The sequence below is a fragment of the Lissotriton helveticus genome, chromosome 11 (assembly GCF_964261635.1).
Source record: "Lissotriton helveticus chromosome 11, aLisHel1.1, whole genome shotgun sequence".
Classification (NCBI taxonomy): domain Eukaryota; kingdom Metazoa; phylum Chordata; class Amphibia; order Caudata; family Salamandridae; genus Lissotriton; species Lissotriton helveticus.
In genome coordinates, this window is record NC_136072.1 from 657,175,226 (window position 1) to 657,247,314 (window position 72,089).

Genomic DNA, 72,089 nt, shown 5'->3' on the forward strand with positions numbered 1-72,089 from the left:
TGGGCTTTCTTATCAATGGCAGCATGACTGCGAGAACTGTATGGTATCAAGTACTACTAGTGTAGACTCAGAAAGATTTATATATTTAACTTTGTCAGACAGTAAATCAGTCTCCTTTAATAAGCTAGTAAAAGCAGCTGATCACAACATGGAGTGTAGCCAATGTAAATCTGAAATGATGTCCACATTATTTATACGAACATATGGCCAGTATGTCATTTTAATGTTCCAACGATGTAGGCCTGATGGAACAAAATTGACAACTTTAATTAAAAATTTTGTAGCTTCGCAGTTGTCAATATCAGGAAGGACTTTTGTAACTGCAGCAATTATATATCATGACGGCCCTTCAATAACATCAGGACATTACAAAGCTTATTTAAAGTCTAGAAATGGCTGGTCATTCTGCAATGATTCTGTTTTAATTTTCAAAAAAAAATTGCCGTTTGACCTTAAAAACTCTTACCTGGTGTTTTTAAAACCAAAATTTTAGGGAAATAATCTCGGGATGTGCTCTGTGGAATTTCAAGAAGTTCTAATGGCTCCTACACAATTTGGCCTTGAGGATAAGTGTAGTTCAGAGACATAACTTCTAACCATAAGACTGGACGTCATGGAGAAATACGTGCACTTTGAATGAGTTCAGAAAAACTGTTTCTTTTTATAAGCTAAGTGAAGCAGCCAATCAAAACATGGAGTAGAGGGAATGTAAGTCTGCAATGCTGTCTACTGTTTTACATTGCTTTGTGATTAAAAGTGATGTAGAGAATTAAATAATTGTAGTAGTCATAGAGGTAGTGCAAGTCTGCTTCATAGTAAGCAGTATCAGTGTCATAGGAAATGTAGAACATGACTGAGCAAGAAGGGGAAGATATTACTATTCCAGGATTGTGAAAATGATCTTCAACATTTTAATTCTGAAAGTTGCGGAAATGCCAAATGACGGGATTGGCTTACAAGAAATCCAAGAGTTATAAATGGGTCTGACAAGATTTGGCCTTGTGGAAACTTGTGGTAGAGAGCAAGAAGTCATTTATTGCATGTAACATGTTTTTAAAAACGATGGAGATTTTCTTTCAGAAAGTGGCGGGCTGAAAGTAATAACAGCACAAAAGAGTGTAAGCTGTTCATAGGACATCCTTTGACGTCATGGAAAGTAAGTTAACTTTAAGGAGTTCTGAATTCTGATTTCTTATGTTGTATGGGTTTTTTAAACACAATCATTTTGATTGTGTTTTTTTTTCCCCGCTGTTATATGATGAATACCTTCAAGTCACTGTTTTTAGTGAATTTTGATACATTCTGAGAACAGCAAAAATAAACCATTTAACATGTATAATTAATTCTGTACTGTTTGCATTTATGATGTATATGTAGAACTGTGTAGGAGGCATGGAGAAGGTGAGGCTTCTGTAAGTGTCAAAGTTGTTGCATGCAGTGCTGCACTTCTGCGTATTCTTTCATATGCTAGACTACATCTGCACAATGAGATACCTAAGCAAAGGAAACACAAGTGATGTGATTGTGAAATGAGCAAAATAAATTGCACGTATTTCAATTACATCACCTGTGTTTCCTATCATTACGAATCACATTGTGCAGATCAAGTTTAGGTCTGTGCAGGGAAACATAGGAGGTTTGGACTTTGTTCAAGAGTGCAGTGGACATGACTCACTTCATTGGTAGACCTTCACATATATTATCTCCTCTGTACTTTTCAACAAGTGTAAATCTCATCTGCAACCCTGAGTAGGCCTCACCTCAAACAAACCTCTGGATAGGAGACATCTTATTGGCATCCTGAAGCAATTATTTAAAATTTTAGTGTCTTGCGACACTTTTCTGAAACAACAGCAATGCAAAAGATGCACCATGTTTTAAGATAGGCCTCACTTCATCTGCATCAAGATACTGTTAGTTTAAAATGTATATCTTTAGGACTGTGTAGGGGGCCTGGAGAAGCAGAAGCTTCTGTAAGTGTCAAAGTTGTTGAAAAACTGTTTGTCCTTCAATCTTTTCCCTTGTCTTTTGTAATTTTTAAATACATGTTTTAATATTTTTCAAATGTTTGTTCTCTCTTTCACAGATTGAAAGTATAAAAACAAAAAGTGAGTAATTTAACGACAATTATAAGGTAAATGTTTTGTACTCTTTTCGTTACATTTCTATCACATTTAACTACTATTAGTTCCACTGCTTCATTTCTTTAACCCTCAGTTTCCTGCCTTTGCTACTTCCCTCATTCCTTTCTCTATTACCTACTTACTCAACTCCTTCCACTCTTTTTCTCAGTCCCTCTCTTCTCATAGTTAACTCACTCTTGTTCACTCACTCCGTCTCTATTACTCTTAGTGTCTTTGACTGATCACTCTATCACTACTTGTTCATAATGCTTTCTCTGTGTAGTTGAAGCACACTAAGGGGAATATTATGAACACAGCCAATAAAATTATTGCTCTTTTTATTGGCAGAAAACTGGTGCAAAAGTGGTTTTAGCGACACATTTCTGCCAATAAAAGCTGCAAAACTTTTATTGCCTATGTTGATGATATGGCTCTATGTTACTTACATTTCTTTGCTGTTTCAATTAATCTTTTTCTGTTATTTTTTGTTTTCTGTTTTCTATTTTTTCTCTCTGTTATTCCTCATGTTTTAATCTTATTTTGAACATTCACTCACATTCTCCAAGAAACTCTTCTTTGTTAATGTTATACTCTCTTTTTTTTTCTTTCACTTCGTTATCTATTTTGTTTTTCACAATTATACCCTCTTCCGTGTTTTCTTCGGTAAATAGATCTATTAAACAGTATCTCTTCTTTACTCCCTATAGCTGTCTTTCTTTTAACATCACTCTCTGTTTACTTTCCTTATACTTACACTTTTAAAAAAAAAAAAATTTTTTGGGTTAGCTCCCGGTCCGCGTACCGGGAAGCTAACCGGGGAGCGAACCAAAAGAAATAGAGCTTGCCAGAGTGCTAAACATTCTAGCAATTTTTTTTGAAAGGGAAGGTAGTTCTGCAAAGAACTTTTTTTTAAATATTTTTGTTGTTTTATATATTTTTTTTTTTTTTTGAACATTTTTTGTTTTTTTTGTATTTTTTGAACGATTTTATATTTTTTTTGGTTTTTTTGGGGGGGGAAACAACAAAAAACAGGCATTGAAAAGGGCTCAACAGGAGCAAAAAAAAAATTACTGGGGGCGGTTAGGGCAATTATGGTGTTCATATGCCAGGTTTATAGCATTTATGCTCATGTTGCCACATGCTAACAACGCACGACAGTGCATACAAGAGTGGATCATGTGGCCAAAATTTTCTTGAATATTTGGCACAGTTTCCCGTGCCTCTTCTGGTGTTAATGAAATTGGTATTCTTGGTCTGGCCACAGGAGTTGATCTTGGATTGTCCTGCAAATCCCTTATTTCCGCCCGGCTGTAATTTAGTGGATGTTTCCTTGTCATGTGCCTGTGCATTGTATGATTTCCGTAACTATATTTCTTGTCCGTCCCTCTAGATAATTTTTCTTTGCATATGAGGCAGGTGACATACCTCGCATTGACTTTTTTTTGGCCAGGAGGGATTGAATAAAACTGCCAGATGAAACTGGCTTTCTTTCGGGAAACCCGGGGCACCTCTTCTAAGAACTGTGGTTCTTCTCCCTCCTCTTCATCCATTTCTTCCTCTTCCTCCTCAGTGTTGGTCATGACCTGGGGAGGTGGTCCTCTATTCCCATGAGGAGGTGGAGGTGGTGGTGGGGGTGCACCAGCTGAAGCTACCAATGAAGCCATTTTCCAACAAGCAAAATAGGTCTTCCTCTCACAATGATGAAAGTCAGAGTGAGGAAAGAAGGAGGGGTTTTCATCATTTGGGAAAAACAATACTTCTCAACCAATGAAAAGTGTTATTTTTAGGTCACCTGACCTAGCCTTACATCATTATGAAACCAAAAGTGAAATGAACCAATGAAAAGTTTTATTAACAAGTCACATGACCTCTCACGCTCATGTTACGCGCTGCGGTACGCGCCCCGGTTAGCTTCCGGGTCGCTGCGCTTCGCGCCTCGGTCCGCGCCCCGGGACACTTCCGGGTGCGCTAACGCGGTACGTCACAAGACGCATTACGCGGCAACGCGATACGTCGCGCTTTCACGACGCGCCGCGGATCGCTTCCGGGGAGCTGCGTTTCGCGCCTCGGTCCGCGCCCCGGGGCACTTCCGGGTGCGCTAACGCAGTACGTCATAAGACGCATTACGCGGCAACGCGATACCGTCACTATGTTGATTTCTTACCGGTTCGCGGACCGGGTCGCGGAATCAATTTGAGCTAACGGAAAGCTTCCCGGTTCGCGGACCGGGAGCGAAACAAAAAAAATATTTAAAAAAAATTATTAATAAACATATAAAATATATTTTTGTATTTAAAGAAGAATACATTTTACAGCTATAGATATTAGCTTTTAAAAAACCAATGAAATTCACTGAAAAAACCATAGGTTATAGACCATATATAGTTAGGAATTAGCATTTACAAAACCTTGAAAATTCACTGAAAAAACCATAGGTTATACACCATATATAGTTAGGAATTAGCATTTAAAAAACCTTATTTTACTCACACAAAACCATTGAAATTCCATATATAGTTAGTTGTACTAACTATATATCGCGCACCCGCAATCCACTGCTGATCATGTCACATATTACATCATTCATGACATGGTCAGTGACATCACTGATGACATCACTGATGACATCTCAAATGACATCACTGATGACATCACTGATGACATCTCAAATGACATCACTGATGACATCACTGATGACATCTCAAATGACATCACTGATGACATCACTGATGACATCTCATTTGACATTACTGATCACATCACTGATGACATCATTCATGTGATAATACAATGAACCTCTTCAGACTCTAATATAACCTTAGATACACTCAGTGTAAACATACACTCACAGACTGTCACTCATCCATGGAGTTACTCAGACACCTAGTCAGTCATGCAAAGAATCAATCACACCTCCATTTTCTCAACTATACAGTTATACACACCTTACTTATTCAAACATATACTAAAACATATTTACTCTCTTATACAATCCTGGATACAAGTTCACAATGATGCATACAGCCACTCACACATTCACTGGATCCTATGCACAGTTATTTATATATGTCAACTCTCACATGTACTGTATTTTACATATGTACTTACTTTGACATGTAGCACTGAGATATCCATTAACTCACCAATACACTCATGCACACAGTCAACCGCCCATACAGCTGTTTCCACATGCACTTTTGAACCCATACATCTAGTGAATCAACTGCTCACACATATATGCACAGAGTCATACACCTCCCAGCCACCCACACACACACTCAGTCTCCCATACAAATGCTTGGGCAACCAATCAATAACCCATATAGTTACTCATATAGCTACTGATCAACACATGCAGCAGTTTACAGAACAACAAACATAATGATGCACAAATTAAGACAGTTTAGTCACTAACCCATGCATTCAGTGAGACACATTTAATCACTCACTCATACAGTCAGTCACGCACCTACTAAATCCTTCATCCAGACACTTCTACATCTACTCATTCTTCAATATGTAAAACATATTTAAACTTTACAGAAACACACAGTCACTGGATGATGTAATCAGTGATGTCATCAGTGATGTCATTTGAGATGTCATCAGTGATGTCATCAGTGATGTCATTTGAGATGTCATCGGTGATGTCATCAGTGATGTCACTGACCATGTCATGAATGATGTAATATGTGACATGATCAGCAGTGGATTGCGGGTGCGCGATATATAGTTAGTACAACTAACTATATATGGAATTTCAATGGTTTTGTGTGAGTAAAATAAGGTTTTTTAAATGCTAATTCCTAACTATATATGGTGTATAACCTATGGTTTTTTCAGTGAATTTTCAAGGTTTTGTAAATGCTAATTCCTAACTATATATGGTCTATAACCTATGGTTTTTTCAGTGAATATATATATATATATATATATATACATATATATTACCTACTGGCGGTCGCCAGTAGGTATATATAGTTAGGATTTTTTCTCTATGGGTTTTTTGAAAATTCTATGTCTAATAACTTTGGCGTTTGTGGACGGAATTGGCTGAAATTTTCAGGAAAATGGCACATTTTGTTTCTGAGCAGCCCTTGAAAATTTGGGGGGGGTTCGTCCAGTGGGGGCCGAGAAAAAAGGGGGGTCCCAAAACGTGTTTTTAACATTGAGTTTTCCATAGGGCGGTTGGCCTCACTTTTAGCCCGAACGGCTGAATGGATTTGCACGAAACTTGGCAAAATTGTAGGGACTGGTAGCCCGATGTGCCTTTTGTAGGTCTCAATATATGTGCTCCAGTGGATTTTGAGAAATTAACGTTTAAAAAAAGATATATATCTGTAAGCGCGGACTGGGCAGCGCACTGGTTCGCGGACTTTTCGCGCAACGGAGCTTTGTGAAGCGAAGCTGATTGGTTCTCCGGCGTCTGTCAACATTCCAAACAGTCCGTAGCGGCCGCCATCTTGTCTCTCGGTAGGATCGAGAGACAAGAGGAGGTCAAAACAAAGGGGGAAATAACTATAAGGGGGCATAGTAGATCCTCGCTGACCCCCTAGGTTTGATGTGGAGGTTTTAAAAGGGCCCCGCGGGGCAAAAAAAAATAATAATAATAATAATTGAACGGCTGAATGGATTTGCACGAAACTTGGCAAAATATTAGGGACTGGTAGCCCGATGTGCCTTTGCTAGGTCTCAATATATGTGCTCCAGTGGATTTTGAGAAATTAACGTTCAAAAAAAATATATATCTGTAACAGCGCTCCGCTTCGGGTAACGGAGGTTTGCGAAGCTGATTGGTCATTCTGTCACTGGGCTATAGTTGGGCTACATCTGGCTGATATTTGGGCTACATTTGTTTTTTTGTGTGTCTGGCGGCCATCTTTGGGCTACATTGGGCTTCATTGGGCTACATTCGGCTAATTAGCAAATAGCTCATCGCAAACTAGGAATGGTAAAGAATCGCTATTTATTCCTTAAAGTTCGCTATTTAGGAAATGCAAAAAACTTTGATGATACATATGGCGGTTCATCTCTAACAAGATAAGAAGCATAGGGATACATTTATGATGACTGGCGCATCACCAGGGATGTGTTAGTCATTCTGTGCCGCTGTTCCGTCACCTATGGTGTGCTGCATTTACAATGCGGCGCATCATGGGGCAAAAACAGCACAGATGCGTGATGTATCTGTGCCGTAAAGGTAGCGCATTGCTGGAGTTGTATCGCAAGTGTGATGAAGCTCCAGCAAGGGTCGGGGGTGCCCCTGTCGCAGGGTTTCTGTTCTCACACAGAACTGTGGACAGAGGATTGGAACCTCGGCGAATTAGGGTGTCCCAAAACTCACGTTAGTAATCAAAAACTCCTTAGCAAGCTAGGTACAGTGTCACATTGGATATAACAAACTCTCAATGTTTAGACAATCCAGAATATGAACTTATAGTACCTCAGGATACGTGGAACTCATGAACAGTCGGTCGTTATAGATTTCTTAGAAACCAGAACATGGAGTTAAGAAGAACAGATGTGTATTTGAAATGTTTATTTACTAATGCCGTCTTCTCAGGCGTAGTACCTTAGATAATAAAAGTACACATATTATCAGTAGCAAAATTACCAGCATAGTTACTAGTACATAAAAAGTGAATGGTGATAGTATGTTAACATGCTGTAAATGAATAAGAGTTAGCAACACTTATAAGCAGCCGCGGGCCGTGGAGGGAGTTACGGTGAGGCAGGGAGGCGGGGAGGGGGAGAAGCAGGGTGGAGAATACAAGTACACATATTATCAGTAGCAAAATTACCAGCATAGTTACTAGTACATAAAAAGCGAATGGTGACAGTATGTTAACATGCTGTAAATGAATAAGAGTTAGCAACACTTATAAGCAGCCGCGGGCCGTGGAGGGAGTTACGGTGGGGCAGGGAGGCGGGGAGGGGGAGGGGCAAGGTAGAGAGGGCTCCACCCTGCTTCTCCCCCTCCCCGCCTCCCTGCTTCACCGTAACTCCCTCCACGGCCCGCGGCTGCTTATATCTCACCCTCCCTAATACACATATTATATTATTTGCTAAGAAGGTCTCTTTGTGTTGGTTTAGGGCGTGCCCATACTTTAGTGTCTTAGATTTGAAGGAATCACATCAGCATACACCAGCTCTCTCTTCATGTGAACCGCATCAACTGTTGTGTATGTGTGTTCGGCAAAGCAATATAAAACCCGCCTCATGCCCAGAATTGGCAGAAGTTGCACTTATGTTATGAGTATGAAGTCGTGGAGATCAGACCTCATAACAATTCTGTATCGTGTTGTTCTTGAAACTTTAGCACTCGCTGTACAGATATAGTTTAACAAGTAAAGCAGATAGTAGACCAATAACATATTATTCTCATGTAAACCACGATGAACTACTAGGTGGAAAGCTAAAGCAACAACTAAGTGTCGTGTGCAGAAGTTGCAAAAAAGGAAAAATGGCGTTTAAACCGGTAATGAGCCCATCCTAACTTAACACGGTGTAAAGATATCCAGGACCTAGATGACACCTCCTCATGATCCGGAAACGAACTGAATAAGATAATAGAAGTGCCATCTCATGAGAGCAGATTGCAAGTTTATATGTGGACGGTCCGCAAGGTAAAGCATTAAAAACTAGGAAAATTTAATGCTAAAGAAAAATAAAACAGCCAAGTACTTTATCGAGTCTTAAGCCAATAGGCAAGGTAAATAATAAAAACTTGACAAATAAGTCAATGAATTGTCAATGAAATGCTAGTACTCAGCATATCAAACATGAAAAAGGTCTATGACATAACTGTGTATGCAAAATAAGCTGCAACAGCCTCCAATAGGAAGTCACCGTCTTCATCCGAAAACAGTTCAGCCATCCAATTTAAAAGCGGAAAAGAACATACGTGCTCTCCCAGCACCGGATCCTCTATCACCATCAGAGGACAGCTCGGTGGGTTTTCAAGAAAGCTCTGTTCCAAGAAAGACTGTGCTGCCGCCAGTAAATTCCAGGGACCAAGTAGTCCATGCATCAATGCCACAGCCATAATCCTTTCGCCAGGACAAATCAACTCGTGAGTAATGATAGGAGTCATCAGCTGATTAAAGTCGACGTCAGGAGAAACCGGTCCGCAGAGACACAAATCAATGGCCCAATCGAAATCACAGGTCAGGCAGTGAAATACAGGCTGGACACAGGTGAAGTAGGAGAACCGAAAAGATAATCCATATGCCGTGCTTAATATCGCCAACGGCATTGTGCCATAATATTCTAGCATGCGATTGCGGAACAGTGTCAGCAGCTGCAGGGTCGGAGGTTGCATAGGAGGGACATCCATATTTAAAAATGTAAAAAAGCACAAGAGCGTCCGCTGGTAATGCAAGTAAAAATGCCAATCCACGAACCAGAGTGCAGAAAATACAATGAAAGGGAGCAGGGATGACTCCAAAGATTTTCTCAAATGAAGTCACGAGACCACTGGTAACAACTTTAAAAAAGTGTGCCAGGGATTTTGTGGAGGATGCGTTAAAGATAGTCGGAAACATGTTGCTGAAATTGAAAGGCAAACCTGTGTACGGGTGTTCGCTATGTGAAGTACGAAAGTTTCACGGGCCGAACTCAAGGCCACCTCTCTCTGAGACAAAAGAGCTCTTATTCTTGCCATGCCGTTGAAACGTGTCCCAAGGTTGGTATTTGTGGCCAGATTGAAAACTCCCTATGTTCATGTGTGGGAGGAAATAGAACATTTCTGCAGCAAATAACCCGTTCACTTACTGTTACGATAAAAGGAATACTTTTAATTAACTCAGAACAATCTTCATTATTGAGCATCAAATAACTACCATTTTCCAACAACTTGAACGTGGGGATGATAGCAGGAACTGGCGTGCCTTGCAACACGCAAGCCATATTTGGTCGGTGTTTGTTGCATGAATCGTGTAACTGTATGTGCCTACACATTAGTGAATGATCTGGCGTCTCAGTGCATTCCTCTCCATTCAGATAAACTTCTTGATCATCTTTGAAACATCTGTATGTGTATGGAAGCGACCAGACCTCATGAACAAAAGCACTACCTAAAGGTTCATAACGACCTATTGGTATATATTTCATACAATTTGAAAACTTATATAAAGCAAAAGGCAGCGTTATTAAACCGTGGATAAGGCATGTTGCCAAAAAACCCGCAATCCTCTGCTGATGATGTCACTGAGCATGTCATGAATGATGTAATATGTGACATCATCAGCAGTGGATTATGGGTAATGGTATCTCTAGTTTACTCCCCTATAGCTGTCTTTCTTTTAACATAAGTGTGTGTTTCCTTCCCTTATACTTACTGTTTTTGGTTCGCTTCCAGTTCGCGTACCAGCGAGCGAACTAGGAAGCGAACTAAGAGAAATAGAGGTTGGCACAGTTCCAAATATTGTACCAATTTTTTAATAACGGGGAGGTAGTTCTGAAAAGAACTTTTTTTTTTATTTTTCTGAACATTTTTGTACTGTTTTTGAATTTTTCGGAACAGTTTTATATTTTTTGGGGTTTTTCTTGGAGGGGGCAATGAAAACGATTCATTGTAAAGGGCTCAACAGGAGCAACAAAACAAAAAAAAGAAGTATTTATTATTTTGGGCGTTTCGGACAAACTTGCATATGATAGTCAATAGCTCTGTTGATCAGAGTGATGCTTCTTTCTCCGTAGGAAATGAATCCATCGCAAAATACGCAGGTGTGTTTTACTTCACCAAATCTCATTTGTATATTTGGCACCATCTCCCTGCCCTCTGGTCCCGTTACTTCCGGTACAACAGATCTTCTGGCCATAATAGGGAGATTATCTAGGTCGTTCCGAAACTGTGCAGCACTGTAGTTGTTAGGATGCCACCTAGTCATATGGCGATGCATTGTGTAGTTTCCGAAACTGTATTTTTTGTCGGTCCCTCTGGACAGTCTATCTTGACATATAAGGCAAGTTACGTATCTTGCATTTACTTTTTTCTGACCTTTGGGAATTTTAAAAAATTGCCAAATGAAGTTTTCTTTCCGGTGAGACGTCCTGGGCTGCTCAGGCAAAAACTGCCTCTCTTCGTGCTCGTCCTCCTGTTCCTCTTCTTCTTCTTCTTGTTGAATTACAACTTCAGCAGGTGGTCCTCTCTTCCTTGGAGGCGGTGGAGGTGGTGGGGAAGCACCAGCTGAAGCTACTAAAGAAGCCATTGCTCAGTGATCACAAAGGGTCTTTCTCTCACAATGATGAAAGTCAGAGTGAGGAAAGAAGGAGGGATTTTCATCATTTGGGAAAAACAAGAGTTCTCAACCAATCAAAAGTGTTCATTTTAGATTATATGACCTAGTCTTACATCATTAGGAAACCAAAAGTGAAATGAACCAATGAAAAGTGTTATTACCAAGTCACATGACTTGCTGTGTTTACGTTAAGCGCTTTGCAGGGCCTCCCGGTTTGCTTCTAGAAACCTGCGCTTTGCGACTCGCTTCGCGTACCAGTTCGCTAACGTAGCACGTCATATGACGTATCACGCGACAACGTGAAACGTGACATTTGAGATGTCATCAGTGATGTAATCAGTGATGTCACTGACCATGTCATGAATGATGTAATATGTGACATCATCAGCAGTGGATTGCGGGTGCGCGATATATAGTTAGTGCAACTAACTATATATGGAATTTCAATGGTTTTGTGTGAGTAAAATAAGGTTTTTTAAATGCTAATTCCTAACTATATATGGTCTATAACCTATGGTTTTTTCAGTGAATTTTCAAGGTTTTGTAAATGCTAATTCCTAACTATATATGGTCTATAACCTATGGTTTTTTCTGTGAATATATATATGAATATATATGAATATGTGTGTGTGGGACGCAAGGAAGGATTGCCACTTGCCCTTTGCTGCTGCCAGGAAGGGGGGACTCCAACCCCCAGTGACAACCGGGCCAGGAGGCGCTCACTTGCTGCATCAGTCCCTCTGCACCGGAGGCACCTAAAACCTCCACAGGACCCCCGCATAGCGGGACCCGTGCAGGGGGAAACCCGGGCCAAGGGCGCCCGTCTGCGCTCGTCAGTGGCAGGAGGAGGCAGGGAGGGGCACGGACTTATGGCTTTAGGACACTGGACACTGGTACACCATCATTGCCACACTATTTCACTTGCTCAAGTAAGCCCATATTGTATGTACTTTTTCTTCTACTGGAATGGCGACTATAACCAAAATTAGAGAGGGGAAGGTGGCTATGCCCAAAACCTTGTCTAACTCTACCCTTGACTGCTTTCTCCTCCGGGCCACTAAGGCCCTTGATTTGGAGATCCAAGTAGCGGAACGACGGCTATCTGTTGGAGGGGCAGCCCACCTGTTTTGACTGCTGCGCACCTAGTCCCAAATAACGGAACGAATGACACAAGTCAAATTAACCTTACATCTACCATGTCTATAGAAACTTCTCCTCCGGCTCTGTTGCCTTGTACAACACACCAAGCTGCACCAGTACGTTATTTTGCAGGCAAAAGGAAAAGAAAAATGAAACATCTGGAGCACACACGGATTATACGGACTAGATCTAAGAAAAAACTTTTTTGCACTAAACCCAATAGTCTACGTTGAACTACCACAAAGTTCCTCCACCCAAATGGTCCTAACTTAACGTAGCCGTCCACTTCGAGGGAAAGTCTCCACAAACCATGGCAGCACTTGCATCCCTCATGGAGGAAACAATTGCCAAGAACCTATTCTGGAAAGACTGGACAAATTAGAATCAACAATGGTTCAAATGTACACCTTGCTTACCGATAAGACACTAGGGGATGGGGCCAAAAGGCTGGGAAAGGGGTCTTGATCATGGGGGGAGCACCAATCCTGAATTGGGGTCTTCACTTACGTATGGCAATTCACTATCTTGTCCAGCTGTTAATGATTACCCCATAAACGTTACCAATACAGTGCCACAAAAGCACTCTGGGCCACCGAGTTCTGGGTACATGGGTCCAGGACGTTCATCCCCTGGACAGACTAGGCCCAGCCCCTCTCCGGTAACCAATACTGAGAGTCAGGCAGGCCCCAAACAACAAAGACATCAAAACTGCTGCGCAAAATTGAATTAACTAATCGAGATGATAAGGTGACTCTTCACCTCCCACCCGAGTGTTGCCCTTACGCGGCAATTCTCACTAATGTTCCCCTACTGCAGGAAAATCAAATGAATCGTAGACCCAGTGAAAGAATAAAGTATGTCCCTGGCTACTACAAAACACAAGCTTTACAAATAGAAACTTCCATGACATTCTGTTTCTAAGACGAGTAAGCGGGGTGGGCCCTGTATGCAAATCCTTCACTGGAGATTGCATTGTGATTAATTCTAGATCCCCAATTTTAGCCAGCCAGCTGCTTAGTAGGGAGCCACTTCCAAGAAATCAGAGGCCGAGGCAGGGCATTGAAATTTTACCGTTGGGGTTTTTCTACAGGCACTTTCAATGTAGAGAGGGGAACACCTTGGTTAATGGGCTACTACGTAGGTTACATGCCACGCATATGGAGGTCACCACCCTGGAAACCAGAAATAGATTCCAAATATTAAGTGGTTTAGATTCCCAAGACTGACTACCCATAGTTTCCCCTCCCCCCCCCTATAAGGACTATAGAAGAACCACCCACTGTACAGTCAGATGTAACCCCTGTGACCTACAATAATAATCCTGCCCGGTGTGCCCAAGTAATCATGACAAGCAATCACCATGAACCAACTGAGCCCAAGGGAGTAACTAATATCTTAGGACACACTCAGAAAACCACAATCGAACCCCAGGAACTTAAACTTCTATCCTGGAATGTTGCAGGCCTCAGGTCTAAGCTAACTGACCCTGATTGGCGTAAGCTAGTGGACGACTTCCATCTTTGCCTATTACAGGAAACTTGGGCGGTTGAACCTGTTTATAGGGTGGGTTTCACCACTTACAGCACTGAAGCAAAGCAGTCCAGTGTTGGTTGCACAGCTGGTGGTCTTCTAATCTGGGTTAAAAACACTCTGGCCTGTGAAATCAATGTTTTAAATCTCAGCTCAGAGAAAATACTCGGACTAGAACTGACTTCTCTCAAAGGGAATATCCAGGTCAGGCTAATTAACATATAGAATTGCTTTAAGACTCCACACAAGCCATCTGACATGTTAATAACCTTAACTAATTTCCTTGAAACTGCAAAGGGGAAACACCGACTCATAGTCGCAAGGGATTTTAACACAACCATCGAACCTGTTGACTATGTACAAGATCTAATTGTAGATGGCGATAAAACCAAAGGGATTCCTAAGCTACAGATACCACCCATTAATAGACTTACTAGGGTAGGGCATCAGGTACTATCACTCACTATGACTTATGGGGTTCGAGCGTGTAATGGTCGCACTGACTCCGAAAGAGAAGCATGCCACGCGTTCAAGAGGGGGGCAACCAAAATCAGGATTGATTATATCCTCGTTGACGTTGAACTTTGGTCTAGTGTAAAAGATATAGCTGTATTAATACAGGAAGACAGCGACCATAATGCTCTGGCCCGCACACTGTTGGGTTCAGCTTTACTGTATGGCAACCTTGGGCCTAAGAGTGCCCCGGTCATCACCAGTAATAACAATCAAAGACTCAAATGGCAAATGATAATGGCCGATCCAACTGCTCTTCCAAAAATATACTCTGAGGTGGAGCTGACTCTTGTTGATCTGAGTACTAATGCCACCAGTATAGATGACATCATGGCTAAATTCCTTCGACTGACCGCCTCAATCAGACCAGTAATTTATAAACAGTCTAATGGCCATTTTGTAAAACAGAAGTCAGCCCCTTGGTTTAATAAGGCCTGTGGTAAAGCCAAGGCTGAACTTACCTTGGCAGTAAAAACGAAACTCCCCATAGACATTTAAAATCACAGGAAGTCATATAAACTAACTCAAGCGAAAGCAAAAAGGGAATGGGAGGCGGATAATTGGGCCATGCTTGTTGAGGTGTCAAAGCTAAAGTAGAGCCAACTGTTTTGGCATCTCATGGCCAAGGGTTCCCCTAATTTAAAACTAGAAACCGATTTTTATATACAACCCCATGTGTGGGAGGAATACTTTGAAGAGTTATATGCAGGACAAGGTGTCCTGTCTGACCCTGGCTCACAATCCAGACCCACAATCATAGTCTTAACTGAGGAGACAGCCATTTCCTTAGAGGAAAGTATCACAGCCATAAATGCACTACGGAGAGGGAAGGCCCCGGGCCTAGATAAGCTTCCGGGTGACATGTACAAGGCGGAACCCTTAATATGGGGACCACTACTCCAAGTTGTTTTTAATGCCATCATTTGAGGTGGCGAAATCCCAACGACCTGGTGCGGTGCCGAGATCATCCCTATTTACAAAAAAGGGGAAAAAGGGTTGCCCATTAATTACAGGCTGATCAGCCTTATAGATGTCTCCCCAAAAATCTTTTGTAATATCATTTTATCTAGGATCCAACAATGGATCGAGGAAAATAATATCCTGTCAGATCTCCAGGAGGGATTTAGATCCTCCACAAGTCCCATGACCAAGTTTTTAGATATTTCCTATTATTCTGGAAGGAAGTGACGATTAGAGGTGGCCACCTGTATGTTGTATTCATGGATCTAAAAGCGGCCTTCGACTCAAAACATCGTACCCAATTTTGGCTAGTATTGAGCGAACTAGGTCTCCCAGCTTATATACTTAACATCCTGATCCGTATACATCACAATACATATGCAAAGGCCAGGTGGAACACTGATGGCAGTTTGACAAAAGACATATTAGTATGGAAGGGTGTATGTCAAGGATGTGTCCTCGCCCCTACTTTATTCACGATGAAATAATGAGTGTGGTGTGAAGGGGGTGTAAGCGATGTGTATGAATGAGAGATTGCTGGTAGGGTGCTTGCTGTCTCTCTACCTGGGTTTATTTATTTATTGTTCCTTTCTGATTCAATATTGATGCATAATCATATGATTCTTTGATAACAATAATGTGTATAGCTTTTTATGTATAGTATTTATGAAGCAATGATGAAAACAATTTTGATAAAAGAAATAAAATAAAAATATATCTAAATAGATAAAACTGTTGTAGCATGTTCCTGTTGTAAATTGATAGTTAGCCCACGTTTTGAATTTGTGCTGAATCATTCAAAAGAAATAAAGGTCAATAGGGAGATTCCTATCCTGTTGTGTTGTATTTCCCCTTTTCTCCCTGACCTTTTATTTATCTTTCAGAGGGGGTCCCCTAATTGTTGTTTAGTCCTTGAGACTTCAGCAGGAGGCAAGCACAAGTTCAAGCCCTTGGAGAAATATTCTGCAAGATGATGAAGTACACACAAAGTTCCTTCTCCTCTCCTTGGCACTGAAGACACCACTGTAGGCCAACCCAGCAACACAGCACACTGGCAGGGGGCAGTTCACTCCTACAGCTTTCTGATAGAGCGCAAGCTCTCCTGCTCAACATACTCACCTGGGCCCATAAAACTAAGCATATATTTCAACAGGTAAACTTACACTCAATCAATTTTAAATCTTACAATTCGGGATCTATACCTTTAACTTACCAATCAAAGTCATCGGTACCTAAAGTCATAGGGGTTCAAGGGAGTTAGCAAGAAAATAGGTAGAATAATAACATTTAGCATTTCGTAAATAACCACAAACTCAAGGAAAAGTTTAAGTTCTTTTATCTAAGTAAATCTTTAAATTTTGAAACCATGAAATCAATTATTTCTTAGTTAAAATAATGTTGAAACAAACAAATGCAATAATTTGGAAAGAAAATATCGTTAAGCATTAGACAGAGGATGGGTAGAGAAGGGAAAACAGTACAATGACAAACCCACACTTTATAGTTACTTAGAATGGTGTGAAGACCATCCCTGGCCACGGGCTGAGACAAAGGACAAGAATCCAAAGTGCAGGTGCCAGCGGGATAGAACAGGTGTAGGCCAGAATCAGGACAGGTTACGGACCAAATTGGATCAGGACAGGTCCACCACAGGCTAAGACCGGCCCCACAGCTAAAGTTCAGAATGCCAGCGTTGTAAACCCTCTCTGCAGCTAACAGTCGAACCCCGATTGGGTCATCAAACTCCTTCCCAGAACCCCGATTGGGTTATCGAATCTTCTGACAGAGTGCTACGCCAGCACCTCCGCTCTCGATCACCTATTGAGTGCGTTGGGTCAGTGACAGGTCAGCTATTCGGACAAGTCGGACAATCTAACTAACTAAACCTACCCTAGTTATACTATTTTTCAGGTCAGTGTACCACCCCTAAATGTTGCAAATGTGTAAATCCCACAATTGTATTGGTCAGAAGACGATGAGAAGTCATCACACCATATTGATATGAGGTAACTTGTCAATCATGTATTTAAATGTTCCCTCCTATGACTTTATGTTCCCATGCACTTTTATTCCACCCGGCGGTGAATGTAAAAATAACATTTAATATTTTAACATTTTATTCAATTCAGCTTCCTTTGGCAGAGTAAGGAGATCGCTTTTCATAGTTTCTTAGTCCATGTCAGGTTTCTGGCACTGGTTCAAGGCCATTGGCTTCAGTGACTTGAGTTTCTTTGCACAGGCGCATTTCCTCCAGAGATGGAGTTCAGAAATACATTTCAGGCCCAAATGTGATACATGCAAAAATAGAAGAGAAACAGTTTTAGAGACACAGAATAAATAAATGCACTGTATACCACTTATCTCTATTCTATTCCCATTACTTTATTTTTAACTATTGCATAAGAGGTTAAGCAGAACAAAAAGCTTGGCAAAAGCAGGGATGCAAGCTTCTTGCACGTTAGGACACAGAGCAGCCATCTTAGTTCTAGTGCGCAGAAGCAAAAGTTTCCCAACAAGCGAGATAGTATGTCACGTCACGTGAGTGGGACAGACGCATGCGCTGTAGAAAATCCCGCGTAGAAGGAGCCATTTTAATGCAAGCGGATTATAGTTGGTAAAAGCACATTGTCGTTCTTCCCTTAGATACTGGTAATGTCGTGTAATGCAATATTGGTATAACGGAACATGTTAGTTAGTACATTAATATTATTTTCAAGAGGGCTGAATACAAGCAAGTCACTTTACGTGTGCAACCTTGCTCCAACAATCCCCTCTTTGATGATATTTCGTATAATCACTAATTAATGAAACAGATGCCAACTTTTTACATTTCACCCAACTCAATTTATTCAAACTTTCTGTTAAAATTCTTTTCATTTTTCATATGAAGATCTTTCATTTTTTGTACAAATGTCCTTTATGCTCTTCTAATTCAATTTCATTAATATTTATTTTCTTTCCTCTTTTATTTACTGTATATGTTTTTTTATGTTTGCGACATTTGCAACAAGTTATTATCCCTAAAATAAATAGGACTATTCCCATCATTGGCATCAGTGTTCTACCTACAAAACTTTTTTCCTACATTAGAAAACCAGCTACCTACAGAGGAGAGACCATCTATAAGTCTCTTCCATGCACTATCAACCTCCAGTGGTTTAAGTTCTCTTTCTAAATGTGTAATATTCTTTACATACCCCTTAAGTTCTACACTTTTTGTCCCGCACTCTTTTGCCAACAATGTATCAAGAGCAAGTCAATTTTGTAAAACCGTTGACCTTACCGCAACCAGTTCAGTATTGATCATTAACAGTCCCCCAGCAGTGTCAGTCGATAAATGATCCACCAATGTTGACAATTTGCAAATTCTTTGAATATTCAGAACCACTCCCACTGAAGGTATCAATGCACTAAATATATCACCTACAATTTCTGAAAAACTAGCTCTTTTACTACGTATTAGTCCATTAGTTTCTTCTCTGTTTCTAGTGATTGTGTTTACATGATATACTTTTGGGAATACTATTCCAAAATAGCAACTCCCATACCAATGACCAGGCAATTTGTAATATGCTTTGTTCCCACATATGTAATAAATTCCAGGAAATACTGGCTCAGTTCCATCTTTGAAACCCCAACCCCCAATTACCTTATAATTATGTTCACATTCGCTAGAACCAATACATATATTGTTATAGTAACTTTTTTTCTCTTTGTGGAGACAGAGTTTCCCTTTCTTTTCAAAGTCCAACAACATAGCATGAGCTTTGCCATTCAAGGTGTATTCTTTATTTTCTGCCCATTTAGGAATTTTTCGTTTCTGTTCCGTAGCTTTTTTTCTGGAAATCCTCTCTCCTTTTCTCAACTAAATTCAAAAATATCTTTTCTTCTTCATGTAAAATGCATGTTAAATTATTCTTGTGTGCTTCAGCTATATCTATTGTACCTATTGTTAGAAAGTATTCACCCATATAACGAGTTATATCACCCTTAGTATGTACAGGATTTAAGTTACTATGAATAGGAAGTTCAGAGAAAATAACGTCTGAGTTAGAATAATAATATTGCAAAGGACCTTTTTTATAAAATAAACTGGCTAGAATTCTACATGAAATACCATAAGTCAGGGGCAAATGGTGATAAGTGACGCCCTCAGCTACAGATAATGGTAGCTTCATACAAACATAACATTCGCTTATTTCCATTGCCTCTACATAATGTACTAACAAATTAGTAAATACGTTCAAGTGTGTTCTATTTCTAATTTTATTGTAATGTAATTCTTCCTCATCTGATGCTTTTAATTCTATTCTTTGCTGCCTAAAATTAACTATTCTTTCATATATATTTAACTTTTTCAGGTGCATCTACTTTCTCATGAATGTTAGTGCCATTCTTCTCACTTTTATTCATTAAGTAAGGAATAGCTACTGTTAGTCCTAACCATACTATGAGCAGTATTACTATACTACAAATGCATATCCTACAGCATGTTTTTAAGCAATTTCTTTTTTGGTTAACCATTAACAGTATGATCAGCCATTTTCGACTGAGGAGACTTAGCCCCTCTTTGAGACTTTTCATAGAATTTCAACTTGTGAAATCTTTCAAGTTGGTCTCACTTCTTTGTCTGTTGGATCATCAATAATTCGTCATCACTTTCATCACTCAGTTCTAAATTTTCAAAATCTTCAAGGATGACGTAGGTCCATTCAGGGCCTCTGAACTTATTATTTAGTCTTTTCAGCCGTGGACTCTTTCTTCTTAGTTGTTCTGTGGAAAACCCAGTTTGACTTGATATTTCATTTACTTGCACTGATTCTTCATTTATTGGTTTAAGGCAAAATTTCAATCTTTTGACAAAACCAGGACACTTATCTCCTTTTCTGAGTCTTTTAGCTGGTACTGTGCTTTGTTTTTCTTCAATTGCTATTTTATTCTCATTTAGTTGTGGCACAATTTGTACATCTTTGTCGTCTGTATCCCTCTCTATCTGACTTGGTCCAGGTCTTGCTTCTGTTTCTTCTGCCTGGATACTAATCTGGCCTTGTTCAGGAGTGTGCTGTATTTGGCTTTGATTTTGTTCGTTTTCTTTTTCCTGACCATGTTTTTCTACATATATCTGGTCCTGCTCAGGTATCTCGATCTCTTGTTTTTCTTCTTCATGAGCCTTTGCCCTATTATCTATCTATCCCTCCTCATACTCTGGAACTGTGACAGGTATCTGGATTGTCTGAGTATATTGATCTCTCCTTATCTGTTCCTCTCAGAATTACTATTGGCTTTTATTTCTGTAATCTGAGTACGTTCTTCTAGTCCTGACTCATCCTCACTATCACTCTGTCTATCTAAATAAGTTTGACTACTGGTTCTCACAACATCTGCAGGGATGTCAAACACTGGAATCCATTCATCCTGACTGGTGCTCAGTCGTTCATCAGCAACTACTTTGGAATCACTTTCTTGAGACTCCTCAGCTGCACAACCTTCAGCTTCAGTTTCAATAGGTTCAGTCACTCTTTTAGTGTGACTTGCATGGATCCAATTTGGAATTCCCTTGCATTTCACTGCTGTAGTGATGACCAATATCACTTGTTTTGGCCTTTCCCACCTCGGAGCTAGGCAAGATTCTCATGTACGTCTCTTTATCACAACCCAGTCACCTGGAATCAGATCATGTGCTGGAGTTGATTGTCTGGTGACAGCGTCTTCTCCAACCTGGTGAGAGATAGAACACACTTGGTCAGCCAGTTCTTTGCAGTACTCTAGTACTAAATCATCAGATATATATTGATCGATCAGCTTGTGTCCTGGCACCCATGCCTGCCACATTGCTCTTCCCATGAGTATCTCATGAGGACTCAAGCCTGTGTTTCTGTCTGGAATGCTCCTGAGTCCCATCAAAACAAGAGGTAAGGCATCTGGCCAAGCTAACCCAGTAGATTCATATATCTTACCCAATCTTGATTTGATTGTGCCATTCAGTTGTTCTACCACTCCACAAGCCTCTGGGCGATATGCACAGTGCAGTCTTTGCTCAATTTTGAATGCTTCACATATTAGACCAATTATTTCATTATTAAAATGACTTCCTCGGTCTGATTCAATTGTTACTGGAAAACCGAAACGTGGTATGAGCTCTCTGAGTAGTAATCTTGCTACTGTGATGCTATCATTCCTGCGTGTAGGATAAGCTTCTACCCATTTTGAGAAAAGGCAGACAATAACAAGAACATACTTCATTCCTCTGCAATGGGGTAACTGAATAAAGTCAATCTGAAGACAAACAAAAGGACCTTCTGCTTTCCCAATTTTTCCTGGCAATACTACAGTTTTCTTACCAGGATTCATTTGCTGACAAATTAAGCACCTATGGAAAAGACTCTCTGAAACATTCCTGAACTTCGCATTGAACCAAGTTTGTCTGAACAACCTTGTCATGGCATCCCGTTATAGATGGGAATTACCATGGTACATCCTAGCCATAGGAGCAAGCATACAGTCTGACAACACAGGCCTTCCATCAAGGTAAACAATGACACCATATCCAGCCCTTCTCTGACAAACCTATCTTTGCCCATTCTTCTCTTTCCTTTTGTTCTGCATCATTTTGCAAATTTCTCACTTCTTCCCACGTTTTCACTCTTTAAAGCAACATAAGTTGGCAGCTGTTTCCATTTGTTTCGATTTTCTTGTTTATTGCCATTTTATTTTTGGGACAATATTGAGCTAATTGGTCAGCATATCGGTTACCTGCTGTCACTCTGTCATTGCCAGATTGGTGAGCAGCACACTTGACCACAGCCACTGTTTCTGGTAATTGCATTGCTTTCAGCAAATCTTTCACACAATGTCCATTTTCAATAGGTGTACCTGATGAAGTCAGAAACTTCCTTTGCATCCAAAGTTGGCCAAAATCATGCACAACTCCATAGCCATATTGACTATCAGTATAAATAGTCACTTTTACATTTTCCCCAATTTTGCAAGCCTTCATCAATGCAATTAATTCAGCTACTTGTGCAGATTTGACTCCAGGTAAATAGGATGCTTCGACTGGACCCAATAGAGTACACATAGCATAACCAGCACTAAAACCTCCTTCCTAATGTCGCATGCATGAACCATCAACAAATAGCTCATGTTCTGAGTTTATCAGTGGCTCTACTCTTATATCTGGACGAGGTTTAGTACAGTATTCTGTAAGATCAATAGTTGTGTTCAACTTCATTTTTAACTTCTGCAAAGTGTGAATCAGGCAATAATGTTGCAGGGTTCAGAATATTACACCTAGCAAAAGTCACATTTTCTGCACCTACAAGGATTCGTTCATACTTAGTCAGCCGACCAGGAGTTAGGTACTGAGTTTTAGTCCTGGTCAACAAAATCACAACTGCATGTGGGACATATACAGTTACTGGATGTCCCATAATAATGGACTCACTTTGCTCAAGACTCATGCAAGTTGCTGCTACTGCTTTCAGACATCCTGGCAATGCAGCTGCCACTGGATCTAATGTGGAAGAAAAACATGCAACAGGAGGCCTCATCAGGTCATGGGTCTGAATCAGAACTGAAAGTGCACAATTGTCTTGTGTATCACAAAACAATGCAAAATCCTTTGAATAGTCAGACATCCCTAATGCTGAAGCTGAGCACAGACAATCTCGTAATTTTAAGAAAGATGACATGCTTTCATCATCCCATTCTACTGGGTCTTTTGCTTTTTTCTTTGTCATTTGTATCAGTGGTTTTGCTAGGACTGCAAACCCCACAATCCATTGCCTGCAGTAACCTACAACTCCAAGATACATTCTGATTTCTTTCTGCGTTTGAGGTAGATTCATGTTTTGAATTATTCTGATTCTTTCAGAAGTAACCCTTCTGACACCTCTCACTATCTGGTGCCCCAGATATTTTACTGATGTGGTACAAAATTGCAGTTTCTCAGGTGATATTTTGTGTCCTTCTTTACCTAAATGAATCAATAGAGCAATAAAATCAACAACACAGTCATTTCGATTCTTAGACGCCATCAGTAGGTCATCTATATATTGCACCAGAACTGACTGTCCGGGCAATGTCAGGGATTCAAGACACTTTTTCAAGATCTGATTAAAAATCGATGGACTTTCCGTGTACTCCTGAGGGACACAATTCCAAACATAGATAAGTCGTTGAACTTGAATGAGAAAAGATACTTGCTCTCTGGATGCAATGGTATAGAAAAAATGCATGGCATAGATCTATTACAGTAAACCAGCCTGCTGCCCACGGTATTTGATACAAAATCACAGCAGGGTTTGGCACAACTGGACAACATGGGACAACAATTTTATTAATTTTGCGGAGGTCTTGTACGACCCTGTACTTTCTGCTTGGTTTCTTTATGCCAATCATGGGTGAATTACATGAACTGCTCATTATCTCCTGCAAAATTCCTGCTTCAACTAGACGTTTTATTTCTAGTGCAACTCATGCTTTTTTTTCTGGGCTCATTTTGTACTGTCGAATATTTGGGTAAACTGCACCTTCTTTTACTGTCACTTTTACCGGATCAATATTTGCCATTAATCTTACATATTTTCCTGTGAAATCCCACACTTTAGGATTTACCGTGTGTTGTAATTCTTTTGGCAAATCTTCTAAGGTAAACTTTTTATTTTCAGTTCCTTGGTTTGCTAACATAATTTTATAAATTCCAACTTCATTTGGGGTTTGAATTTTAACACCATTTGGTGTGCAAAAAGATGGTGCAATTCATTTTGCACAGCAAATCCCTACCTAATAAGTTTACAGGACTGGAATCACATACAACAAACGTATGCATTTCTTTAAAATTGCCAGTTTTAACTTCCATTGGTTCTGTAACTGGGGTACTAGTTTGTTTATTAGAAACGCCCACTACTTGGATCGCTCTCTGCCGAGAGGGGTAGGTTTGTAACATCTGCTGTTCTCACAGTAGAACGGGTAGCACCAGTATCTAACAGAAAGGTAACATCATTTCCTTCAACCTTTCCCTCAATATATGGACCTGACTGATCTACCTGCAAGGATGCGCCAAGTACGCACTCCTCGTCCTCCCCTCTCAGGCACGGTCAGAAACTGTCTTCATCAAAACACGTGTCACTCAAAAGAAATTGGGGTGTCACTGTGTCCCTTTTACCACTTCCTTCCAAATTTGTGGTATCCACACTGTATGTGGGCTGACTCCCAGGGTTTGGTATAGGAGCCAATGGTAACTGGTTTTGTATTACCTGTTGTTGCTGCCTTTTCGATACCTCATTCTGCATCTGTAAATTCAAATGATCATTTGCATGTTATTATTTAATACAGATTTACACTCGTTTTTCTAACGCCCCAACTCGACGCACCCATGACAAGGACATTTATTTTTAGCTTCATCTAGATTAAACTTTCCCCTAGGTTTATTTCTATTTCCATCTCCTTGGTTCTGAATATTTTTCATTTGAAGTTCTTATTGCTCTGCTAATTTTACTTATGCCCACATTACTTTTTCTTCTAAATTCTTTCGCTTATTGTCCAATTCATCTTCACAATATTTTGCATATTTGAGAATTTCATCAATAGGCTTGGCCTGCCAACAGATCTTATGATCTTTAATCCATTGTGAAATTTCTGGTCTTAGCCCAGGCACAAACCGAAAGATGAAATGCGTCATGTCTTTGGTATCAAGGTTTTCTAAACCACTATACTGTTTAAAAACTTGTAAGAGGCATTCATAATATGCATGCACAGATTCAGCTTTATTCTGTGTAGTTCTGTCTATCCTAGTCCAATCAGTCGCTTTTGGAGGTACCTTCCCTTTCAAGTACAATATTACCTGATTATATTTCTTAGTTACCTGATCTGATGGGGCTCCTGTTTTTGGGTCTCTAGGATACTCATCACTTGGCCAATCTACTGTGATTTTACATTCTGTCCTTAAATCAACAGGAACAACAATATCAAATAACCCATCTAAATCTTTTAACAATACTTTTGAAACTTTTACAAATCTTTCGACTTGTCTATACCATTCTACAGGTTTTTCTCATGATTTAGGAAAATCATTTGTAAATTACAAAATAGCTTGTCGAGACCATGGGACATGTACATAACCTCCACCTGGCACTTCTCTCATTGGACACAACCTTTCCACTTTTTCTGATTCTGTTAAAAAATACTCTGATGCAATGCTTTTCGTTTGAGCTTCTTCCTTTTTCTTTATCCATCTAGCTTTCCATCTGTCTAAATCACCCCATTTTTGTAATAGTGATAACAACTCTTTGAACTGCGATTTTCGTCATGACACATTCATGTTTTCTAAATCTTTGTCAGAAAATTCAGCTCGATATGGTTTCTGTAACACTTTCGACTTACCAATTTCATTTGCCAGACTCGTTAACTTTTCATGAAATGTTTTTGTATTTCAAGTGACACTTTGACATATAAACAGCAATTCATCTTCATTTCATGCATTTAATCGGTCTAAACCCACATTTCCAGCAAGCAGTTCTTCCAATTCAACTCTTAATTTAAAAATATCCAATCTCTTTGACTGTGATTTTGGTTTTTCTATTTCTCGAGACCATCTTTCAATTTCTTCTGGGGTAACTACAGTAGCACTTCTCGTACCTGAGGAAGTTTCTATTTGTCTAGAATTTACAAGTGTAGTTTTTCTAGCTGAGCTACTTACTGGTTCTCTTATAGGTAAATCCATCAGAGAAATTTCTGACTCACATTCACTTGCTTGATCATCCACTATTAATGTTTCTTTTCTTGACTGCACTACAGGTGTGGTTAGAACAGGAGGTCTAGAACTGGTTTGCTTATCTCCATATAAAGGAACAACAGACCCTCTAGTTACTGGTATTGTTAAGGCTTCAGGATGTATATTTAACTGGGTAATTTTCTGAGTTAACTAATTTCTTTGTTTATTTATTGCTTCTCGTTCCTTTTCCTGTAATACTTTTTCTAATGATGCCTCATGTATTACTGGAGGAACTAAAGGTGGCTTTAAGAACGGAGCACTATGATTTGCTTGATTTTGCTCCTCATTATGAGGTGCCGTTTTTTTCATTTATAAATCCTCCAAGTAATCATCTTCAGGATCAGCACTTGTCATTACATTTTTAGTTTTATCGGTACATTTACTCCCTGTTTGTTCTTCTAAAGCTCGGACAGGATATAATCCTTCAACTAACATGGACTGCCTCAATTATTTCATTTGTTTATCTCTCGTCACTTTAGGAAATTTGGGATAAAATTTATTAAAATTCTTGTCACATCTAGGTCTATTTCGCTCAAAAGCCTCTGTTTCCCATTCCTCTAATGCTTCATATTGGGTTAATCTAGGTCTAGGATCTAATTCATTAATGCGTGCTCTTAAATTGTACAAAACTCTACCATTGAAGGTACCATTTTCTGGAAATGCCAAAATTCCATCATCTTTGGTATATTCTATCCAGTTTTCTAACCATATGCAAGTGTGATAGCCCCTTTCAACCATCATGTATGATGCGGGCGTATTCGGTGGTGGAATAATAATTCCTTCTCTGTTTTTTATCGGCTTATCCTTTTTAAAGAAATGTTTAACTTTCTTGACGAATGACATTTTTCTTTTATCTCCGTACATGATATAAGGTCTTCCTCTAATCATTTGTTCCTTAGCAAAACCTAGATATTTTCCATCTGGTCTATCTCCTATGAATCCTGGATCTAAATGCCACATACATTTTATGCCGCTTTACTTTCGTGAAGACACTCGTTTGTTTACAGAAAAAAAACTCCAATACCAATGCGTCTCTTATTTTCAATGACCAATCAACATTTAGTATTCAAATAAATCCAGCCAATAATTTCGCAGCTTTTCTCATGAGACGAGTTCTCAGGCTCTTGTACTCACTCCTCCTTTACAATATTACCTCAGCTACACACCCGCTGTCTCAACCAATACCAGCGCGGCTCTGAGTGACGTCAGTGCAGCAACGCAACTGCCTCCCTCCTTTGCAAGGTAATACGAGAATTTCCTTTTATTCACTTTAAATATTCATTCTCATTAATTAACAACGTAAAAACATTTGCACTGTGCCTGAATAACTAATTCAAAGAAAAGAATGATTTGTTTTACTGCGAGTAACTCCCTACCATTTACTCTTCATACACTACACGTAGATCCCTTCCGTCTACCTTTCACGCAAGCATCGGAGAGCCTGGTACGCCCTCGGGCTGACCCTTTCTAAGTGATATAAGGCCAAAGTTTCATCAGCGAACCCCTTTGCCGTCGATCAAGCTCGGAATAACCTGTTACTTCTCCTGTGTGACCCTTTCTAGGTGATATCACAACAAAGTTTTACTAGCGAACTCTTTGCTATCAATTATTCACACATTCATACAGAAAGTCCCTAAAACAGTGCTTCCAGTTTTACCTAACCATGCACTTACTTCCTCAAGTGACCTCACTACAGAGTGGCTTCCATTTACAACCTGTTTATTCTGCCCCCCCCCCGGGGTTCTAAAACAAAACATATAACAGGTACGAACAAATTTAGTTAATACATAAAAATCTAAATAATTTTAAAATTCACAATGCAATTTAATTTAACCGAATAACTACAATTAACTACCTATCTTAACTAAACCCTAACCATACTACTGCTACCAGATTAACTGATAGAGCGCAAGCTCATCTGCTCAACATACTCACCTGGGCCCATAAAACTAAGCATATATTTAAACAGGTAAACTTACACTTAATCAATTTTAAATTTTACCATTCGGGATCTATACCTTTAACTTACCAATCCAAGTCATCTGTACCAAAAGTCCTAGAGGATCAAGGGAGTTAGCGAGAAAATAGGTAGAATAATAACATTTAGCATTACATAAATAACCACAAACTCGAGGAAAAGTTTAAGTTCTTTTATCTAAGTCAATCTTTAAATGTTGAAACCATGAAATCAATAATTTCTAAGTTAAAATAATGTTGAAACAAACATATGCAATAATTTGGAAAGAAAATATCGTTAAGCATTAGACAGAGGATGGGTGGAGAAGGGAAAACAGTACAATGACTAACCCACACTTTATAGTTACTTAGAATGGTGTGAAGACCATCCCTGGTCACGGGCTGAGACAAATGACAAGAATCCCAAAGTGCAGGTGCCAGCGAAATAGAACAGGTGCAGGCCAGAATCATGACAGGTTATGGACCAAATTGGATCAGGACAGGGCCACCACAGGCTAGGACCGGCAACACGGCTAAAGTTCAGGACACCAGCGTTGTAAACCCTCTCTGCTGCTAACAGTCGAACCCCGATTGGGTCATCAAACTGCTTCCCACAACCCCGATTGGGTTATCGAATCTTCTGACAGAGTGCTCCGCCAGCATCTCTGCTCTCGATCACCTATTGAGTGCGTTGGGTCAGTGACAGGTCAGCTATTCGGACAAGTCGGACAATCAAACTAACTAAACCTACCCTAATTATACTATTTTTCAGGTCAATGTACCACCCCCAAATGTTGCAAATGTGTAAATATCACAATTTTATTGGTCAAAAGACGAGGAGAAGTCATCACATCATATTTATATGAGTTAACATGTCAATCATGTATTTAAATGTTCCCTCCCATGACTTTATCTTCCCATGTACTTTTATTCCACCCAGCAGTGAATGTAACAATAACATTTAATATTTAACATTCTATTCAATTCAGCTTCCTTTGGCAGAGTGAGGAAGTCGCTTTTCATAGTTTCTTAGTCCATGTCAGTTTTCTGGCACTGGTCCAAGGCCATTGGCTTCAGTGACTTGAGTTTCTTTGCGCAGGTGCATTTCCTCTAAAGATGGAGTTCAGAAATACATTTCAGGCCCAAATGCCATACATGCAAAAATAGAAGAGACACAGTTTTAGAGACACAGAATAAATAAATGCACTGTATACCACTTATCTCTATTCTATTCCCATTATTTTATTTTTAACTATTGCATTAGAGGTTAAGCAGAACAAACAGCTTAGCAAAATCAGCAATGCAAGCTTCTTGCACGTTAGGACACAGATCATCCATCTTAGTTCTAGTGCGCAGAAGCAAAAGTTTCCCACCAAGCGAGATAGTACGTCATGTCACGTCACGTGAGAGTGACAGACGCATGCGCAGTAGAAAATCCTGCATAGAAGCAGCCATTTTAATGCAAGTGGATTATAGTTAGTAAAAGCACATTTTGAAGCTTCCCTTAGATACTAGTAATGTTGTGTAATGAAATATTAATATCATGGAACATGTTAGTTAGTACATTAATAATATTTTTGAGAGGGCTGAATACAAGCAAGTCATTTTACGTGTGCAAATTCGCTCCATCACTTCCTTTGGTTCCTATCCTTGGCAGAGGTTCGTTTTGTTGTTCCAGAAGTGATCTAAAGTCTTGGGTTCTGGGTCCCCATATTTATACTACTTTTCTCTTTGTTCTCTGAAGGCAGAGAGGCCATAGCCTTTTCCAAACCAGTTTTGGTCAGTCCTGGAGCACTCTGTTTACATTACTCCTTCTTTCCTTTCACAGGGCAGGGCAGAGACATCAGACGCATGACAGGAGGTGGAGACAACATTGTGGAGGGAAGGCACGACCCTATTCAGCTCCCAGGTGCAACTCCTCCCTCCCATCTAGGTGCAAATCTCTCTATTCACCTCCTGGGCTGACTCACTCTGTCTCCTGGAATTCCCAGGGAATTGGACCAGTACAACATTCAGTGATATCATGTTTGAGCACTGATTCAAGTTCTTTTTCAACAGCTTCCTGTAAATAAAATGCAATTAATCCATGTCTTTGAGCAACAGGACGAATGTCCTCATTAATGAGTTATTGTACTTTCATAGCCTAGACTTTTCCTACCCCTGAAACAATGAAGGAAACTGACTTACTATTTTGTGATGTCCACTCATGTTCACTGATATCATTCCCATTTCAGCAGCTGCAATGAAACTGAGTTAACAGGCACTTGACTCCATCCATGAAAGTATATGAATGGGTGCTTGTACTTTTGTTTTCTAATGTTTCATCATAGCTTCAAATGAACCTTGACTTTTTAATGGCTTCAATGCAGCCCATGTATACACTTTACTTTTCGATGACTTCGAAGTCGTGGCAATGGAGGTAGTTTATTGTATTTCTCCTCAGGCATTGTGTTTATCAACTCACCACTGTCGATAATAAAAGGTATTGAGCAATTAGTGTAATCGTTCGGACAATGTTTGAATGACTTTGGTGCTTTTTCATGTTGACTTTTCTCTGACCTGTATTTTTCTTCCCAACGGACAAATCCTACATCCACACCTTTTTCTAAGGTAAACATTGACATTGCACAACCATCGTCTTCACTTTCTCTTGACATTGATATCAAAGAATGTTTGTTGATGATTTAGATGACAAGCTACTTCGTATCGTGTCAATTTGCCTCAATTGGTGTGCTCGCTTGGCCTTGAGGGCGTGCAACAATCGTTGCTTCTGAAGTGTTCTGGTGGCCATTTTGTCTTAGCACTGTAGTTCAATTATTTTTTCCATCGCCTTGCACACCTTTACAAAATGGTTCTTCTCCTCACAGCCTTTGCAAACCTGTCCAATGGTGGGATTTATACCTTCATGACTGACTCACTCTTGGCACCTCTGGCCTCCATGTCAGCAGCTTGTCAGTCGGCACCCTCGTCAGCTCTGGCAGCCATGAAATCTTACAGTGTTTGATGTACGTATGCAGTCTCTCAACAAATATGTTGATGGTTTCACCATGTTTCTGTCTTTCTTGACAGAAAATTTAACTTTCAGAATTTACATTCAGCATTGGATTGAACTTGAGATTCAAGGCTTCTTTGATTTGAACAGATGTAATTTCATCAACTCTCAGCATTTTCTTGATGACCTCTGTTACACCTTCACCAGCTTAATTCTTAAGATATTTGATAATTTTCTTTTTATCTGTTTTCTCCAGTACATCAGTGAAATCATCAAATGTCTCTATCCAAGCAGTCCATCTATTGCCAATATTCCGCTTTTTTGCAGTATCGAATGGTGGTGGGGGTTTCAGGAAGGCGGAGGCATTTTAGCCATTTGTGTTATTGGCTAACACTGAGAACAGAGGTCTTTCTGACAGTGTCTGCAGTCTGCTAGCAACTGCTTTATTCATACCATCTCTAAGGCCCTTTACTGTTCTGGCCTCTGGGTCATCTTAGCCAGCCGGTAGAATGGTGACCTTCCTCTTGGTCTCCATGGGAGCTCATCACCTCTCTGGAGACCTCTAGAGTTGTTCTGAGCCGTCATCCAGCAGCTTTGGTGGTGTGCTGCTTCGGGTATGGACAACTCCATAAAGGCGCTTCCTCTGGGGCCACTCCACCCAGCTTGTTGTATGATAACTCTCTTTACTCAGTTCTGGTAAGCAGATGACCATTTCTTGTATTTGAATTGCTTTGTATGTAAGTGTCTCTTTGCACTGCCTGACACCAGGTTGATCTCTGCTGTGGCACATTTCTTAGATTCTGAGGTTACCTGATCCAATAAATGAGTTAATTTACTCCTGCTTCTGAGTGCTGTCTCTCCCCTTATTAGGGAAATTTTCTTTGAATGTATCCATGGTGCTAGCTGTAGCGCTTTACAAGGTACCACCAGCGTTTTGGTGCAAGTCGGGAAACCGCATCTGTTTTGGAGGAGTCAGGTCAGAGTGCCCCCATACACAGACTGTGATAATTAGGATAAGAGGGCGGCCAAAGCAAGCGTGAGGTTTTGGCGCTGAGAGACTTAGGACTTTCTTTCTTTGAGACAAGCTGCCTCCCTCCCATGAAGATTGCGACTGATGTTTGGAGCCGGGCACAGTGGCATTTGCCATACAGTGAGAGCAGGAGAACTTTCTGATTTTGATTCATTGGATTTCACCAGAATTGTGTAAAATCTATTAATATGCACCACCCTTCTAACAATGAATTGAGTGCAATGACTGAAAAGATGACACAACAGTGTCTCTAATATCAAGTTATCTTACTGAGAAATGAAGAAGTGTTTTTACCTTTGGAGGGCTGAAAGTACGCTGCTGCCTCTAGGATCATTGCAAGGTACATTGTTGAAAATGATACTTATGAATGAAGGGCAACACAGTGGACATGTAAATAGCAATTTCTTTCACTTTTTCACTTTTAAATTCTGCATACAATCTCTCCATTATAGGCAGCTATGGAAATATTTGAAATCGGGGGAGAAGCATTCTGACATGTGGCATCCTACGGTCAGTGTGATTAAATGTTTCATGAGCAGAGATGCAGTGGCGTAACACATTTTGTGGGGGCCCCCTGCAAAGGGCATAGAGGGGGCACCCCACACTCTATACCCCGTCAGGAGCTTTCAGGCCCGCCCGTGTACAGTGCCATGGTGGCCCCATAGAGGTCGGGCCCAGCCTACACCGCTGGGGCTGCATGAGCTATTGTTATACCACTGCAGAGATGGGAAGGACAAATCCATCAGTATATATTTAAAAAGGGTTTAAATTGAGAATGTTGTCCCACATTGAACTAATTAGAATGAACTGCGGTTTGCTCTGGTAAATATAAAAAATGAAGATTTCAACGACAATCTAAAATAGTACGCGCACTTGCCACTAATAAAGAATGCTGCAGTAATTTGTTTATGTCTTTTTAGCAATATAAATAACACAACAAAATGGTGCTCTTTAGATTGATAAAGGCTGTGAACAGCCAAGATGAATCTCCTTAGATTCTAAAGTTACCTGATCCATTAATTAGTTAATTTACTCCTGCTTCTGAGTGCTGGCTCTCTCCTTTTTGGGGAGCTTTTTTATGGATATATAAATATATCTCTCTATCTATATATTACCTACTGGCGATAGCCAGTAGGTATATATAGTTAGGATTGTTTTCCATAGGGAAATCGCAACATTCTATTGGGAATAACTTTGGCGCTGGTTGAGGAATCTTCCTGAAATTTTCCTTAACTTTGCCTCCCAGCGCTCCGGTCCTTCCCTGAAGGTTTGGGGGGGATCCGTCAAGCGGGGGACGAGATAAAAGGGGGGTCCCAAAACGTGTTTTCCACATGTTAATTTCCATAGGGCGGTTGGACTCACTTTTAGCCCGAACGGCTGAATGGTTTTCCACCAAACTTGGCAAAATTGTAGGGACTGGTAGCCCGATGTGCCTTTGCTATGTCTCAAGATATATGCTCCAGTGGTTTTTACGAAAATTAACTTTGAAAAAATATATATTGGGCTACATTGGGCTATATATATGTTAGAGCCCAAATGTAGCCCAATGTAGCCCAATGTAGCCCAATGTAGCCCAAAGATGGCCACCAGAGACAAAAAAAACAAATGTAGCCCAAATATCAGCCAGATGTAGCCCAACTATAGCCCAATGACAGAATGTCCCAAAGTGTTCTAAAGAACAACTAGAGCGCTAACAGTCTTACTTATGACAAAAGTATGGCACACCTAAATTCACTGAAAAAAACATAGGTTTCAGGCCGTATATAGTTAGGAATTAGGCACAAGAAAGCAGAAAAACAAACGTATAGAACACAAAAAGGGGGCAGGGTAGAAACACCCTGACCCCTTAGGGCTGCTCAGGTGGTCCCACTAGGATATTAATATATTTAAACGTTATCCGCTAATAGAATTAGCATTTAAAAAACCTTTGAAATTCACTGAAAAACCATAGGTTTCAGGCCTTATATAGTTAGGAATTAGCATTTAAAAAACCTTTGCAATTCACTGAAAAAAACCATAGGCTTCAGGCCTTATATAGTTAGGAATTAGAATTTAAAAAACCTTGCGAATTCACTGAAAAAACCATAGGTTTCAGGCCTTATATAGTTAGGAATTAGCATTTAAAAAACCTTTGTAATTCACTGAAAAAACCATAGGTTTCAGGCCTTATATAGTTAGGAATTAGCATTTAAAAAAACCTTTGAATTTCACTGAAAAAACCATAGGTTTCAGGAGTTATATAGTTAGGAATTAGCTTTTAAAAAACCTTTGAAATTCACTCAAAAAACTATAAGTTTTAGTGGTGTTATAGTTAGCTGGACATTTTACTCATACAAAACCATTGAAATTGCTCCTATATAGTTAGTTGTACTAACGCTGGGGGGGGATATAAGGCACCAGAATTTGCAGCTCTTCGTGGTAAGTGGGCAGTGGCAGTGTCCCTACCGCTTTTAACCGCGCTACCGGCGTATTAGTGAGTAATACTGGTATGCTGTTACAGTGCTTGTGATAATTTTAACTAAACTCTTTTAAATTCATTGAGCACTGGTTTGAAGGAGAGCGGGTCGCTGTACTCGCGTTGTTTATATCGCACTATTGCTGGATTTTACCGTAGGACTGGCCGCATTTAGAACTCTGCTCTGCTGAGGCACTCGGGAAGCAGACAGGCAGCCACAAGAACCAATTAGAAAGCACTGGACTCGTCCCTCCCTCCCGCCTCGTTCTGACGCCGGTGGCTAGCGCCGTTTGTGCAGAGGGCGTGGAGGGTCCGAGCCAGCTGCTTCCTGGACTCCACCTGCAGCGCTCTAGTTGTTGGGACGCTGGGGGGGATATAAGGCACCAGAATTTGCAGCTCTTCGTGGTAAGTGGGCAGTGGCAGTGTCCCTACCGCTTTTAACCGCGCTACCGGCGTATTAGTGAGTAATACTGGTATGCTGTTACAGCGCTTGTGATAATTTTAACTAAACTCTTTTAAATTCATTGAGCACTGGTGTGAAGGAGAGCGGGTCGCTGTACTCGCGTTGTGTATATCGCGCTATTGCTGGATTTTACCGTAGGACTGGCCGCATTTAGAACTCTGCTCTGCTGAGGCACTCGGGAAGCAGACAGGCAGCCACAACAACCAATTAGAAAGCACTGGACTCGTCCCTCCCTCCCGCCTCGTTCTGACGCCGGTGGCTAGCGCCGTTTGTGCAGAGGGCGTGGAGGGTCTGAGCCAGATGCTTCCTGGACTCCACCTGCAGCGCTCTAGTTGTTGGGACGCTGGGGGGGATATAAGGCGGATGCTCCCTCGGCAGCGCAGCGGACGAGTGCAGCGGGCGCGACGAAGGCGCGCCGAAGTTGCGCCTAAGTTAAGCTCGTCTGCGCCCGTCCGCGGCCGGGCGCGGGCCAGGGCCATACCCCCTGCTCCTCCTTCTAGGCATCTATACTGGAGTCGAGAGGATTTAGTCACCCTTCGCAGTAAGCATCTGGGATCATGCTTACACAGTATGACGGCTGAAGACACTGTGGGCTGTAGCCATTGTAAATTTGTCTTTCATCGAGGGGGTGTCGAAACTAGAGATCAAAATGTCTTGGTCTGTGGACTGCTGAATGTTCGATCTTTATGCAGACACAGCCTTGACATACATGACCTCCTCAGCGAAAAGCAATGGGACCTGGTCTTCCTCACGGAAACGTGGCTCGACCAGGACTCCATGCCGGAGATTACTGAGGCCATTCCGGAGGGCTACTCCCTATTGAGGCTAGATAGAGTACTAGGTAGAGGTGGCGGAATAGCCGTTGTAGCCAAACAGGGTCTCCAATGTCACCTGGAACAAATTAAAATTGAGGGTAGCGAAGCTGGCACCTTTTCTATCTCGGTCAGTGGAAACTGCACCTTGAAGGGCCTTTTAATCTACCGGCCTCCTGGCTCAGCAGCGAGATTCAGTGATAGTCTAGTTGAAGGCATCACGGAGGCTGCACTGCGAGCCAATAAATATTTGGTATTAGGTGATCTCAATTTACATATAGATGACCCAAGTGATAAGGCGGCTAGGGAATTCTGTCAAGTGATGACAGGACTTCAGTTTGAGCAAAAAGTCAAGAGGCCCACACACCAACTGGGCCACCTCCTGGACCCGATGTTTGCAAACTGGGATCAAGTGGAAGCCCATGACCCCGTACCTATCCCGTGGTCGGATCACCACCTTATACCCTTTTTGATCCATATGCAGGGAATGCGCCCGGCAGAACCATCTGCAGATAAACACTCGAGGCGCAGATGGGCGGCCTTCTCCCAAGCTAAATTTAATCAGGCGCTTACCATGAAGGGGGAGCAGGAGTGGAGGAAATTAACACCAACCTGGCCCAGCGGATTACGGAGGCCCTGGATCTGGTGGCCCCACTCGGAATGGTAAGGGTGGGGGGCCGTGCTCAGAGAACAGCACCATGGTATAATGAGGAGGTGCGAGCGGCCAAAGTAGCATGCAAACGTGCAGAGAGACAATGGAGAGCAGCACTTACTGCTCACGCTAAGACAGGGTATATAGCGAACAGGCGCATCTACCACAGATTGATTAGGAAGGCCAAGACTACATACTTTGGCAAGAGGATTGAAGGAGCAGAACACTCCACAAAAGAATTATTCTCAATCTACAAGTCACTTTCGGTAGGAAAGCCTGCAGTGGTGCCCAAGGAGCTCTGTTCGGCGGAGGGCTGTGACCGCATAGCAGAGTTTTTTGCAAACAAGGTGGCGACGATATACGCTACCTTCCCTCAGCAGGTTGGTGACAGCCCTAAGCTTGTGGATACGACCAAGGTAAAAGGAGATCAGCGGCTGACCACCTTTTCTACCCCGTCAACTGAGGAACTTATCCGTATTTGTGGGTCCATAAAATCTGGTTCTCCGAAGGACCCTACTACACCTAAACGGCTGATGGGTAGTTTGCAGGTATTCGAACCTTATATTCGCCATCTACTAGATGCTTCCTTTGAGACGCAGACTGTTCCCATTGCTTGGAAACAAGCAATTGTACTTCCTCTGCAAAAAAAAGCCAATGTAAGCTTTAAAAAACTAGAAAATCTCCGCCCCATCTCTCTCCTGCCTTACATGGCGAAGGTTGCGGAAAAAATTGCAAATCTCCAACTTATGAAGTTTGTGGAGGAGACCTCCCTGCTCCACGACTCTCAGTTTGGCTTCCGTCCCCGCCACTCGACGGAGTCAGCCCTCCTCATGGCGGTAGAAGCCTTGCGACAGGGGGTGGATGAAGGCCAAACTATGGCCTTGATCCTGCTGGACCTGAGCGCTGCATTCGACACTGTAGCACATTCCATCTTGCTACAGTGTCTGAATGAAGGAGGGGTAACAGGTGCAGCGCTTGGTTGGATTCGATCGTTCTTGTCAGACAGGTGCTTTCGGGTCCGCCTGGGCGACTGCTACTCGAGGGAGATGGGGCTTGGACAGGGCGTGCCTCAGGGCTCATCCCTGAGCCCGACCTTGTTCAATCTCTATGTCTTCCCTCTAGCGACAATTGTGGAAAAATTCGGGCTGCGCTTGGTGTCCTATGCCGACGACACGCAGTTGGTCATCTCCCTCTCACGCGTGCCCGGTCTTGCGGTGGACATCTTCAGGGATTGCATGCAAGAACTGGCTACCTGGATGTCCGCCAACTGTTTGAAACTGAATGGTAGCAAGACCGAGGTACTCGTGGTGGGGGGAGGACCGACGGCCTGGTCGTCGGCATGGTGGCCACCCTGCCTGGGAGAGATGCCAGTTCCCTGTCAGGAGGCAAGGAATCTTGGTATGTGGCTGGATGCGGATTTGGCCCTTGGCCCTCAGATTGGCCGTTTGGCAGGGGTGTGGTTCGGCGTTCTGAGAACTCTAAGGAAGGTATTAGATCTCCTCCCTATGGCGGCTCGCAGGACGCTGGTGCATGCCCTTGTCACGTCGCGCCTGGATTACGGTAATTTGCTGTATCTGGGGGCGACGGGAAAGGTCATAAACCGCCTCCAGGTGCTGCAAAATGCAGCTGCACGCTTAGTTTTGAGGCTCCACAAGAGATCTTCCTCTAAAGCAGCGCTTCAGGCATTACACTGGCTCCCGGTTGGGAAAAGGGTAGAGTTCAAGGCTCTCTCTACTTGTCACCGCATTCTGAGCGGTAAAACCCCTGTTCCGCTGCAGACTCTGGTGGCCTGGTATGAGCCTACGCGCAGCCTTCGCTCCTCCCGCACTGGGCTATTGAAGGTTCCGAGAGTAAGGAAAGCCCGTATGGGAGGGAGGTCCTTCAGGTACCTTGCGCCTAAGCATTGGAATGCCTTGCCTCTGGATCTACGGCTGGAACCGTCCGAGACCTCGTTCAGAAAAAGGCTAAAAACTTACTTATACAGCAGGTAGACGTCTTTGAGGGCGGTTGGGGCTCTAATTTCCACTTACCATAGCGCGGGGACACGCCGGTGCGCGTAACCAGGCGCTCTATAAATGTCCAAAATAAATAAATAAATATATTTCGCGCACCCGCAATCCACTGCTGATGATGTCACATATTAGATCATTCATGACATGGTCAGTGACATCACTGATGACATCACAAATGACATCATTCAGGACATCACTGATGACATCATCCACGTGACAATCACATACACCTTTTCATACACTATTACAATTTTTCATCACTCTTTGTAAAATACAGAGTATCATATTTAAATCCATTGTCACAGCAATACAAGTATCTAAAAATCCACTCAGTGATTCATAGATGTATACACACATCTAATCACTTACCTATGGATTCACTCATACATGCTATCAATGAACAATAGAACACTATCAAAAATACTTATACATCTATATAGACATTAAACAACAGCACGCATCCTATTCACATATGAAGTCATCCTACTCACTTATGCAAACAATGGATCATACTTACATATTTACTTAGCAAAACACTTATACAAACACCACTTCTTCTATTCATTTAGATAGTAAGTCATACTTAGTGAATTATAAAATCATTATTACAAGTATACAGTTATCCATACAGTCACTCACACAATCATTGTGTCTTATGTATACTTATTTATATACAACAACTGACACATACACTGCCTTTTATTTTTCTAGTTTGTTGGACATGTACCATTGAGAAATATATTTGCTCATCACCACACCCATAAAGAGATTCACTCCCCCAAACAACTGTTAGAACATGTAGTTTTAACTTCATATATCTACTGAATCAACTATTCACACATCTTTGGACAGTCACACACCCCCCACCGAACCACACACACTTTCACACTCCCATACAAATACTCAGTTAACTAATCAATAACTAATATAGACTTTCACATAGCTAGTAACCAACTGTAGAAACAGTTTACACAACAACTGACAAAGTGATACAGATATTCACACAGTTTAGTCACTATCCACTATATTTAGTGAGACATTATAAATTGGTCAAGTAAACAGTCAATTACACTGCTACTAAATCCTCCATCCAAATATGTATTTATATATATCCACTTATTCTTCAATGCAAATTGCTATATATATAATGCATATTTAAATAACGAAGCAAACCACATTCACTGGATGATGTCATCAGTGATGTCATCAGTGATGTCATTTGAGATGTCATCAGTGATGTCACTGACCAGGTCATGAATGATCTAATATGTGACATCATCAGCAGTGGATTGCGGGTGCGCGAAATATAGTTAGTACAACTAACTATATAGGAGCAATTTCAATGGTTTTGTATGAGTAAAATGTCCAGCTAACTATAACACCACTAAAACGTATAGTTTTTTGAGTGAATATATATATATATAGATATAGATATAGATATGGATACATATATATGTTTGACGCACGTTTCTGTTTCCTTTAATTTTTTTAATTTAAACTCCAAACTCCAAATGATCACTTGCTCGACTGTGTGTGAAGCCATACGCAGAAGGCTGGGTGTGGCCAAGGATCTCTTTAAGGAAATGGATGACCAAATGGATTTGAATACAACTGGAGCAGCCACAGCAACGCAAGGTGGTTCTAAAACCTTGAAACAGATGCAATACATGTATGTACATTTCGCAAAAAGGAAATCAATCGCAGCTGGTAGGTTATCTTGTTAGATAACTACATGTACCCAGGGGGCTATGCATCCTGATCACTCGTATATATCAGGAACCCCATCCCAAGCTGCTAGAGGAATGGTCGACCCTGATGGCATCAACATGTAAACAAATGCTAGGACTATTATCAAAATATGACACTTTGGAATTAGACCAGGTGTTGGTTGAAGTAAAAAGGAGTCCCTGGAAAAACATCAACAGCAGGATGAAATACAGAGTTTCTTCTAAGAAATGGAAGTTAGATGAACAAAATATGAAGAGACTTTAAAACAAATAAGAAGTGGAAATTTACAAGGGATAAGTTTGGCTATGCAGTAGGTAGCATTCTGACCATTGGCAGGAAGTATGATGTGGCGAGGAAAGAATTCAGATGAACATGTGCCCTCAGGCAACAGGAAATGGCAGCATCAGAATCAAGCTCTGACATATGGGATCTGGATGAGAGACAGGTGACCTCTGTTAGTGGCCAAGCCCCCTTCACCACGTCAGAGGAATATTGTTTTTTAAGACAAAATCAGTGACCAAGAAGAAAACCTCCAAAAGGAAGAGAAGGTAACAACAAAGTAGAAAGGATTATTGCAGGGCAAAAGGAATAAGTAATGGGTGAGAAATGTCTTTCAGTAATTAATCTAACCCACCCACATACTCACTCCGGAGGAACAATCTTTATTGGAGTTAGGTCTTTCCTTTTATCCCATTGTTAATTTGGATTATCCACATACTCGCATTGACATGTTCCTATTCATTAGGAAATTAAAACTTCTGAAAATGCATGCTCAGAAAAGAGCGAGAGGTGTGATAGGTGGAGTGAGTGGCCAGTCTTACACTACTGATACGATTTCTAACTTGTTGTGACATTGAGGGCATGGGATCACTTAGGCAGTTGGAGGAGGGAGAAAGAGAGTGGGTTTCTGAGCGGGAGCTACTCTGTAATCTGGATTTGGAGGTAGATAGGAAAAGTTGGAGTGACTTCAAACCCAAATCCAGATTCAACTCAGTAGCCCCACATGACAATATTGATGCGCGACCTCATGGAATTGAGAGTGAGGGATGACGATCAGCTTGCAGAGAATTTAACTAGTGGCCAACAAGCTTCCTTGGAATCTTTTAAAAAAGCTAACTACTTTCTCATTAAACCATCGGATAAAGGGGGACATGTGGTGCTGTGAGATGTGAGAAAATTCACAGCAGAAGCCAAAAGACAATTGGACTTTTCCAGCAGTGACATGAGAACCAACGCTGCTCAATATGGCCTTTTAATTGATTTGTTCCACAGTTTGTTGGCGAGTTGGCATGAGAGGAGAGTTTTGAGCCAGGTTGAATTGTTGTAAAGAAACCCACGACACCAAGGTTTTACATGTTGCTTAAAGTACACAGCCACAACTGAGATCCACCACGTAGGCCATTTATATCAGCTAAAGACAGTCTTCTGGAAAATGCTTCCATACATCTTGACCATTTTTTATTCCCAAATGTTTGCAGTCTTCCGTCATACTATCGTGACAGTATCGATTTCATCTAAAAAATGTCTGATATCCCATGGAAATCCAGTTATATTTTTACAACAGAAGATGTGGCCTCTCTCTATACCTGCATCAAGCATGTACCGGGATTGAAGGCATGTAGGTAAGTTTTCAGAGATAGACCAATAGCATCATATGATCACACCATGGCTCTCCTTGAGATGCTATAGTTTTATCTGGAGCATAATTGTTTTGTGTTTGGTAATCAATGGTATAAACAGCTCACTGGGACTGCTATGAGTAGTTGCTTCACACCTATTTATGCCTGTATGCTGATGGGATGGTGGGAGCTGAATACATTTGGTCAGAAGACTTTGAGGAACACACAACATCTGTTTTTTTGGACACGTTACATAGACAATATTTTCCTGATATGGGTGATCTAGCGGTTCACCAAAAACAGATACTCCACTACTATATACTCACCTGGTCCCATAAACTCACAAGTGGTAAAAACCGCTGGTTGGTTAATCAAGTTTCCACAAACTGTTTAGGGTTAGTTAATTCAATGCTTTCATTCATCACTTAACAAACCCTTCGCAGATCAACAAGTTCTTTACTCTGGTCGATGGACCATTAGTGGAACTAGTTGATGGTGATAATTAAAATGACTTTAACTTTTATTTAAAAGTAAAAAACCACAGACTCCGGAAGTTTTTAACTCTTTATCTAAAATTAATGTATGTCAACCATTCCAAAATACAGTGCAGTCACTGACACTCATAGGAGAGAAAATTGAATTCATAAACACCAAGCATATAGTTCAGACTCATACAATAATCAATGCTCAGAAAAGGAGAGAGCAGAGAGAAAAGAACATCAAGAAATTATATTTACCAAGGATGTTGTGAAAGATCAACCCCCTGGCCAAAGGGCTGGTAAGGGTCCCCCGGGATAGGTCAGGAGAAAAAGACTCCAGGACAGGATTCAGGACAGGCTAGATGACCTCTCTAGAATACCGACGATTGTGTCGCACCCCTCTCTGACACTCTCTTCCTCCTCGAGATTCTTTCATGATCTTCTGATCTAACCCAATTAAATTAGGATAGAAGGTTCTGCTTCTGGTTCTGCAATTGGTTCAGCATCTCCCAGCATCTCTCCCAGCAACAGCATCTCCCGCAGCAAAGAGCTCTCTCCGTTCTTCAACTAACTAACTAAGGCTATCTGAATTATACCTTTTGTTCTTCATGTTCCACCCATTAATGTTTCAATATCGTAAAAATACGAAATATGATTGGTCAGGCAAGGTGGGAAGCTCCATCACACCATGCTTACATGACATTAAATCAGTTAAACTCTTGTTTGCAAATCCATCCCCTTAATTTTTATTCATAAATTTGATTCTCATACGCTTCCACATTTCACTTTGACACAATATAATAACATTTTGAATAGGATTCTTCATTGTTGTACTCTTCACGATCCATTCCCATGCTGTAATACTCAATCTTGGCTCTCTATCAAATGCACAGTCATGACCTTCATGGCTTCACATCAGTTAGGCGAGAGAGGCCCAATACGCACTATTGATCAAGTTGGAAAGACAAGTATTAATTTCACAAATAAAGTGGTCACACTGTATACCACCCACCTCTACTCTGTTCCCCTTTACTTATTAATACTGTTCCTGCATTAGCATTAGTAAAATAGCTTGCTTTCATTTCAAGTAAGCAGATGCCATGCACGCGAGTCTTCAAGACTCCATTTTTGTGTCTTCTGTTCATGGGTCACAATTTCCCACTAAGCATTAATACGTCACACTACGTAGATGTAGTTGATGCATGCACATAACAGTTCCCCGTTTAAAGCAGTATTAGTCTGTATTCATTGTTATCCGCATTAGTACACACATATGCAAGCTTCACTAACCCGCGTGTTCATGTGGTGTGTATTAGTTATTCACAACACTTTGTTAATAACTTTGTTAGTAAGTTGAACAAGTGGATTGCATCCGAGCAAGTCTCTTTTCCACGAAACCTTGCTCCATCAATCCCCTCTCTGATGGCATTTGTGAGCCATCACAAAATTACCCATCCCTTCCCAGATGCCAACTTTAGTCAACTTTAGCATAACTCAGCTTCTTTTCCTTTTCTCTGATCTTTGTCAGTATCTCCTTCTCCTTTCAAATCTTTCATCCTTTTATATACATTTCCTTTAATTTCCTCCAGCTGAATTTCTTCGTATTTCCTTTTTCGTTTCATTCCTTTTCCTTCTTTTTCTAAATGTATTCTTCATTTGCCCTTGCTTCTACAACACTTGCATGTAATCATCATTATCAATACTATTGTCATTATCACAACTACTGGTAATATTAGTTGACCTAGAAAACTCTTCCCAAAATTTGTAAACCATTTCCCTTTCGATGAAATGCTCTTTGTTTTTCTTCCTCATGCACTGTCAACCTCCAGTTGGGTCGAATCTTTATTAATTCTTGTAATATTTTCGATAGACCCTTTAATTCCCTGACTTTTATTAGGAATGTAAATGCAGCAATGTTGAATTTTCAACATACCGCAAATTCCGCTTTCTTTTGCCAATAAGATATCAAGAGCAAGACGATTTTGTACAACCATAGACCTTATCGCAACCATTTCTGTATTAATCATCAAGAAACCTCCAGTCATATCTGTAGAAAGATGATCAACTATTGTTGACAATTTGCAAATTATACGTGAATTTAGAATGACTCCAACTGAGGGTATCAATACACTAAATATTCAATTTCAGAAAAACTAGCTCTTCTTATCTGCGTTAGTCCATTAGTTATTTAATTGATTCCATTGATTCTGTCCACATGATAGATCTTTGGAAAAACTATTCCTAAATAACAACTACCATACCACCTTGCAGGTAACCTATAATAGGCATTATTTCCACACACACATTAAACTCATGTAAATAAAGAATCAGTTCGCCCTTTTAGTTCCCATCCCTCTAAAATTAGGAGGTTGTGTTCACATTCACTGGAACCAATGGAAATGTTATTATAATCTGTCTTAAACCTATTAAGGCAGAAATTCCCCCTTTCACAAAGTGTAGGGACATTGCAGCATGAGCCTCGCCCTTTGCATACATTCCATCTTTCTCAGCCCATGAAGGTACATGAGATTTCCGTTCAGCAGCTTTCTCTGTTAAATCCTGTCTTCTTCTACTAAATTCAGAAATTCTTTTTCTTCTTCACATAATATATATGTTAGATTATCCTTGTGTGCCTGTGCTATATCTATTGAAATCATTGTAAAGAAAAATTCACCGATAAACTGTGCATCTTTACTAGTAAGTACTGGATTCATATTCTTTCTAATAGGTAATTCAGAAAATACTACTGTTTGAATACTCTATACTCTAAGTTTAATACAAATACTGGAGTTTCCTGATTACATAAAATAAACTTGATAAAACACTACATGATACACCATGTGTTAAAGGTATATGGTGATAGGTCACATCTTCTGACACAGATGAGGGTAACTTCATACAGACATAACAATCACTAATCTCCATTGTATTAATGTACTGAAATAACAACTTAGTAAACACATTTAAAGAAGAATCATTGTCTGATTCATTATGATGATAGTTTATCTTATCATCTACCCCTATTTCAATTTTAGTTCCCTTTATTCAATCGACTTTCTCATTAGTAGTTGTATTGTCTTTGTTACTTGTTTCCAATAATAAAGGTACTCCCACTGTTAAAAAATAACCACACGAATACTACTGATAGAATACTACCTAAGCAAAACCTAGGACTTTTCCGTTTAATACTTTGGGGCCCATTAGGATGTCGGGCGATGGCACCACCGCGGTGCTGGTGGGGCGGAAAAACGCCTTTTTCCGCCCGCGAGCAGCGGAACTCATGTCCGCCATATTAGTATAGTAAAACATAGGTAATTTCCCGTCCGCCGCGGAGCCATGCGCACCGCCATCAAAGTGGGCCCGGCACCGCGGCGGTGGGAGCCAATGGAGACTCACCTCCATGCGCAATGGCATACGCCCTGCTCAACAAATTAGGATGGCCAAAACAAGCAGACGCACCGCAGCAGAGACGCCGCCTAATCTGACACGGCGGACACTAGACTGCGGAGCGCGATAGCAGAGCACAGGTCATGAACGCCATGGACCAAGCCCTACATATGCATCCGGTGATGTACCTGCTACAGTACTATCATCAAATGGGCCGCCGCGGACACAGCCGCAGGTACGCAACTACACAACACACAGGCCGACACAGGGTACAAATTCACTACAAACACCCTGCTGGGGGTCACAACACATCCACAAGGGCACCCACACATTACCCACCAGGCACAAAGTCACCCCTCAGGATCCGGGAAACACATCCACCGCCAACTAGCAGCAACCTTCCGTTCCAGCTCACGTCAACATCGCGGTCAACACATGCGCACAAAGCAGAAGGCAGGGCCACTCCAAGGCATGGGCAGGGCACACAGACCACAGGGACACACCACCCCTAACCACAGAGCAACACAGCCCATCAGGTCACAGGCCAGGTGCCCATCCTGTGCACACCCATGCACACCAACTAGCAACAAGCACAGCAACAAGCTAGCACAATTCACACCCTGCTCCACTCAACAAACAACCAGGGAGACAGCCACTGCAGGAGTGGCTGACAAGGAACACACAACACCAGTGTCAATCACACTAAAGGCTGCCAACACCTCCCAGCAAAAACACATACAAACAAACACACACCCTGGATGTAGGTACTGACAGAACACACACACAGAGGCGCCTGAACTGATGCCTGCATAAAGACAACACACAAACACCACAGGAACACACACAGAATCACATCAGAAACAGACATACCCTGGCAGCCAAACTGTGAAAGGGCAATGGGAGCACAAACACAACATGAGTGCACAACATCATCACTCAAGAACAAAACACACACAACATAACCCAAATCACACAAGAAGGGCAATTGCACAGACCCACACTGCCACATCAAACCAACCACACATGCAAACGAAAGCAAAAAAGTACAAACACCACAGGACATCAGGGGATGCACATCAGTCAAAGCCAAGGCCACATACACACATCACTGTATGTACAACAAGCAGCCAGTGCACAACAAGCACAACAGCCACACACAGACATGACTGATACAACCTCAACACACAAAGCACAAATCAGTACAGCACAAATACAATAGCACACACAGGAAGTCAAGCAATACAACATCCTACACACATACATTTAACACAACAACAACAGGATGCACCACTCTGGGACACAAGAGCACAACCATCTCTACCAGATCTCTGGGCAGCACACACAGCTGTAGTGCACATGAACATTCCCCGCTAGACAAATAGCACACAAACATCACACAGAAATCATTTGTTATGTTATGTTATGTTATGTTATTAAAAATTTATAAAGCGCGCGTACGCCCAGGGGCTTCTTGGCGCTGGTAAGATAAAAAACATAACAAGAGGTGAGTCTGCCGGAAGAGTTATTTCGGGTAAGCTTTTATGAAGAGGTGAGTTTTAAAAGCCTTTCTAAAGGCAAGGAGGTCTTTACTCTGTCTGAGGGCTAGTGGTAAAGAGTTCCATAGGGTGGCTGCCAGGAAGTGGAAGCTGCTGCCGCCTTGTCGTTTTTTCTTAAAACGAGGAACTTCTAAAAGGTCTTTGTGGGCAGATCTTAGATTCCGTGAAGGGACATATCTACCGATCAGCTGTCTGATAAATAGGGGTCCCTTGCCTTGCAGAGCCTTAAAGATAATGCACCCGGCTTTGAATTCGGCTCTTTGAGCCACGGGTAGCCAGTGCAAACTCTCCAGGCCTGGTTTGATAGATTCCCATTTGGGTACTTTGCAGATCAGCCTTGGGCAAGGTCCAATGTGGAACAATACTCAAGGCCCAAGATCTGCACCACTGCACCACTGTTACCCCTGTCTAAAAATGTGATGCGGGCAAACAGCTTGGTAATGTTGAAGTCACACATAGAGCATGGGGCACAGACAACAAAATTCACAGTCCAAAATAACTTTATTTATCAAGGACACAGACAAAACAGACAACAGGAGTAACTGTCTTTATTAACATGTTGTACAGATGTGACAGTAGAACAACAGTAGACAATAGCAATGCACAAAATGCTGTTCAAATGCAATACAATCTGCACAGGCAAACTACAAACAGGAAGGCCAGTGTCCATGGCACAGATGAGAGCCCAACACAGCAGAGCAGCAGGGCCAGTGTCCATTGCACAGGTGAGAGCCCAACACAGCAGAGCAACAGGGCCAGTGTCCATGGCACAGGGGGAAGTCCAACACAGCAGAGCAGCAGGGCCAGTGTCCATTGCACAGGTGAGAGCCCAACACAGCAGAGCAACAGGGCCAGTGTCCAGGGCACGGGGGGAGTCCAACACAGCAGAGCAGCAGGGCCAGTGCCCATTGCACAGGTGAGAGCCCAACACAGCAGAGCAACAAGGCCAGTGTCCATGACACAGGGAGATTCCAACACAGCAGAGCAGCAGGGCCAGTGTCCATTGCACAGGTGAGAGCCCAACACAGCAGAGCAACAGGGCCAGTGTCCATGGCACAGGGGGGAGACCAACACAGCAGAGCAGCAGGGCCTGTGTCCATTGCACAGGTGAGAGCCCAACACAGCAGAGCAACAGGGCTAGTGTCCATGTCACAGGGGGGAATCCAAAACAGCAGAGCAGCAGGGCCAGTGTCCATGGCACAGGGGGGAGACCAACACAGCAGAGCAGCAGGGCCTGTGTCCATTGCACAGGTGAGAGCCCAACACAGCAGAGCAACAGGGCTAGTGTCCATGTCACAGGGGGGAATCCAAAACAGCAGAGCAGCAGGGCCAGTGTCCATTGCACAGGGGGGAGTCCAACACAGCAGAGCAGCAGGGCCAGTGTCCATGGCACAAGGGGGAGTCCAACACAGCAGAGCAACAGGGCCAGTGTCCATGGCACTGGGGGGAGTCCAACACAGCAGAGCAGCAGGGCCTGTGTCAACTACAGGGTGCACAACAAGTACATGAGAAGCTGCACAGGCAAGGGCACAGCAGCAGTGAGTGACAAGGCGAGTGGCCAGGGAGAAGTGCAGATTCAGGACATGAGAAGCTGCACAGGCAAGGGCAGAACAGCAGTGAGTGACAAGGCCAGTGGCCAGGGAGAAGTGCAGAGTCAGGACACGAGAAGCTGCACAGCAAGGGCAGAGCAGCAGTGAGTGACAAGGCCAGTGGCCAGGGAGAAGTGCAGAGTCAGGACATGAGAAGCTGCACAGGCAAGGGCAGAGCAGCAGTGAGTGACAAGGCCAGTGAATCAGAATCAGAAAAATGCTGTATTCGATTCTTACAAAAATATCATAAAGCTAAATAATCACAATAAAAATTCAAGATAAAATACAGAATAAGAAAAATGCTTTAAAATATTTTTCCGATGCATATTGATTGATCTGCCCTAATCCATAGAGTTTCTATATTTAATCACTTCTTTTAGAAAAGGAACCACCTGTTCAATACACTTTTCGCATTCCAACATTTGTAATTTAAGGAAAGCAATAAGACAATGTCTTAGACCTAATAGTAACAGAATTGGCTTTAAGAACCTTTTTCTTGGAAATACATAAAATCTGCAAAATAGCGTGGTTTGTAAGGTAGTTGTCGAGACGTATCGTCACAAAGACAGATAATTGTGTCTTTAGACCAGTCCATGTTTTTAGGGAAACTAACAAGTTCATGAAAATTACCCAGCCTAATACCGGTAAGAAGCATCCTTTCATAGCTACCCTGTACATAGGTCAGATATAATTGCCAGCCCCAATTTGATAAGAGCAAGTTGTTGTCTCTCACGCTCACTTTGCTACATTCCTCCAGCCATCTCTGGTCACTCAGAAAATTCATACAAAGGTCTTTTAACGTTTTCCTGGACACACTTTTCAGACTTAAGGGGCAGTCATAAAATTCTGGTCTGCCGATCTTAATCGATAGAGTTTTAATAAAACATAACCAGCCAATGTTGCAAACCCTTTCCAGCTTTTGGCAGTCAACGATAATCTCCCTATTAAAACTCATCTCTTTCATTGTCCATATACTGTTCCATAATAAAATTACATTAGTGATAATTATGTCCGAGATATATGGTAGGCCAAGTTCTATGTGACAGACATAAGTAGAGGTGGAATTAGGGACTGCTAAAAGATAACGTAAAAAAGCATTTTCACCTAACTGCAGCGCAGTAACATTTGAGACACCCCAAATGCCTGAACCATTTACAGCAGTAGAAACACATTTTGCTTTGTAAATATCTATTAGTTCAGGAACTGTTCTGCACCCAAGTCTCTTCGCAAAGTTCTTTAAAGCACCAGAGGCTCTCAGAAGCATTTGTTTCCTTGCATGTGTAGCAGCAGACCAGGAACCAGAATGCTCAAAAACGATTCCCAGATAAGAAAATGTATCAGTGCACTCAATCTTACTATTATCTATGTAAATGTCACATCTTTTTCCTCGCTTGGTTCCACATTTCATAGAATATGTTTTGCTGCTATTAACCTTCAGGCCCTTTGTTTCCATATACTCCACACAATGTGTCACCATCATTTGTAATCCGGGTTCTGCTCATTAGTACAGCATCATCTGCGTAAAGTAAAATAGGAACCGGGGATCCAATAATAAAAGGATAATCTTTACAAGAATCAATTACATTAAAAGTGGTGAGGTGTCCCAGGCAGCAGCAGGAGAGGGTCCCAGACAGCAGCAGGAGAGGGTCCCAGGCAGCAGGCACTTCAGGCTGCAGCAGGAGAGGGTCCCAGGCAGCAGGCACTTCAAGCAGCAGCAGGAGAGGGTCCCAGGCAGCAGGCACTTCAGGCAGCAGCAGGAGAGGGTCCCAGGCAGCAGGCACTTCAGGCAGCAGCAGGAGAGGGTCCCAGGCAGCAGCAAGAGAGGGTCCCAGGCAGCAGGCACTTCAGGCAGCAACAGGAGAGGGTCCCAGGCAGCAGGCTCTGTGAGCAGTGGAAATGTGAGGCTCACTCCCACTGGTTTATAGCCCCCTGGGCTCATTTCTAATGTGCAAAGCTGCAACAATTGGTTGTGTACTTCTGCCTCATTCCAAATCATCCAATGACCGCCTCCGCGGTGGCAGAGCACGCATACCACGATTTTCAAAACTGCATCATGCCACCGCGATCGTCGCTCCCATTGGCTGTAGGCAATGCTCCATGGCGGTGATGTACCGCAGGGTCCCGGGGTGCGTTACCGCGATGGTGCATCGTTCAAATTTATCCAATGACCGCCTCCGCGGTGGCGGAGCACGCATACCGCGATTTTCAAAACTGCATAATGGCACCGCGATCGTCGCTCCCATTGGCTGTAGGCAATGCTCCATAGCGGTGTCTCACCGCCGGGGCCAGGCGGTAGCTACCACGATTTAGGCGGCGGAGCATGCCCACCACCATCTACACATGTCCATATGTTATGTTATGTTATGTTATGTTATGTTATGTTATGTTATGTTATGTTATGTTATCAGAAGTTTATAAAGCGCACGGTCACCAAAGGTTTCATGGCGCTAATGCTGTATGATTGCGTTGCATACAGGTTGTTAGTAAGCTTGTTTAAACAGCCAGGTTTTCAAGGCTTTTCTGAAGCCCAGAAGATTGTCGCAGCTCCTGATTGACAATGGATGTGAATTCCAAAATTTGGGGGCTAGGTAGGAGAATCTACAGCCACCCTGTCTCTTGAGTTTGATAGCTGGGGTGGACAGTAGGTGTAGGTGGGAGGAGCGTAAGTTGCGTCTGGGGACATGCTTTGAGGCCATGTCAATGATGAACTTAGGGCTCTTGCAATGTAGCGCCTTGAAGGCAAGGCAGCTTGATTTACATACAGCCCGTTGCTCCACCGGCAACCAATGGAGTTTTTGCAAACAAGGTCTGGCCGATTGCTATCTCGGCAGTTTGTAGATTAGTCTTGCCACTTGGTTCTGAACTATTTGAAAACGGTTGAGCAGGCATAGTGGCAGGCCCATGTAAAGAGCGTTTGAAAAATCAAGGCAGGAAAGTACCAGTGCTAACACCGCCTGAACAAGGGCTGGGTGGGTCAGCAGGTGAGTGATCTTTCTAATTTTTCGCAATTGGAAGAGGCTGGTGGATACTACCGAACCCACTTGTCCTCTAAGAGAGAGATCTACGTTTATAATGACCCCTAGACTTTTCACAGAGGGAGAGGGGGTAGGGGGAGGACCAAATTCCCTTGGGCAGAAATGTGGGCCCCAGCTGATATCACTTTTCCCAGGCAATACAAGTTGGAGAAGTGTGGCTCACTGGTTAGAAGCGGCAGACCCTGAAGCAGAGGTCGGCCCAGGACCAGGGTTCAATTCCCGACGCGGCAGGGTCTTGGGTCAATGTCCACGGACTCGATAATTCTCGCCTAGGTGCCTACGCTAACCATGGGTCCCACTCTGCAACTCTAGGCAATAGCTTGCTTAATCTTCACAACGGCCCTAGCAGCGCCGGGGATGCCTAGCTTCACCTTGGGGATGCCCTCTCACAGGGAAAGCCAGGACGGGTTCCCCAGCGGTATACAGCGCCAGGACGCCACGTAACGAGGTAACAGTGTGCTTTACAAGTATACATACATTACATTACATACATCAGTCTTGCCTGAGTTAACTTCAGATGGTTAAGGTCCATCCAACGTTGGATATAAAGCATCGTGGTTTTAAATTCCACGGCAGAGTTAGGGGAGTCCAAAGAAAAAACCAACTAGAGGTCGTTGGGCGTAATTAAAGACTGTTACCTTCCTATGCTTTAGTGAATGGATAAGTGGCCTAAGGTAGAGATTGAACAACAAAGGGGAAAGGGAGGAACCCTGTGGTACCCCACACGAGATGGATACTTCGGGGACACGAGATAGATACTTTGGGGGCCGTAATTGTGACAAGGCGTACTGCTTGAGTTCTACCTGTAAGGAAGGACTTAATACAGTTGAAAGCAGGGCCTTGTATAACTGCTTGTTTAACGCGGTTGCATAAGATGTTATGATTAACCGTTTCGAACGCAGCCGACAGATCAAGGAGCACCAGCGCCTGGGAAGCTCCTGTGTCAGCATTAGCTCTCAGCGTATCCATAACCGCAAGGATTACTGATTTCGTTGAGTGCGCAGGTTGGAAGCCAGCTTGATTAGGCTCCAGGTATTCAGATTGTTCTATAAAGTTAGAGAGGCATCTGGCCACATGGGTCTCCATATTCTTGGCTAGGAAAGGTAAAAGGGAAATAGGGCGATAATTTGAGGAGTTTTTGGGGTCATCCCCAGGTTTTTATAGCAGTGGAATTACCGTAGCATTTTTGAAGGTGGTGGGTCCCTCCCCATTACTGAGGGACTCGTTCAGAAAAGGAAGAATACTATGGGGCAGTGCAGAGAAGACATCTCTGAGGACCGGGGGAGGACAGCGGTCACTGGGGGAGCCAGATTTAACACGAGTCAAGAGGTCTAGTAGCGTGGTAGGACATATAGCTGACAAGTGACACAGGCAAGATTGTTTCTGGAGATATCATCGAGTGGATCCCTGTTGACATTGGGTGGAATGCTCGCCTTTATAGCAGCGATTTTGTCCAGAAAAAAATCGTTTTGGGAATAACACAATTCTTGGGTTGGAGCTTGGGTGGGTAAAATTCGCTCATCGCTGCTCAGGTCGTTCACAATTTGGAAAAGTTCCTTTGATTTATTCTGGGCATTCAGAACTTTAGTAGAAAAGTAGGCAGCTTTAACTGTCAACACAGATTTTTTATAATCATTGTGAACTAGCAGGTACTGCTGTCTGTCTGCGCTTGAATAGTGACGCCTCCATTTCCTCTCAGATTGGCGGAGCTTAAGTTTTTGATCCTTTAGTTCACTAGTGAACCACTTGTGGGCATCAGAGTGTCTAGCCCGGGAAAATTTAGTGAGAGGGACGTGTATGTCACTGGCCGACAGCAACCAGTTCGCAATGTCCTGTGCCATAGTGTTGACATTGGGATTAAAGATAGGTGTGGTGCTGGCTAAGGTGTTAATAAAATCATTTTTATCAAGGGTTCGCCACTTTCTTGTCGTGCCCCCCGGCGCTATAAGGGTCTTGGTCCTGCCATTAAAAGTAACCTTGAATTTGATCAGATAGTGGTCAGACCATATACAGGGAGAGATAGAAGTCACTGATAGAGTGAGATTGTGGGTCCAGATTTGGTCCAGAGTATGTCCTTTTATATGGGTAGGAGAAGATAAGTGCTGGGACACATTTAGATTGGAGAGCAGTTCAGAAAGTTCGGTTGCATGTGGTCCTCCGAGAGTGTCATTAAACCAATAGTTAAGATCACCGATAAGCAAGATCCTTGCATGGTTCATGACAAGGTTGGCCATTTGTTTACTTAACGAAAGTGGGAAAGAGGGCATGGGTTGGGGAGGGTGGTATAAAAGCACCAGCCGAGAGATCTGATGTCAGTGCCTAATGTAATGACCAGATTCTCCGCTTCTGGCAGTTCAACGGAGGTCAAAGTATCAAATTTATGATTCTTGTGTATTATGGCCGCGAAATCCCCGCCCATCTTCCCTGAGGGTTGATTGACTGTTAAGATATAATAGTCTGAGGGGAGGGCTGCTAGTATATCTGGCGTAGAATCCTGGGTAAGCCAGGTTTCGTCGATCAGCAGGACATCCGGTTTTTCTGGAGCTAGCAACAAGAAGATGTCCAGCTGATATTTCACCAAGGAACGGGTGTTCAGATAAAAAACACGGAGGGTGGTCACATTGTTTAAGGCGGAAAGGGGAAGGGTACTGGAGGGGGCGGGGTTGAGCAGCCCACCTGTTCTTGCAAGATACCGTTAGTCAGGATGCGGTTATGGGTAGTAAGTTCTAGGGGGACTGGCTGTAGTGCTAGCTTTCTGAATGCTCCAGGGGAATAGGAAATAAATTGGCCAGTGTTCTTGACCCTAGGTCCCGGTCGGGCGCGGATGGGAGCAGACGGGCTTGCCTTTGGCGCACCGCCCCCGCGCCCGCTGCGCTTCCGCACTGTGATGGACATTTATTCCTGGCCCGCCTCCAAGCTCCACCTCCTGCCGTCCGATTGGATGAGGCCTAAGGTGGGGAGCTGGATGAGAGGGGTGCGACAGAGTGAGTAGGACTTACATTTTTAAAAAGGCAACGCGATTCGGATCAGTGCAAACAAGTATTTTCTAAAGCATAAACAGTTTTAAAAACAGAGCGCTAGCAAGTCATGTCCGCGCAGCAGTCAGACAACAATAGCCAATGGCTACCGCACTTGTGAAAGGGGTGGTGCTGGAGTTGGACGGCCGGGGCCAGGTAGTAGCTACCGCGATTAGGGCGGTGGAGCATGCCCACCACCATCTACACATGTCCATATGCCAATGGCTACCACACTTGTGAAAGGGGTGGTGCTGGTGTCGCACAGCCGGGGCCATGCTATGGCAATGTCCATTGTGAACATTACATCAGTAGACAGCAGCAACCTGGTTAGGGGCACATGATAGGGCACACAATGGCATTATCACATATGATACACAGGTGGACGCACATTAAGTGTGAGGCACATTGGTCTGTGGTCCCTCCCATGTCACTTGGGCATTTGATGGTGGCTGATGGTACACAGTGTTAAGCTGGTCTGAATAATGTCTTATGAATAGGCTGTCCTGTTTTCAGTTTCTATTTTTGGTAAATTCTGGTGGAGTTTTTTCAGTGTTTTCAATATCTTAAAAAAATGTTTTTATCAGTGGTTACACATTTTCGCGCCACTAAAAACAACAGAAAAAGTGTTTTTCCGGTGTTTATGGAACGTTTTGCTGGTATTATTGCTTGCTTTCTGCACTGAAAGAACATGGTATATAGACAGTGTACTTATAGTGTATATGAGGTCCAAATAGATTTTTGCAAATTAATCTTATTGTAGTACACCATACACTACTTCTTCAGTGAGTCTTTGGGTCATGTGTGCTCGCGCTTTCCTTCCCATGTAAACTTCTGTGAAAAGGCCCTCTCAGCATTCATAGCCCCATGGGCTGAGAACCGCCAGCTACGGGGCACAGTTGGGATGACTCTTTCTTTGATGCCACATAAAGCACGAAATGATAAATATTTGCGTTTTAGTTCCTGGGCATAAGCAAACAGTGCACCAGAATGAATTAAAAAGTCAATAGCATCCCTCATTACCTCTGAAGATTGTAAAGATGCTTTCAGCATACCATCTAACAAGTGGCAAAGATCTCCTACAGGGAATCACTTCAGCTCGAGTATCAATTTTGACAGGTCATCACACAAATTTTTGATATACGTAGCTGAATCACTACAAATACAAACAATATCACTCCAATCTTTGTTGAACTTGGAATGAACCTTTTTTGCAGAGCATAACAAGTGACACTGTGTTCCATGTTTTCCAAAAGTCTGGTGTCACGTTTTCATCACTATCCCAGATGCTTGGTGATATATATACTTGTCACTATACCTTCCATTTAATGTTTAAAGCCTGAGGTGTTGGCAATTCACCTACTATCAATACTGACCCACTAGAAACAACTGCGGGCTGATGTATTAAGGGTTTTTACTCATTCTCTGTGGGTAAATGTGATGACACATATTAGGAAAGATTTTTATGAAACCAGCCATTTTACCTATTGGTGAAAGAATCACATGCAGCCAAAATATCAAATATGAGTTTGATATTTCCTAATTCTCTATAGTTTATAAAATAATTAAACTAGACCTCAAACATGAACCTAAGCCCTGCATCTTTAGACCGAAGGCCACAAAACTGAAAAAGTAAAAGGAAGAAGAAACAATATTTTAGTGGCATCCCTAAAGAACAAAACTCAAGCAGAATAATATTAGCCAGTCTTTCTTACTGCTAGATTGTATAACAAAGTTACATTTTATTGACCCCTTCAGTAAGAAACAAATGACTCTTTCACTCTCTTTTTCCTTTCTTTGAATGGCATTTAGTTTGTGGTTGTCCAGGTGTTTTTTCAGTGTTTATATGTTTTCACCAGTGAGGGCTATTTTTCTTTCAGTGGGGTTTTATCAGTTATTATAGGTTTAAACCTAAAACCCCACAGCCTACTTATGAATCAATGTGTTGTGTGTCGGTGCTGGCCTTGGCAATGCTTGTCCCACTGTAAGGTGTTGTCACGTACTTGTGCTTTCATTTTAAGCTCATGCACACTAGGGACATTTTTACAGCTACTGTGATCTTTGTGTTTTGGATGTGTGCCAAGTTACATACATGTATTGATGTGTGACAGGTACAGCCGATGTGAATGAGACAGTCATGATGTGTATGTGTGCATTCACATTGACCAATGTGACCAATGTGTAGTTTGTGGCACTTGTGTATTGCTAATGGATAGGTGTGCCCTCGGTGTGTCTTATCTGTCCACCCATGTGACTTGGTGTGCCACGCATTTCTCATGGCAATCTGTGCTTTACCATCACATCCTTACATGTATGCGCTGTGTCCATCTCAGGATGGTTGTCAATGACATGTGTCCATTTACATCTCAACTAGGAGGACAGTGCTGGAGGGCATGGAGGATATAGTTATCATTCACAAGTTTCGCCTCGACAGACCGACACTGAAGACCCTTTGTGATCTGTTGGAGCCCCACCTGCAGCCTCGTCGCCACTACCCAACAGCATTCACACCCACATATAAAGTGATGGCAGCCCTGCACTTTTTTGCAACTGGTTCCTTCCAGGAGACTGTGGCCAGCACTGCAGGGATGTCGCAACCTGTGTTCAGCATGGTGCTGAGGGATGTACTTGCAGCGATGATGTTATTTAAGGATAGATACATACATTTCCCTAGGGGACCAGAATTGGCCGGTTTGAAGGGTGACTTCTATCTGAGTATGGGAGAATTTTGCGAATCAGCGGTCCGCAAATTCATGCGAAATCGCAAAAAAATTGGCGAATTTGCGGATTTTCTGGCGAAATTGCGGATTTTTGGGCGATTTACTGGAGTACTTTCTACTGGCTAATCAGTAAGTGCTACCTCGTTGGGTAAATGTATTGTGCTTTTCCTGCACTACAGCTGTGTAAAGGCCCAGAAGAGTTGTCTCCAGTGACCCCGTGTGTCTGTAACATTGCCACCGCGCCCATAGGCACCGAGGTCCCTCGAGTGAGCTGTCCATCACAGTGGGGGAAAGGGCGGGAAGAGGTTGCATAGCCTAGTGTGTGTGGGCTGGGGCTGGGCTTCTGTGCGAGATCACATGCTTCTTGTTTATAAAGGGTCAGAGGCCGATCAGTGCAGCAGATGAGGAGAAAGCAGCCTCCTGGTTACTGGAAGTACAGGGGGATTGCGCTCCAGAAACTCGTGGATGCCTAGACCCCCATCACGGATTAAAGCTAATTGTAGACGGTAGATCTGGGGAGAAAGCACACCTGCCTAGCATCGACCGTGCTCACTAGATTCTTGGGCTGATTATAATGCGTTACTGAATTTAAGCTTCAACTTGGGCACCTTTTATCTGTAAGGGCTTCCTGCTGAGGTTTAATTTTAGTGACAGGAGCCTCGTTGCCTAATTGTAACTATTCTCTGACCCTGCTTCGAGGGTCAGAGCAGGGTCAGAGAATAGTTGCAAGTAGGCAACGAGGCGCCACTCAGGAAGCACTTACAGGGTTACAGCAGGTGCCCAAGTTGAAGTTAATTTCTTTGTAACCATTTTGTAAATGGTTACAAAGAAATTAGTTTCAATTTGGGCACCTGTTTTAACCCTGTAAGTGCTTCCTGAGCAGAATTCGTCCCGCTCGAGGATTCGCGGATTTTGCTGCGATTTCGCGTGATTCGCGGATCGCGAAATTGCAGAAAATCCTCAAGCGGAACAAATGTTATGCCCATGCTTACTTCTACCCCCTTGGGCACATCCCACATGTTGTTGGTGCCATCGATTGCACCCATGTAGGTCTGGTGCCACCACAGGCGAGTGAGCACATTTTCAGAAATCGGAAACATTATCATTCGATCAATGTGCAGGTGGTGTGCCTTGCGGACATGACCATATCACATGTTTGTGCAAGATTCCCCGGCTCTTCCCATGATTCCCATGATTCTTACATCCTGAGGAACAACATTGTGCCCCGGATAATGGCAAATCTGGTACCAGAGTGTTGTTGGATTGTGGGTGAGTATGCCTAGTGGTATGGTGTGCTGTGTGTGTGACCTGCTGCCCTCTGCCTGAGCAACATTGCAATGTGTGTTTGTCTGTCCTAGGTGACCCTGCATATCCCAGTCGGCCATGGCTGCTAAACCCACTACGAAATCCCAGGACACCGGCTGACATCAGGTACAATAAGGCCCATGTCAAGATTCCGCTGCCTTGACAGGACAGGAGGAGCACTGGAACACTCGCATGGGAAGGTCTGAAAGAACGTTGTGGCATGCTGTATGCTGCACAACCTGACCATTCACAAGGGGATCCCCTGCTCCTGGACGATGATGAGGACCCAAGACCCCCGCATGTTCATGGCCATGAGTCCAGTGATGAGGACAGTGGAGAGGAGGAATGAGTTGACATGCGTCAACAGCTCATCAACCGCTACTTAACTTGAAGGTGTGTAAAGATGTACGACTTGTACATTGTCTGTTGTGTTTGTTGTTGTTGTGAGGGCTATCTGCGGATGGTATTGATGTTCCATTTGTGGAGGTATGCTGGACTCGAATTGTTAACACCTGCTGCGCATGGTGATGTATGCCTGTAGTCTAATGTGTATGTTTTGTGTAGTGTTATGTCTGTGATGCCACAATGACACCAGTGACTGTTGTTCTGTTGTGTCTCCCTAGGTGCTTCAGAATAATCCTGCCCTACATACTGTACATCATTTGGACACATCATGGACATTTTCTAATCTGTAAATATTGCACTAAAAATAATACAGCACAAGATCTGGTGCGTCAGGTTTTTTATTGGCAAAGTGGACATGTGAGGGGTGCGGGAATATTTACATGAAGGTGGTGAATGGGCAGTGATTTGACAGTCATGGTAGATGAGATGCAAGAGTAGACCCCACATGGATGTGGTGACCCAGTCCAACAGACAAGTGCCATTGTCAAGGCAGTGTGGGGAAGGACAGTCCAAACAGTCAATGCAGTGGGGAAGAGGGTTGCCATCAGGGCTGGCTCCGTGACTGGCGTGTGGCTGGTGCTTTGCCTCCGGAGACTCCCAGGCTCTTCTTTGGACGCCCTCTTGATCTTTTTGGCGGTAGGGGGCCTGCTGAATGGCCAGCGGCGTCTGAGGACTCGCCCCTCTCTGTTGGCGCAGGGGAGGATGGTGCACTGTCACCCTGCGGCACAACAGAAGGGGGTGGAGGTGTTGGTTGTGATGCAGCCTGTCCCTCTGCAACGCCACTTGCTGGGCCATGTAGTCCACCATTTGACCAAGGAGTGTGTCGATGGACCTCATCAGCAGGATGAGCTGACATAAAAGTTTGTCTGACCGGCCACTTTGTCCCTGGACCTGTTCAAACGCACCGATGACTCTGGTGAAGTGGTCCAGGGATGGTGTGCCTACCTCCTGAGGTCTGGGGGGACCATAGCCCTCCCACCTGCCATGCTGCCACAGACCTGTTGCCTCACCACGGTGGGTCCCCGCACACTCTCCCTGCCCTCCACAGTTTGTGTTGTGTCCTGGTCATCCCCTGGGACAGGGAGGGTGCTGGTGGTGGCCGAAGTGGCAGCGGTGGAGGCACAGGCCGTGACTGCAGGGGTCTGCTGTGCAGTTGTTGGTGCAGCAGACGTGATGATGGGGAGGATGGGGTCCTGGGACCTGTTGGGCCTTGGCACACCAGATGGGCCGGCCAGGAGCTCATCGTCCAAACTATCCTGGGAGTCAACATCCGAGAGTCCATGTACCAGGGGTGGAGACTGGCTCTGCTGGTCGTTGTTGTCAACAGCAATGAGTTTTTCATCACCTGTGGATTAGATTGTGAATGGTCATTGACGGTCTCTGTGCAAGTATTCTGTTAGCTGCATGTAATCAACTGTCTTGTACACTACACAATTGTGAGATCTTCACTATTATTAGTAATGACATTACTGGAGATAATTACATGGTGGAGAGGAACATGAATAACTGGTACATGTAATGTGTCGATGCATTGCATGCAACTGCTGCTGTGTGTTGTGGTACAGGCCTCCCTCCCCCAAACAGACCGCCCAGGCAGGATAGATACATACCTGTTAGGTGAGGGTGGACAATGCAATGGCTGACACATGCTCCTGGGTGGTGGGGGGACTCCATCTTGGTAGGCTGTGGGACAGGGGGCATGGTGGGAGTAGTAGTACAGGCCTCCCTCCCCCAAACAGAACTCTCATGCAAGATTGATACATACCTGTTAGGTGAGGGTGGACAATGCAATGGTTGACACATGCTCCTGGGCTGTTTGGGGGAGGGCTCCATCTTGGTAGGCTGTGGGACAGGGGGCATGGTGGGAGCAGTAGTACAGGCCTCCCTCCCCCAAACAGAACTCTCATGCAAGATGGATACATACCTGTTAGGTGAGGGTGGACAATGCAACGGCTGACACATGCTCCTGGGCGGTGTGGGGAAGGACCCTTCCATCTTGGTAGGCTGTGGCACAGGGGGCATGGTGGGAGTAGTAGTACATGCCTCCCTCCCCCAAACAGACCTCCCAGGCAAGATGGATACATACCTGTTAGGTGAGGGTGGGCAATGCAATGGCTGAGACATGCTCCTGGGTGGTGTGGGAGGAGGGCTCCATCTTGGTAGGCTGTGGGACAGGGGGCATAGTGGGAGTAGTAGTACAGGTCTCACTCCCCCAAACAGATCTCCCAAGCAAGATGGATACATACCTGTTAGGTGAGGGTGGACAATGCAATGGCTGACACGTGCTCCTGGGTGGTGGTGGGGAGGGCTCCATCCTGGTAGGCTGTGGGGCAGGGGTATGGTGGGAGTAGTAGTACAGGCCTCCCTCCCCCAAAAAACTCTCATGCAAGATGGATACATACCTGTTAGGTGAGGGTGGGCAATGCAATGGCTGACACATGCTCCTGGGTGGTGGGGGGGGGGCTCCATCTTGGTAGGCTGTGGGACAGGGGGCATGGTGGGAGTAGTAGTTAATAATTATTTTAATTGAATTATTTTATTTTCCGTAGCGGGTTGTGGGTTTATAGGGGACTAGGGTGGGAAGTAATTTAATTGTAATTCATTAAATTTGTTAATTTAATTATTGGTATTTATTTCGAATTGTTTGTTAATTAATGATTAATTTGTAATTAATTAATTTTGAATTGGTAATTCATTTTGAATTGGTAAATAATTTTTATAAATCGATTAATTGATAATTATGTTAATTGTATTAATTTATTTTCTGTAGCGGGTTGTGTGTTTATTGGGGAATAGGGTGGGAAGTAATTTAATTGTAATTAAATAAATCATTATTATTTATTTATTGGTATTGATGTTAAATGTATTAATTGTTAATCGGTAATTAATTTGTATTATTATGAAATTAATTTTAATAACTAATATTTATTTACACTTTTAATTCATTAATTATTACATGATTTAAAATTTGTAATTTATTTTAATACATTTTTTATTGGTATTGATATTTAATTTATTTGTATTAATATATTAAATCTTTACTTTCCCTACTCTGAGGTTCCGTAAAAATTATTACGATGTTCTGGGCCATGCCGAATATAGACGAGTTTGGTATCTATGAACCGCAAATGACGAGTTCGGCAAGTGTGTGTATTTTCGCTACACTACCTGCCAGGGTTCGTCTAATATTACGTGTTCTTCGTCTGAACCCTTAGGTTCCATTTTAGATACGGCATCCATCTTGTTTCTTGCCCTCACGTAGTCAGCGAGCAGGTAACTGTTCGCCCCTTGACCCTCTAGTTCCCAAGCCTTGCGGAAGACGCATATTCCTTTCATGCGTCTTTATGGCCGGAGGAATGACACAGCAAAGGCAGATGGCTCAGCTTGAGGGTAATCTGGCCGTGCCGGCCTATTGTGACAGCCGTGCAGGCGATGGGATCCAACTCTTTGATCCTACGATCATGCTTCCTATATTACCCCCACACTCTTTTCTCTACACGTGTCTGACTTCCTTGCAGCTGCTCTTGTCTCTTCTTCTTTGTCATTTACAAACTCTAATGGGTGTGCCTAATGGTGGGAAGATGTACTTTTACAGTTGGGAACCGGCATGGCTATTGTAATTATGTTCCGGGATTCTGAACACATGAAAGCGACCCTTTTGAAGTCTACTGTGGGAACTGGATTGTAATCTTTTGTCCACATGTTATGCAATGGCAACATTCTGTATAAAAGAGAGCGACCAACGTATACAATTTGAAGCAGACTCTCAGAACCTACACACTGTTGTACTTCTTGTGACTTTTGCCTCCCTGCAGTAATAAACGCTGATCTTTGACGCCGAAGGAAGTATCCCGTGTCTCTGTAATTTGTGCGCCGAAACAGGTATCCACTGAAGGTTATAGGTGTTGTTCCCTGGCACCGCTGGTACTGTTAAAAGTCCAGTCCTTCAGTTGGCGCCCAACGTGGGGCGACTTCAGCGGTACCGGTCCAAAGCCTGATGATCGTGAGGAACTTCGTGTGAAATCTCCGAGGGAAGGTGCACCCCGCTTCATCGATCCTATTGTCGAAATAAGTGGCCCGAAGTTTTTCCCTGCGAAGATTCCCGCCTCCTGACGGCTGCGACGGACCGATGCCCTGACTGTCGACCTGTCTTCGACGCCCGGCGTAGACCTTATGTACAAGCGAGACGACAGACGGGCCTTCCTGGTGACGCCATTGAAGTTCTGAGTTAAGTATTTGTGGGTCGCTCCCAGTCCTTAGTGGTTGTTCTAGCTTCTTGAAAGCTTTGTTGTTAGCCTTTAAGGTTTTGTTGTAATAGCTCACTGAGCTTTGTAATAGCCTCCTCAGGCTTTGTGGTTAGCTCTCCGAGCTTTGTGATAGCCTTAAGGCTTTGTTGTATTGCATGGTTCCATTGCATTTGTGGTTCTTAGTATTGGTCCTTAGTGTTATTTGACAGTTGCAATTGCCAAAAACCGAGGGTTTTGACTTGCACGAGGTTTAATTACTTCGGTAATCCTTGAAGTTTGATACTAGGTTAGTGTGCACGATGCCTAGCCATAGTGGTTTGTTTCGTATTTTCAAATGTTGCGCAATGGATTCCCGGTTGGAGGACTCGTGTCCGATACCTCCAGTTGGAACTCCGATACATGATCTTTATAGTCGACATGGGGTGGGTCCTATAATATATAATGATTACTGGGTCCGCTATACAAAGAAAGACGGTGACCTTAGATGGCCACCACATGGAACTTTTGAACTTTCGATTTTAGATAATCTTGAGGCTAAATTATTTTTAAAGAAAGCTAGGCCAGCTATGTTTGATTCCTTTCGGATATGGCGTAAAGAGGCCAAGCAGAAAGAAATCAAACAACTTAAAAAGGATCAAAAGCAAGGGTTCGTTCCGATAATGCAAACTATACGAGAATGTAAACAGGACAAAGAAGAAAAGGAAATGGAAATCTCTACTAGATTGCATCACATGAAAATAGATAAATGTTACCCGGTTTTACCGAATAGTTTAGAGAAGAAAGAAGAAGAGTTAAAAGAGGATTCCTTGTTATCATATTTGATGAAATCACCACCTCCTTATGTACAAGGTGCTACTGCTCCTGTAGTTCCTCCTGTTGTTCCTCCTGTTGTACCCCTTGTTGCTCCAGCGGCTGCGGGTCAGCCCGCTGTTAACCCTATGTTTGTTCCACCACCTGTCCTTGTTCCTACTGCTCCTGTACCTGTACCTTCGCAGACTGTTGTTTCTGCTACTCCGACTACCTTGTCCGTTCCTACTATGCCTTCCTTCACCTCCAGTGTTGTTGCCCCTGTTTTTCTTTCCCCTTCTGTTCGTAAGCGTGTTCCTAACTCTGTTGCTACCCTTTATTCACCTCTCTCCGGTCCGTTATTTTCGTCTAATTTATCTGAAACTCCTCAAAGACGGAGTCAGATCCCTAGTGGTAGGGAGAAAGAGACGTTAGTAACAATGGCACATAGGTGGATAAGACATCCTGCCAACTACACTCCACGTGTAGTCTTTGATACGTTTTCTCAGTTTAATGAGCCTACGCAGAGATTGGTATTTGAGGAGATGTGTAACTTTTTGAGGGAAGAATGGTATAATGATGATGTAGATAATGTACCGTCCGACATAATTGAACTTCAGAGTCACTTTTCGAACGGTATGATTATAGGAGACGATGTACGACGTGCCGTGGAACGCTTATTAGCGTTCAGATCCACAGCACATTCTCGGGTGTCATCAGATGATACCACCGAGAATTGGAAAGCGGTTCCTGGTCAGTATCCCATGAGAGAGGTTCCGCCACTGTGGGTGCCTGGTGATCCTAATGCAAACCCTGTGGTTCTACCGCATTTTCGAAGGGTGTGGATACATCTTCCATGGAAACGATCGGAAGTTTTGCAAGTGAAGCAATCCTTACCCGATCCGCGTAAAAATCCGGCTGGTTATTATAAGGAGTTATCGCAACTGGTGAAAGCTTCTATTATGAACCTTGCCGACATCGACATGTTGTTTGGCAATGTAGTCCCGCAACCAGTTTGGGCCAAAATTCGTCAAGCCAATCACGCAGTTGAATTAGGGGGTGATTGGGCTACACTGCTAGCAGCTGATGCATTACAAGTCGGTGGGGCTAAACCTGAGCAGTTGATCTTGGATTTGCCTCAGAAAATAATTACGCTCATAAAAACTCTCATGCCAGCGATGAAGGTGAACTGGGATAAGTTATCAGCTTGTAAGCAAAAGAAAGACGAGATTGTCTCAGATTTCTTTACAAGGTCTGAGGAAGCGTTTGTCGACCACAGCGGCCAGGACATGGGCGCTGAGGGAGGCCAGCGATTATTTGTTGACAAATTCGTGTCAAATTTGCTGCCTGAGCTATGCAACAAATTAAAGAATTCAGAGAGTGCGTGGGCAGTTTCAACCCCTGCGCAAATACTAGCAACGGCTCAGTATTATGAGAATAGGGAAAAAGAAGAAAGTGATCGTGTAGAAAAGAAAACTAAGGAGCTCAAAACGAAGGTTTTGTTGCAGCAAGCATACCCTCCACGACCAAACCAAAATGATTCACAACAGCAGTATCGACCACGAGCACAGCCCGATAGGACACAGCCGCGCTCTGACAACTTTGATTACAGATCTTCACTTGGGTATAATCAGTGCGCATATTGTAGGAAAGAGGGACACCTAAAATATGATTGTCTTGCCTTACGGGACCGTCTGAATGGTGTGTCGACACGTGGAAACCGTGGTGGTGGTCCTCAACAGGCACCACGTGGTAGAGGTCGTGGTTTATCCCACAATCAGATTGATCGTCATCAAAATCAATCGGATGCGAATAATTATTTTGATCAGCGAAATACGGGGTCTGTTCGATCTGCACAGTATAATGTTGATGATTATTACGTAGAGCCCGAGACTGTTGTAAATGACCATTATTAGGACAGCCACCGACAAAGAGAGGGAGTAGTGTCAGTTCCGGTCGATCAGAGTGGGCCTTACGTTGCAGTAGCTACATCGGGTGTAGTTGAGCCTTTTCTGTTAGACACTGGTGCGACGAAAAGTTCCATCATGCATTCGAAACTCCCTGGCGCACCTTTGTCTGGCTTAATGAACATTTCCGTTGGATTCTCTGGCGCCCCTGTTAGTAACCCAGTCTCTAACCCTTTGCCTCTTATGATTGGACCTCGTGAGCTAACGGCTCCACTGATTCTATCTACAGGTTGTGGTGAAAATCTTTTGGGCCTGGATTTGTTGAAACGATTATATGCAACATTGTATTGTTCCCCCGAAGGAGTGGAGCTTACATTGGGACGGAGAGTGATCTCTCCAATGTATTTATCGGTTGATAAATTCCCACCGGAATTGAGTTCCCTCCCTGCGTCCTTATGGGCCACAGGTCCTAATGATGTAGGCCTGTTAGATATTTCACCCTATGTGATTCAATTAAAACCAAATGCGCGATTACCGCGTTTACCTCAATATCGTATTTCTCTCGAGGGCGAACGAGCGCTGTTAGCAATCGTTCATGATCTCATTGGAAAGGGTGTTGTTGAAGAAACTCGTGGAAATGTGTGTAATAGCCCTGTATTGCCAATTCTGAAACGAACTGACCCAACTAAACCTCCTGTGTACCGTTTCGTCATAGATTTAAGAGAGGTGAACAAAATAGTGGTTCCACAATTTCCCGTGGTCCCTGACATTACGGCTTTACTAACAATGATTCCGGCATCTGCCTCCTGGTTCACAGTGATCGATCTAAAGAATGCTTTCTTTAGCATCCCGATTGCAGAGGAAAGCAGAGACCTATTCGGATTCTCATTAGGTGGTCGCAGTTTTAGGCTAAAACGCGCTCCACAGGGCTACTGTGAGAGTCCGTCAATCTACAGCCAAGCACTTAAAGGTCAGCTTGATGCCTTTTTATTACCTAGAGGTGCAGCTTTGATTCAATACGTTGACGATCTTCTAGTGGCAGCTGATACAGAAGCAATTTGCAAAACGGCTACAGTATCATTGTTGCACTATCTACATGACTTACACCACAAGGTATCGCCTTCAAAGCTACAGTATTGTTGTCAAGAAGTTACCTATCTAGGTCACTTATTGTCAAAAGAAGGGAGAAGGTTGACCCCAGAAAGAATTGCAGCAATTTCCCAAATGACTGTGCCAAGAACTCAGAGAGATGTTCGCGCCTTTTTAGGTATTACGTCCTATTGTAGACAATGGATTCCAAATTTTTCATTGTTGGCGAAACCATTGATAGCCCTTACGTGCAAGGATGTTTCATCCCCAGTACCTTGGTCTGAAGAGTGTCAGAAAAGTTTTTCGGAATTGCGTGATGCGTTGTGTTCGGCTCCTGTGTTGGGCACTCCTGACTACAGTAAGCCGTTTACACTATACGTTCACGAGAGGGATGGTTGCGCGTTGAGTGTTCTGACACAACCTTTTGGTGGTAAGCAACGCCCATGTGCCTATTTTTCTTCGACTTTAGACCCAGTAGCTAGAGCCTTGCCGAGTTGTTTAAGGGCAACAGCGGCAGCTGCGGCGTCCATTCGACAGTCCGCAGGTTTAGTCATGGATAATATGCTTACAGTGATGGTTCCGCATGCAGTTGACACTCTATTGAATCGAACGAAAACTCAACATCTGACGAGCGCAAGATTGTCTGGATATGAGTTGACGTTATTGGCCAGTCACATACGGATAAAACGATGTAATGTGTTGAATCCAGCAACATTGCTGCCGATCGACGCAGAATCAAGTGGTGAAGCAGTACATGACTGCTATCTCAGAACTGAAGAGGAAACTAAGGGTCGTATTGACCTAAAAGATACTCCATTGACAGATCCCGATGGTACTTTGTATGTGGATGGTTCTTGTTTCAAGTTGCCGAACGGTGATGTGACAACTGCGTATGCTGTAGTAACATTGAAAACGATTGTAGAAAGCGCAAGATTAAGTCAGAAATCGGCTCAGGCTGCCGAGTTGATTGCTTTGACGAGAGCGTGTGTGTTGTCTAAAGATAAACGGGTGAATGTGTTTACAGATAGTCAGTATGCGTTTGGTGTGGCACATAGTTTTGGACGACTGTGGAGAGAGAGAGGATTCCTTACGTCACATGGTACGAAGATTCAACATGGTCAGCTTGTAAATGATCTTTTAGATGCACTCACATTGCCTAAACAGGTGGCCATAGTCAAATGTAGCGCACATCAGAAAGTAACGGATGATGTGGGTCATGGAAATGCATTTGCGGATGAAACGGCTAAAGAGACGGCTAAAGATTTGACGAACAGAATGTATGTTACGAGCTCAGTAAGATGGCCAACAGAGACTGGTATGTGTGAAGACACATTTGAAAGTGTGAAAGCAATACAGAATGAAGCCACTGAGACGGAAAGGACAAAATGGAGAGAGAGCACGGGAAGATTGGATGAGAATGGATGTTGGGTTGATTTATCAGAGAAGCAGAGATGGATGTTACCGGATGTGTATGTGCTCGCTGTTGTTACAATGGCTCATGGTATGGCACACATCAACACAAAAGGCATATGCAAGTTGTTGTCTCATGTATGGAAGAATGATGGGATTACTAAGTGTGCCGAGAGAGTGGTCAAGAATTGTATGGTGTGTTTGATGCACAATCCTGGTAAGGGCACCCCCACTCCACCTGGCCATTTTGCCCCTCCTACGTACCCTTTCGAAGTTATCCAGTTGGACTTTATCCACATGGAGAGATGTAATAATTTGAAGTATGTGTTGGTTGTGGTGTGTGCATTTTCTAGGTGGATTGAGGCCTACCCCCTTAAGGATAATACGGCTTTATCCACGGCAAAAATTTTGCTCAAAGAGTATTTTTCCCGCTACGGAATGCCTCGGGTTGTATGGTCGGACAACGGAAGTGAGTTTGTTGGGAGTGTGATGAAGAGTGTGTGTCGCGGGTTAGGGATTGTACAAAAATTTCATAGTGCAAATCATCCACAATCAGCAGGATTGGTGGAAGGATATAATGGCACTTTAAAACTGAAATTGGCTAAAATTCAGGCAACAACTGGTTTATCATGGCCCGACGCTTTGCCTCTGGCTCTCCTGTCGACCAGGGCAACCGTACACTCTCGAGTAGGGCTCAGCCCATATGAGATTGTGTTCGGCCGTCCTGCTAATGTATGGGGAGTTCCAAGACCAAAGGAATTTGACAGAATTGAATACCCTATGTTGATTGATTATCTCTATGATCTGACTGCTAAATTGAGTTTGATTCATCAACAGGTCTTTGAGTCTCTGCCGTCACAAACAGAGGGTCCTGGTCATCGACTTCAACCAGGGGACTGGGTCCTTGTTAGAAACTACGGACGAAAACGAAACCTTGAACCAAGATTTGTGGGCCCGTTCCAAGTGCAGCTGGCTACAAGGACGGCGGTTCGATTACACGGACGTCGGAACTGGGTACATGCTACCCACACGAAGCGAGTCCCACTTCCTCTGCCGTCGGACATCTGGATGAGAAGAGGTCTTTCTTCTTCTGAGACCGACACTCCACCACATTTCGTTCCATTCAGCGAAGCTCGGCTTGTATCTGACACTGTTGCTGACTCCTCCCAAACAATTTCCTCAACGTCAACTTTGGAAAACTTGACTGTTGAACAAACGCCTGAACAATTGAACACTCCTTTGCCGTCCAATCCGTTATTTGAAGATCAGACTCGCCTTGGAAGTAGCCGATATTTTCTTTGTCCACGAACAAGCCACAAATAAAAAGATTTTTTTGTTTCTAGATTCTACATTGCTCTGAAAACAGTGGACATTATATATTGTGTATCTTTTTCTTCTTTTCCGTACAGCCAAGAACATTATTTAGTTAGAACCTACCATCCAGGTTGACCGTAAGGCCGTGCGGGTACTTCCTTCTGTTTAGCAGCTATCAACACAAGGTTGGTTTCTATTATCAATTTCTGGGAACTCCTGGGAATTGATAACCGCTACTCAGAACGAAGTGCGTCAAGAACGTCGCGGACGGTCGTTAGGGGATGGAATCATCATTGAGTGAGCTGTCGAAAAGAGAAGAAATGTTGGCGCAAAGATCTACATTACAAAAAATATGTCATACAAAATGGTTTTTCTCACAAGTAATCATACTGTTTCTCACCATATCTATGCTATTAGTAGGAGGAATATATTATGGGTCTCAGTCCTTATTGTCTTCTGCTACACCTACTCTTCCATCTCATAATCAATATTTCGTTTCTACTGTTTCTCCACATTCCTTTTATTCTCTGCCTCAACACGAACAAGTCAGACGTGCGGAATTCAGAAACAACTCTTTTATCCAACTCTTGCATCAGCATCAGTTAGTGGTAAACACTACCAACTGTTGGGTGTGTGGGTTAATGCCACATACCATGGATAGGGGTATTCCGTACTTAGTTCTGCCTTATAGTGCACAAGGGTCAGCTCGAGCATTACAAACTATGTTCCGTAGTGCACTAGATTCCTACCCCCATCGAGAACCGCGCTCAGCAAACTCTGGTCCTGGCCCGTACCACAAGACTCTGGCAAGAGCTATTGCAGACTTAGATAGAGATATTTTTGACGCATCGCTCATCCCAGAGGAAGAGGTGCGAGCATATAAGGAACTAAGTGAAGCTGAGTACAGCTTATCAGTGGGTGAGAGGCAGCTTAAAAGCTCGCCACCGATATGGATTGTACCTCACCTTGGTAATTTCTGCTTGAAAGGTCTTGGTCGAAATCCGAGAGCTCAGTTTGGGGAGAGTGCTTGTACTGAGACGTATGTCTTACCAACGCTCTCTTCCCCTGTCTTCCTGCCTGCCAAGGGTACCTACTTTGTATGTTATGATCGAGCCTATACGTGGTTACCTCATGACTTCTCGGGTACCTGCTATATTGCAAATCTTTTGCCTCCGACTTTCACTGTGGCCTCTGATTATCACAGGAATAGAATTGTAAGAGGTGTGGTTAGCAAAGAAGATACTTCCGGACAAGAAGCGGGAGACTTCTTTAAGGGTTTCCTACCGTTTTGGGGACCGATGGTTAATAGCAGGAACCTGAGGCAGTTAACTCGTGTAGTAGAATCAACTGCCAACATAACTGCAAATGCCCTTGGTAATTTGACAACCGAGCTCCAAGCGGATAGATTGATGACGTTGCAGAACCGAATGGTTCTAGATATCATTCTAGCAGATAGAGGTGGGGTTTGTACAGTCATCCATTCGAGCTGCTGCATATTCATACCTGATAACGCTCCAACGGTTTATCAAGCCATCTCTAAGTTGCACAAAATTTCGGAGTCCATACACGTGGACGAAGGAAATTGGACGCTTCTGGGATGGTTTTGGGGTCTGATATCGACTTGGGGTTGGAAGATTCTGATGACCATAGGGGTTGTTGTGACATTTCTGTTCTCATGTTGTCTTTGTGTGCAATGTGGTCCTGCCTTATGTGGCCTTTGTGCTACGACGTGTATAAGACAGCCTATTGTCACCAAAGAGGCATTGAAGGATAGAATAATGTATCAACAACATCTGAGTGATCTGATGAGTATCGAAATCGATTATGATTCCGACTAGTGCTTGC